This window comes from Zootoca vivipara, chromosome 7 (assembly GCF_963506605.1).
Source record: "Zootoca vivipara chromosome 7, rZooViv1.1, whole genome shotgun sequence".
NCBI lineage: Eukaryota > Metazoa > Chordata > Lepidosauria > Squamata > Lacertidae > Zootoca > Zootoca vivipara.
In genome coordinates, this window is record NC_083282.1 from 51748745 (window position 1) to 51808971 (window position 60227).

At 41.8% G+C, this 60227-nt stretch overlaps 2 protein-coding genes across 3 annotated transcripts; both read right to left on the minus strand.

Annotated features, from left to right (window-relative positions):
* Positions 1 to 417: 417 nt before the first annotated feature.
* NUDT3 (nudix hydrolase 3) lies at positions 418 to 28080 on the minus strand. 2 transcript variants are annotated; one of them, XM_035122598.2, is made up of 5 exons: positions 27353 to 28080; positions 12253 to 12363; positions 11620 to 11664; positions 10273 to 10357; positions 418 to 8282 (listed from the first exon to the last, which is right to left on the minus strand). In XM_035122598.2, exons 1-5 carry the CDS (start codon positions 27449 to 27451, stop codon positions 8110 to 8112), a joined length of 513 nt encoding a protein of 170 aa, XP_034978489.1. In that variant the 5' UTR covers positions 27452 to 28080; the 3' UTR covers positions 418 to 8109. The 2 variants fall into 2 exon arrangements, with proteins under 2 accessions (XP_034978489.1, XP_060133016.1); XM_060277033.1 differs by lacking the exon at positions 27353 to 28080 and adding an exon at positions 14089 to 15867.
* A 10288-nt stretch (positions 28081 to 38368) lies between these two features.
* On the minus strand, positions 38369 to 44887 carry RPS10 (ribosomal protein S10). Its single transcript, XM_035122601.2, has 6 exons — positions 44824 to 44887; positions 43893 to 44042; positions 43111 to 43282; positions 40600 to 40677; positions 39713 to 39768; positions 38369 to 38464 (listed from the first exon to the last, which is right to left on the minus strand). Exons 2-6 carry the CDS (start codon positions 44040 to 44042, stop codon positions 38423 to 38425), a joined length of 498 nt encoding a protein of 165 aa, XP_034978492.1. The 5' UTR covers positions 44824 to 44887; the 3' UTR covers positions 38369 to 38422.
* Positions 44888 to 60227: the final 15340 nt, after the last annotated feature.

Below are 60227 nucleotides of genomic sequence, written 5' to 3' on the forward strand. Positions count from 1 at the left end.
AATTCAGCTCCAGTGCCAGTACCCTCATCTAACCATGTTGCTGTTGTCTTTAGTGTAGCAAAAACATCAAGACAAATTTCCCTATCCCAGCCCAGCAAAAAAAATACATTTTTTTGTAAACCGGGGGAAAGCAGCTGTACAGTTCCCAGTCTACAGCACTTGTGTGAGTGTCATGCACAGGTTGAAATATGGTTGGCATAAGCACTGACCAACTCTTAAGGAAAGGTCCTAAACGTACTACGTGAACAGCACAAACCTTCTTTTGCTACGCTCTAACCACCAATTGTATACCACATTAGTATTAAAAACTATTATTCTTGAACCACCTTCGTTGAGAATCAACTTATTTCCCAATTACAATTGACAATGAATACCCGAAAGGATTTACCTCTAATAAGAAAGAGCTGCAGAACAGAAAGGGATGGGGAAGATTTTATTAAATATTCCAGATGCCATTTCCCATTCTGTGCTGGGCACTTAAGAGAAGTGCATGGTCTTTTAGAGATTATGTGGTAAATAAAAACAAAACAGGTTACAGATCCTAGGCATTTAGGCAATGCTTATGACAGTAGGATTCACTATGCATTTTCATTAATATCTTCATTTTTAATTTTAAAATCTTAAAAATTCTCCATCTTTAAAGATTACGAGTTAACTCTGATACTGTGTTTGTTGTGCACTGTTTGTGACATTAAATACATAACACTGTGTAATATACATTAGCATGTAATAGAGGAAATCCCTCTACAAAACTTAACTAAATACCAATTTCAGCCCACATTTTAGTATTTTTTTCATCACTGATAGTAGCAATGAAATCCATGGTCCCACAGTCTCCAGGCTAGGAACCTGAAATATTTTTGACAAACAATAATTGCATTGCTTGAAGCAGCAGGCAGCAGTCAGAGCCTTTATTCAACCTCAACGATGGTCATTAAAATGGGCCATGGTCTTAAGGGATCAATTAAGATTACCTTAGCACCCAGTAAATATTACACTAGTTGTTTTAATGAATTATCTGCTATAATTTCCAATTAATGCATTGTATACGTATTGCCCTTTACATTGAATTGGGGAAGGAGGTTAGAGAGACTGAGCATATAAAAGGAATTGTAATTTAAGAGGAAACAAGTGCATTTGTGTGTTCACATGTTATTACAAAAGATGGTATTAAGCCATATTCCTTCCAGTGTTAAACTAGAAAGTGCTCGTGTTTTTGTAATATAATACTTGTAATTACAAACATATGTGCCCCCCCAAAAGCCACTTAGCAACTTTTTATCAACTGAACAAACTTCATAGATAGCTAAGTTTACATATGAAAATTTGAGTTAGAGCAAATACGAAGGTATATTATACAGAGTCAGACCAGTATTTTCTATTCTGGCAACAGATCTCAGATAGAGGTCTCACGGTTTGAGTTCCTTTAACTAGATGTCTCTATTATACCTGGGACTTTCTGCATACAATGCATATCCTTGATCATGTAACTATGGATCCTGCCCATAGTTGTGAACTACACAGCATCACAATTAATGTAAATCTGGGACTAGGAGTAGAATCCCAGCCTCCTGAAATCTATGGTGAAAACAGAAGCTATTCCTATCTCAAACTTGAGCAGTTGGGCAGCCATGCACATTTGCAGGCACAAAAACAGAGCAGATAAGTTGTTTACTTTCCTCACCTCTAGCAAAGGAGTTATTCATTCATTTCTTTTAATTTAATGATAGGAAAATTCCAATTATTAACAATGATTTAAAAAACCTTCCGTTAAAAGTTCTATTTCACTTCTTTCTACTCACACATCACATGGTCCATAGATCTCAATGGCCTCATAGCCGATGTGCCTCGCTGAGGACAGCAACATTAAGGATGGGGCAAGAGTTCATCTTGGGGCCATTTGACATATATGTTATTGAACTTCATGTCCCAAAATAGCAGCGCCCTGCTATACTCAAATTAGCTGCCCATTTTGAGTTTCATTTCTCAGAGGGCACACTAAAATATAATATCCAAACATGAGACAAGTGCTTGGCAGAATTCAGCTGCAGTCTGTCACTATTCAAGAAGCCATCTCTCATAATATGCATTTAACAAAAATAAAGGGGAACCAGCAAGTACAAATTAAAACATGAAAAACATTGTCAGACTGTACAAACCCTCTTTTTATACTGCTCAGTAAAGTTGACAGTTTTGCGGAGCACTGAGAATATAAAAGGCTACCTCTTGCCATGTCAAAGGGGACACAGGTGACATTTGGCAGAATGGTCCTCAGATACTTTATTTGTCACATCCTACATCACAGACAAGAAGCAATTAAAGACAATAGATAAAACATGAGGTGTAAGGGTTCAGAAATAAACTTTTCTTCAACAAATCCACGAACATTCAAATTTGAGACAATGGCCCAATTTGCCTATGGTTTAATGTGAATGAGCTCCTCCCCCACTTGACAAAACAAGCCAATCTGGCTTGCCATGTCATCCAAGTGCCTGCAGATTGATTCCCCCAAATACACAAGTGGAACCATGGTTTGTTCCTGACTTACTGCTCATGGTATATTTGAAGAGAAACAAACTACAAGCCCAGGTTCTGACAACACAACAAGCCACGCTCAGGCTTGTTTTTTGAAGCAGGGGAACTGGCACCACTGTAACTTTTGAACAATGTGCACCAGCATGCTGCTCTTCCTATTTAACTATAGCAAACAAGGCCAAAATAAATGATCCTACCCCTCTCTCTTAAAGAGTGCCAAACAAAAGCAAGCATTCCCCACTGTTGAGAGTCATGTGAGACAATAAGCTAACAAGCCTTAAGCAGCACTGGTATCCTCTAAATCAGGGTTTCCCGTATTTAGGTCTCCAGCTGTTTTTTTCAGACTACAATTCCCATCATTCCTGACCACTGGTCCTGCTAGCTAAGGATGATGGTAGTTCAAAAACAGCTGAAGACCCAAGTTTGGGAAACCCTGCCTAAATTTACAAGTAGAGGACCATGCTAGAATTGTACGGAAATTTATCCACAATTCTACCATGGAGAAACTGTTTTGATGGTAGGAGGTGTGTCTGGGTTTTGTTTTTTAAAGGTATACCCCTTCAAGGAGGTTATTTGCTTTTGCAAGTGGCTGTGATATTACACCAAGATTACTTGACTGCTCACTTGCATTATTTACTATACGTGTGAAAGACTAAAATGCCAATCGAGCTACATGGACAGTTCAACATTCATACTTAGCAAACGATCATACTGAAAAAATGTATTAATGGTTCTAATAAAATCCGTTGTCATGAGAAGTGGCAAATAGTACTCAAAAGCAGCTTCTTTATTACAGAGATTAAAGCATACATACCACTCCAGTGTAAAACAGGCCCACAACACTGCCATTTCTCTCTCTCTCTCTCTCTCTCTCTCACACACACACACACACGCTACCCCCCACCCCACCACCAGTGGGGTGGGGGTGTCTGGAAACAACCATATTGACAGATGAATAAAACCAGACAAAGCATTATGAAATATGCACAATATTTGATTTAAACTGTTATTTTCCCCTTTCAGGACAAGTTGCACTTTTAATGTTAGAAAACAGGTGAATTCAGTCACCACCACACAAGATTCCTGGAATTTTTCACTACAGTAATACATACTCCAATTATAATTCTTAGAGAGTAACTCATTTTAAGGAATCTGATTTCAGAATCAGCAGGAATTTGAATCAAATTTCATCAATTATCTTACTTTCATGAAAAACGACACCCAAGTTGGAAGAAGTTACGTTGCTGAGCTTGTACTTCTTGGCTCGGAAGAACAAGGTTTAGGAGGCTCATCCTCCAAATTGTGTAATGCTCAATTGCAAAAGGATTGCAACCCCCCAACTTCTTCTCTGGCTCAAAATTTAATTCAAATTTCTCTCAACTCCTGTCTTCCTAACCTGCCCACAGACATGCACACCCCAACATCCCTCTTCCCTTCAACCCTTTTTATGGTATTGATATAGGTGGCAGCAGCTAACTACAGCTTTAAGGAAAGAAAGGGAGGCATCCACCCTTCCAGTAGCCCTTGGGAAAACTCTGTACCCCAGAGCTATTTGTGGCTGTGCAGTGCACCATAGGCCAGAAAGGGGACATGAAGAATCTCTTCCCTGCCTAACTCCACAGCCCACTGCTGCTACCTGCCATACTTGCAAAGCAAGTCAGGCTGAGGGACTGATGGTTAAGTAGGAGGGAAGGGGCTGGGTAGGTGGTAGCTGAGAAGTAAGTCTGGGTATTCAGAGGGCTGGGTAAGCCTAATTTTAATAGCCTCAGAATTAACAGCTTTTTTCCAGAACACAAGCAGCTCACCAATCTCTTATTTTGTAAGTTCTGGTATAACTACTAACTAGGAGAGAATGGCACTCCATTTCTTTCTTGGCAAAATTTTAAACTAGTTAACAAAATGAGGGCTTCTTAGAAAAAAGGAGAGTTGGCGACAGAGGGATGTGATTACAAGAATATGGCTAACAACAAGTATAAAGTTTTTCAGGAAATAAGAGCTATGCTGCATCTAAAATAATGACTGTAATTTTAGGTCAAACTTTCATACAAAGTTGTTTTTTCTATTTTCAAGAGGATCTAATGGGAGCTAATTCAAGGTTAAACCCAAAAATATTAATTAGATACATCAAAACACTCCAGCATATTCTATTTACTCTACATCACACACTTTCTAATCTATGACACTGAAACACAGAAGGGATGTCATTAGAAAATCACTATTGCGGTTTTTTTTACAACAGGATGACAGATAAAACTGCAGAGAGCCTGAAGCTGGTTTTGTCCTCCCAGCAAAGAAAATCCATCTCTCTCCATACTGGAAAAACAGCAGAGGTTGTACATTCACTCACAATGCTCCCGTGCTTCAGATTCATGAAGATTACCCAGCAGTTACTTGCAAACTTGCTGCTAAAACTAGTTTTAAGCAGCAAGACAACCCTGATTTAAGTAGGGCTGCTTCAATGCAAAAACCAACATAGACCTCACATAAATGAGGAACAATACACTAAGCACTGGCATTAAATCTGAACAAATTATTTGTAAATATGTATCAACAGATCTATCACACTGCCCATGATATACCAGCATTTGTCTGACTCAAGTGCACAAGTTCAGCAATTATTTTTGCAATCAAAGATTCAACCTCCTCTCTGCAACTGTTAAAAGACTAGAAATTTACATATAAAATAAAAGCTGGGGTTCCCAAGGTCTATGAGATGCACAGGTTAGGTGGAGGGACAGATGCAGTCTTCAGGATGTTGGATGCTCAGCCTCAATTTAAATCTAAAACTTATTGGAAGGAATAATTCTTAAGCATTTTCACCTCCCTTTTCAGCAGTACCTGAATACAGTATATAAATCTAAAAGCTTTTTGGATTTAGAGACCAAAGAAAGCTGCATTGTTATGGTAAAGCACAGTAGGAAGTCTAAATTAAGACTTCTTAATGTTAAACCGAGGATCAGTCTACCTTCTTAGTACTGTTGTGCTTGAATCTAAACATCCCATTACATACCCTATGTTAGATGCATTGTTTGCCAATGCAGAATGTTCCAGTGTGGTAATTAGAAATGCTCTGAAAAGGTGAGTTGATATGGTGACATTTTCATTTATCTTGCTAAGGAAGTTTCATGAATTGTTAATTACAGAATACCCTGAGATACTGGGAAAGCTGTAGACTTATCTCTATAGTGCATTAATAGAAGGTGAAAAGGTGAGGCTTAATAAGCTGGAGCAAGGACTGGGTTAAAATACACAACTGGTGAAGAATTCCAGACTATTTGAACCTCAGGAGCTGCATCTTCCATTTCCAGTTAAGAAGGCAAACATCAGCCACTCACTGCAGTTGCATTAACAGCATAAATCCATCCCACATTAAACTACTTTCTTGGCACAATTTATTTTTCCTGGACACCCCCCCCCCCAAAAAAAAATGCTGTTAGCAAATCATTAACGATATTCTATTCTAAACTGTCAGTTTAACAGCCCTATAAAAACGTTTTAGAGTGTTTTTTTAATATAAAAGTGTGCATGCTGTAGATATTAAAACTGCAGTCACCCTTACAGGCATCTCAGTTCTCTTTCAATCTTTCATGCCTAATCTATTCAATGAGACACAAAACCCCTTAGCTGAAGGCAACAGTTTGCTATATTGGAAAGTGCCACATATAGCTTAGTAAGAGAAATTATATTGTACACTTCAAGACACTAATCAAGCCCTTTGAATTAATTTTTTATTGTTTTGTTTTTTAAGATGAAGGGCAGCGAAGTGGCGCAGCATAATTTCAGATTTTTTCTAGACATTCACGTTTAAGCCACTCATTGAATAATGCCTCTCAGCCTTCTCCTGTGTAAAAACTTTTGGCATTAGTGATCACTGGCTTCACTTTTGCCATTGTGATCCCACACTATGGAATGCTATCCCTTCACTAAAAATAGGGAACTCAAGCAAATAAACAGAATTGTATCTCAAATTTGACAGCAACTTTCCAAAGTAGAAAGTATACTTTTACTTCATGCTGCATGACTATTTCATATATTCTTATGTTGTTAAGTATATAATGGGAAGAGATAATGATAAATTAAATAAGAGTACTGCAGGTTTAATTTCACATCTTGGCTATAATCTGACATAGAAGAAGTCACCAAATACAGCAACTAGGTCCTGTCCCAAGCCAGGGATTAACTAATGCCCCTCCCCAAACCTTCCCCAGGCCCACCCCCTCCCACAACCGTTTCCAAAATCTCCCAACTAGACAACACTGTTGGCAAATCAAGACAGCATGAAACATACATCAATAGAAACAAACATGTGACATGTGCCAATGCATCAGGTTAGGTATCCTATTAAATGACACAGTTCTCCACATCAGCATTTCTGCTTGGGAGCCAGTTGTACCTTTGCCACTGAGGGATGAAGTTTACATTTGAGCATGCTCCGTGGTGCATTTACAAGTGCTGCAATGCTACAAAGGACATGGAACACCTGAAGCTTTTCCCTGGGACTTCTTTTCAGGGACGTAATGCAACTGTCCCACCATGCAGTGACACTCAAAAGTACAATCCAATGTTGTAGCACAAATTACAACATCCAGTTTAGTAGGGTGTAAGGCATGTGGACAAAAAGAGATATCAGCAGTATGCAGCAGGAAGAAGAAGAATTCCACACCAGCAGAAAGCATTGGTGGCTCGATGCTTCAGTTCACTAGTTTTTAAACTCATTTTGAATCCCTGATTCCTATTTATTGAGGCTGGAATTCATTTAGTTTCTGAGGCCGTGTGCTGTTGAGTGAGTGGTGACAAATTCCTTGCGTTTCTGTTCATTGTTAGATGATCAACATATTGACTGAATCTGTAGAAAGAACGGAGCACCAAGAATGCTTCTCAGGGTATTGTAACTTGGCCTTCTCCTCTAAGTGTCACTGTTCTAAATTTGGGTAAGGGAGTGGGGTTCAGGGAGTCAAACTGGCCCAGCCATTAGCACTGTCACAAAATAAGTTTCTTTTTAAAAAAACAAACAAAAGGCAAACAAGATTATGAAGCCCTCCTTTACAGAAGCAGCTCATTTTAAAAAAATCCCGCAAAATCAGAGTGTTAGGCTTCTCCATCTAAAAAAAGGTTACACGCATGCGCTGAGAAAGTGACCACCACACAGATCTCAACAGCACCTTACTGTACAAAATCTAAGACTTAAAAGAACTGAGCTCACATTTCAGCCTTCTTTAACTGAAAGGATAAAGAGGCCTAGCTATGGCTGGGACAACATACATAGGGGCATTTCAGAAGACAAGGCAAAGGTGAAGCTAGTAGCCTTGCCTTTCAGGTTGTCAAAACTGTGTTAATAGGGAAGGGGCACTTCATGCACAATATGTGTTTTACAAAATACATATCCAAGAAAAAGCAAGAAAACCCCACTTTGCACTAGAATGCAACACTCAAATATTTGCTCTGCCAAAGGCTGCCGCTGATGTCGTGTTTGACAAGAGGAAGCATGTGAAAGAGGCAAGAAGAGGGGAGAAAAGGAAATCCAAGTTTCAGTCTACTTTTCAAAATCTGTTTCTCTCAAAAGGCCATCTTCAGTCATCTGATGTCGGACAGTGCACTCTCCTTTGAGAATGATGTGGTCACAACAGGAGTGCCATTGTTGGCCAAACAGCCTTGCCTCCAGGTTTCAAAATATGAAGCCTGCACAGGTTTGTGATACTGCAGAACTTTTATGGCATCATCTATCTGAAACCATTTCCGTTTCCTTCCTGTAGAAAGAGAGACGGGGAAATTAGTAACACAGCAAAGCAATTAATGATTTTATATTTCCTTCTATAGATAATTTCCACAGACATATAGTATGCCTATTCCTACTGCAAATGCACTGCAACAGCACACAGTAATTCAATGGCACCTGTGATACAATGACTCACTGAATGTTCACTTCTTCAATATACAACTGTAACGATTAACTTCGCACAATACAACATTGGGGGGGGGCATGGACTGACCTCTAGTGTGTGGGCTCAATTTTGTGTGCTAGGCTTTCCCAACCATCCCACCAGCCTCTCCCTAGAACCTCATACCCTCTCCAGGTTCTCCTTTCCCCACCTTTGAGCAGTTTCCCTCCTACCAGCAGATCAGCACACGTATGGGAGGAACACGAGAAGAGTCTGCTAGTTCAGGCCAATGTCCCATTTACTCCAGCACTGAGTTTTCACAGTGGCAACCAGATGCTTATGGGAAGCCCAAAAGCAAGGTAAGAGAATGGGATGTATATCCTTTGGTAGTGTACTTTGAGCTTTAGCCCCAGTCATCCCAATATGCAGTCCCCAATAACCAGCCCTCCAAAGGAATGTGGCGCTTGGAGGAGGAAGGTTCTTCAGTCCTACGGTACATTACAGCAGCAAATCTTTAGTTTAACAAATATTTTCCAAAATTTAAAAAACAACAACTAAGATCTCACTTGTTTCTTCTAAAGGAGAATGAGCTGGAAAACAATGCATTTCGTAAGGAAGCTCCTGAGACTAACAGAATGCAGCTGCTCACTTTTCTTAGAGAAAATCAATGGGAGAAGGAAAGTTATAGGAAAAACTGTGTATCACTGTGTGCTTGTGAATTTCATTGAGAGATATATTCATCTCTTTCCATTCTGTAAATAATTTAGGCAGCAATTCTAATCCCACTTATCTGAGAAAAAGCCCCACTGATTTCAATAGGATTTACATCTAAGTAAACAAGGTTAGGACTGTGGTTAGTTTGAAGCTGGGAAATAAATTTGGTAAGAAGCAATTTTCTAAGTAATATGCTATTCTACAAGATGTGTAATATCATACAGAAAAGTGAATCAAAACATGGGCATGAAGAAGCATCGGATGAAAAGAATAATACATTAATATGAATTTTGCAATGATTTGAGACTGCTATAGGAGGGGCAATTAGTAAATTTCCACACACACTAAACATGGACAAACTAAAATTAAAAAATCAGTGATGCTGCAAAAAATCATGGAAACAGATAGTTAAGACTCTTCCACTTCCAAAATCTGGTTTTCGCCCTCTTTGTGACTGTTCAGTTTTTTTAAATCAAATTCTCTTTGAAATCATCAGGACTAGAATTCTTTATCTGTCTTTTTTTTTTTTTACAGAAAGCTGAAATTTATAGGAGTCTGACAAGAGCTGCCAAGCCCAGAGTATTTTGGAAACTGTATACTGATGGTTGTCCTTTTCTACTTTAAACAAAATAGTACAATTCTATTTCTTACACTTTCTCTCCCCCCCCCAAACACCCCGGCCACAATCACCTACATATATAAAACAGGAGTGAGGAAAATCTTTTCAGCCTGAGAGCTGCATTTCCTCATGGGCAACCATCTAGGCCACATGCCAGTGGGAGGGGGGGGGGAGTCAGAGACAAATGTGGACAGAGAATCAAATGTGATTCTTATTATTCTTACTGTAGGCTGCATTCCAGGCACACAAAACTCAGAGGTTGTTACGCCCACCCACACCCCCACATTCATCCGGTTAAGCAACATCTACCAAGGTTCAAGAAGCCAGGCAAAAGCAGTAAAGGAAGGTGTGAAGCAGGGCTAGTGAAAAGTGTGGCCTGGGGGCGAATCCCGAGGGCCAAAAAGAAAGGGTGAGAGGACTGCAGTCCCCACACCTGATATAAAGCTGAATCTAATACAGAGAAGAGGATTCTGCTATTACAATCCTACAGAGAATCAGGAATATAGATGAATGTAAGTGTCTCACCAATATTCACAGAGTCCTCCCAGTCTTCCAATACTTCTGTGACAATAAGTACGTAAACATATGTTCTGTGTTTTCTGTCCTGGTTCTAAAAGGAGGAGCAACATTAAAGTTAGGTTCCAAGGTTCATAACACCTGCAAAACTTTATTCTTATTATTCTTATTCTTATTCTTATTCTTCTTTCAAAACCAAAAAGAAGCAAAATACACAATCAAATTCAAAATCCATATTCGTTTTCTAACATGAGCCTATTACATAAATTACCTAAATTAAAATATACATCATTACTGTAGACTTCCCTTTGCTGTATGTAAATACAACGCAGTTAGAAAATTTATGTTATATATAATGTTACAGATTCCCACATACCCCCTACTCCCCCTCACCCGTGCATGATCTCAATATTTTACTTCTTCCATCTTGATGTGCTGTTATAATTTAATAATTTTTCAACTGATTCTACTGTTCTTTTCTTGCTTACCCCTGCACGTTTTACACATTGTCTGTTAATATTTCAATTCTGAAACAATGGTTTTTCACTCCATCCAACTCTTTGATTATTCTCTGATTTGAGTGGCCTTTAATACCGGTAATTGCTGTCAATTTTGCCATTTCTACAAACTCACAGAGTTTGTTTTGCCATTCTAATAATGATGGGATTTTCTCCCCCTTCCAATTCTATGCGATCAGTATTCTGGTCGCTGCAGTAACGTAAAGCAATACATTTTTCTTGTCTCTGGGGATGTCATTAGATATTAGGGAAACATAGGGAAATTGAACGATCTGTCTCAGTGGATGCTCTACGTTTTCAAAATTCAATCATGTAATATGCATGATACCACAATGGCTGTATCTGCAAGTGAATGTAAGGCATAAGTGATGATTTGCCACAGTGGAGGGGAACCTCCAGCCCACAAGGGCTTCAAATCACACCCAACTGTCCCACACCTGACATCAAACATCATATATGACACTGGGTTATGGGGCAGGTAAAGACATTCAGTAGCCAGCTTCTGATTGTCCCTTGGTAAGTGGGACTCACTGACAGCAGTCATCAGCTGACTGGCATTGGTAGGAACCCTGTTATAATTTATCCTTCTGTAGGTAGTTTTGCATCCCTGGTCTAAAGAGTAAAAAAAAACACATATGAGAACAAACTTGAACTAGAGTTCCTTTGCAAAGCAACTTTTAATTCATGTTCACTTCACCTAGCAATAATAGGAACTACTTTCAGTGAACTTTGCCAAACCAAAGTAGCTGATTCCAAGCACTGTTTGTAGCTTACAGGGATGTGTGAACAGGGCCAATGAGAAAAGTGTTAACCAACTCCTCAAAATGCTTAAACTTACCTCAAAAATTCCTACTAATCTTCCCAATGTCCCTTTCACTCCAGCCTGTGAGAAATTCAAAGACAAGAAAGAAAGATAAGTTACAGCTCAATATTTCAGTCTGGGCCAAATTACACATGGTGTAGAAGGTCTATGACGGAAAAAGCTTATGGAAGAGCCAAAGCTTAAAAACAGCTGGGAGGGTCGGGGGAGAGGATTGGCTTCTGATAGCAGCACTAGGGTAGAGGATGTTTAATCCTTTCCTCATGTAATTTTCATGATTACAATTGCCCCCAAAGCTGCTATCCATCCCCCAGTGTTTGTGAGTTAAGCAGCTTTGAGAAGGCACATCATGAAGTGTTTAAAACCAGCAAGGGGTGGGTGAGGGAAAATTTGGGCTAGGAAAACGAGGGGTTAAAATGCACATTTACAGTTATGAGTACTGGGGCAAATTCTACAGCAGTATCCATCTCAACTCACAGATGGAACTAACAATGAGTTTTGTTCATAAAGAGTTAACAAAACCATAGCACTATTAATTGGTTAGAGATTTGTTTCAATAGAGGGACTGTTTTGAGAAGACCAAGGAAAAATAATAAGAAATTGATAAGCAGCATGAACAGCTTAGGGCCGAAGCAAGTTTTGGAGATTTACCTCTTCACAAACTTCCCGCACTGCAGCCACACTAGGCTCCTCTTCAGGCTCCATACCACCACCTGGGACAATCCATCTATCTGGATGACGACTACTGCTCACTAACAGCACCTACCGGGGGGAAAACAGAGTACTTGCATATATATATATTATTTCACTGGCTGCTCAACTTCAGAATACAATCTTGTTACAAAAGAATGCTGCTGACTGGTTGGGGGTGGGGGTTAAGTTCTTATAAGAAATCTCTCGCTTTCTTTTTTGCTAATCTTCTCTCTATACTTATGGAGTCATCATGTCCTCTTGAGTTTCATTATACACAGGCAAAGGAAAAAGCTTAAGGAACTACTGGGTGAAGTCCCGTGGTCAGAAATACTCAAAGAAAAGCAAATCCAAGAGGGATGGGAGTTTCTTAAAGGTGACATACTGAAGGCACAAAGGCAGACAATTCCAACAAGTAAGCACCTGAAGAAACTGTGTGGCTGCACATGAAGCTTACAGATGAGCTGAGATGTAAGAAGTGCATGTATAAGAAATTACTCTTGTGGTCCCTTCCAACTCTACAATTCTATGGTTCTATGGAAGAAAAAATAAATCATGGAAGAAGAGTATACATGAGTAGTCAACAGTTGCAGGCCAGAGCTCAGAATGAATTCAGTGGGGAGAAGAAGAAGAAATGCTACTCAGTGACAGAGACATGGCGGAACTGCTCAACACCTACTTTGCCTCTTTCTTCACCCCAAAGAAAAGCAGTGCCCAACCTTGTGGTAACAGAATAAACAATGCAAGAAGGGAGTTGAAGCCTGTGATTTAAAAAAAGAGGTGGTAAGGGAACACCTAGCTACTTTAAATGAATTCAAATCACCAGGCCCTGGTGAGCTGTATCTAAGGGTACTAAAGGAGCTTGTAGATCAAACAGTGTGGTGCAGCAGCAAAGCAAAAAGCTAATGCTACTCTAAGCTGCATCAAAAAAGTACAGTGTCCTGATAAAGAGAAGTAACAGTACTGCTCTATTCTGCCTTGGTCAGGCCACATCTAGAGTACTGTGTCCAGTTCTGGGCACCACAGTCTAAGAAGGATCTTGACAAGCTGGAATGTGTGCAGTATGTTGGCAACTGCAGCCTGACTCACCACTCCAAAGGGATAGACTTGTATCAGACTTCCTCGAGTGGGAATGGACCTACTGGTTATCAAGAGCAATGGGGGAGAGTTTCTCATCGACAGTGCCTGGGCAGGCTACCTGGAGTCAACATCCACCTTTCCACTGGTGGTAGACCTGAGAGTCCAACCATTTCCATAATGACCCACTATGTGAGGGCAGCAGCTGGTTGAGCACCTGGCTGAGCTGCCTTAACAAAAGGCAATACATTTTTCAAGGGGTGCACCAGGCTTCAGAAGAACTAATCTGAACAGGAAAAGCAAGTCTGTTTTGTTTTCACCTCTTGCATTCCATGTTATTAACAGACATACTATATCAAGGAACTTGAAGATACCTCCTTTTTCAAGAGGTGTTCTATGACAGTATTCTTTAAACATTAATACTCTTACTGTCACTTTTACTTCCACATTCTCCCAGTAAAATATGGTGGCAAACCTAACCCTGACTAGAGATTAAAAGCATTGAGTATCCTGCCATCCTCTGCAACTAGAAACTCCTGCTGGCACTTGGTACTCCAAACCTCTGCCACGACTCTGATGGAGTTCAACATATTATAAATGTTGAACTCTATCAGAACAATTATCAAAGTGATCAAAGACAGCTGCTCTGGGGATTTCAACATAAATTATTAAATTGACAATATGATTACAATAGATTCAGACAACCACTTCAGAATGAACCTTCCGAAAAAGTAAATCCATGTGCCAGTTCCATAGCATTTATCCTGCACACATACATATACCGTATCTTTATCCATACTGAAGATCTGGAACGAACTCACAAGAAGCCACATAATGTTGAAGGTTTCGTCCCCTTTCACATTCAGTCAAAAGCAGAAGTGAAACCTTCCAATTTCATTCTTGCAGCCGTTGAAGAGGGGAGGGCGAGAATCTGATGCTTGCACAACCACATTCTCATAACACTAAACCATGCTTTAGCATTTTTCATGAACGAGGCCTTTATGTCACCTGAGCAAAAGACATTGTTGTATTATCACTTTGACTCAAAATCCTTCAGTGGAAGAATGCACATTAATTTAGTAATTTATGCTTGTTGCACTTTTGTTTTGCTACATAAAAGTTTGGTCTTACTGACAAGTTGTGATTTGCCCTTTCTGTAGACTAATTGTCCTACGAGTGGATTGTGCCTTTACCTCTCTCTGACAGCAGGCACACTTTTTATGGTCAACAGTTTTGTATCCCACACTCTCCAGCAGAGCTTCTAAAGGAAATAAGTATATGAAACTCTTTCAAGTTAAAACAGAAAACTTGAAAAGGGGCTTCATATAATTCAGAAATTCATCCACAAATCAGAACTGCTGTTTGGAATCTGAAAAGTTCAAATTGAGCTGTGGGGTGCAAGGCATATGAGATAAATAGTGTGGTGTTAAGTAACTGCTACTGCACCAGCCCCAGGAAAGGGTCCCATGCCCTTGCACAGGCATGTTTGAATTCTACCATTCACTCCCTGTCACATATTTCATTCTGCTCCCATCCAGGATTGGAAATTAGCCAGGTGCCAGGCGCATTTTGCACCTAGCTATCAACCACTTGCAACCAAGTGAAGATGCCTGGGCCAGACTTCTCCACCATCTGGATGTGCATGCCTGGGGATCATTGGATCTGGGCTGTTTTCACACACTAATACCACATCCTGTAGAATTCTATCTGAACCCTGCCCTCTTGGAAACGCTGATTTGAACCCTCATAACAACAAAACTCCCAATCTATTTCAAATTCCAACTGAGATAATTCAGTAGCAACCCTACGAAAGAACAGATAAATAGTCTCAACATCTACAACAATTTGATAACCATGCCCACAACCCACAATATAGACACCTGCATTTGTCTGCCCTCCTCTCTTTCTTAAGTTATTTCTCTTCCTCATTTGTCAGCTCTTGCTTCATGATTTATGTTTTAGTTCTAGATAAGCTTGATAACCATTTTCAGACTTATCATTCAGCTAGAGCACCTGTCACCACCTCTTCAGAATGTGCACTAGCACAAAGTCAATAAATAATTGGATTATAACAAATAACTTTATGAAATGAGTATAAGTGTTTCCAAGATTCCCAACACTTTAAAAAATCACTTGTAAGACTATGTAACATAATAACATTATCTAAGGCAAAATACAATACAATTCTACACTGATTTATATGAAACAAATTGTACACAGGATGTTCACCTATGTATAATTAATCACTTTGCTATGGGATCCTGCAGAGAAAAGGGTAGCATGAGAGAATATCTAGTGTATATACAACTCTCTGGTACATGTTTTTGTGAGAACACAGTATAAGGAAAGCAGAAGCAGTTAAACAACTAAATGGCCAAAAAATAGGAATACTGAAGAATGCATAGAACAGAAGAGAAACTGAATTCATTGCATCCATTATCCCTGCAGAAATGGTCATATGATACACACAGCAAACTTCTTTTTTAATGTAGTGCACAGGATCTAATGAAAAAGAATCAGAAGTAACAACTCACTAAGCCTAATGGTATTCACTTGGGAGTTGTTAAATATGAATATGGTGTTATTTAAACAAAGATCACAAATTTGTCAACCTAAATCTTGTTCTAGGTAAATTCATAGAAAGCATTTAGGCCTGTAAAGCCGTCAAATTCTCATATAAGACTTACTATGGAATGCTCTAAAGCAAAATAAATTGCCTCATCAATCTTCATGAGTATCAATTTCTGGAGTATCAACAGGCATGCTGACACACATGATCCAGTTAAAACTATGGTCCGATTCTCTGGTTGCAACTAGCCATTACTTGTTGTAAAGGAGGATCCCTAGTTGGTACACAACACTAAACCAAGTTTCTTTGAAAATGAAAATGAAAATTAACTCAGCAAAAGTCTTCCTGCCCATGCAGGAAGAAGAAAGGAAGCTTGAGCTCAAAGAGGCTTGTGCACAAATTGCTAAATAATGGTTAAATGTTACATGGCCTACTCAGTTGATTTTCAAAATGATGTCCACAACATTTTCCAACATTTTCTAACTAAACTTAAGATCCAAGTGGTAAAAGAAAAATTATCTTTTTGAATAGTACACTATCCTACCCTTCCTACCACTACCACTACCACTACCACTACCCTATCCTAATAAAATCACAGTTTGTACAATGGATAATAGCATTCCCCCTTCTAAAAAGGTTGACTAATGTGGTCGGGTGTATGAGGAGGAAGCCAACCATGCAGGTATAAAGATTGCATTATATAAAGGTCCCAAGTTGCATATCAGCTCATTTGTTTGAATGCTCTCCTATGTTAAAACTCGCTTCACATAAAAGGCTGTCATGGGGAGAAGGACTCCAGCCTAGCCTTCTCATTCACTTATTTGTTCTCTTTGCAGCAAGCATTTGTTTTACTTAAGGAAGCATTCAAACATGTGACCACCTTCCTGCAATCTGAACTGACATAATCCAGGAAAAGCTACCATGCAGTATTTCTAAACCAAAGCTTGATCATTAGAATTTTAAAAAAGAATTAGATCCATTTACAGAAGATGGTGAATCAATAACTGTTAGGAGCCTGTCATCAATATTTTCACTAGTATATTCCTACTCACTCCCATGAGCATATACTGCTAAAGAGGATTTCAGCCCATAAGAAAACCTGCTGGAATAAGAAGCCTTTCTCATTTTGTTGGCTACAGTGAAAGCCTGATACAGAGGAAATCTTAACCAAACTTGTCAAAGCCTAATGCTTTATCACAATCCTGCGTCCTAACCTATAGTGTCGATATAAAAGGGGAACCCTCCAATGTCTCTTCATCTATGAGGGTCATTCAACAGTGTTCTGAAATAGGTAAAATCAATGGGGTGAGAAAAGCTTGTTGCAAAATTGATTTTCAAATTTCCATACAAGTTTAAACATACTGGTATGTGGTATTACTCAGTGGAAACCACTCAGCAGTGAAAGCAATGCTCTGAAAGCAATGCTCTAATTAAGTAATTATTCAGAAAACAGCAAGAGCATGATCAGTTAAGTTAAGCTTCTCACTTATTTCAGCTGCGGACAGTTAAGTACATTATTTTGTTTGTTATATGGTTGGAAATCAATTTTTAGCTATTTTTGAAATTTATTTGATTGTTAAGTTGCTTTGAGCCATCTTTCTGTATATAAAGCAACAAATAAATGCAATACATATTAATAAGTATGTGCTCAGCATACTGTTATTGATGATATTCCACTGTGATATCCCACTGGTGCAACACACTTTCGCCTGCACAAACAGGGCTTCCCCTTCCTCCAGAGCAGATTACGGATGCAGAAGGTAGAAGAGGATAAGGAAGTCCCAAGTTGCTTCCACCGGCATGGTGTTGGATCTCACCCAGAGTTATTTGCATAGATCATTCCCTTGAGGAATCTGCTAAATTGAAACGCTCCACAGAACAAAAATTCAAAACAGCACTTCTCTAAATCTTCAGGGGAAGTGTGAGAGGCATCCTACTGTGTATACAACTATTAAGACTGCTCAACTGACTGTGTGAGAACACAAGCAGGAATTGGATCTTAATACTCACTTCACTCCCATGACCTGTCAGCAAAGTGATCAAATGGCAGAAAGAGTGAAGGAGGGGGAGGAGCTTCTGGCAAAGTTCAATAGCAAATGACATGGGTATAGCAGAAATAAGAAGGCTTGTTTCTCGCAGTTCGTACTACTTACTGAAATAGGAAAGAAAGAGAGCACATTTGAGAAAGTGGTAAAAGCAATCTGCCAAGTCCCTCCCAACAATTTTACTAAACTCTGAGAAAAAGGGTCGTGAAATCAATTTATTTTGGGATCTCTCTTATAACACCAATTAACGATTTTACCACCTCTCTTTTTGTTTCCTTTTCTTAAAACCCATTGTGAGTTCAGGTAATGAAAAGCATTATGTATTATGGTATTATGAAAAGCAACTGAAGAACTGTCAAGAATAAAGGAAGGAGGGAAAATGAGGAAAATATAGTTTGCTTCTCTCCCTTCAGCTTAACAAGCAGGTCTTTGTATGCACGATATACACAGAATGGAAAAGGGGGCGGGTAAAGGAGTTGCTTTCCTCTTTTGTTTTTGTTTTTTAAAAAGAGCAATTGAGTTGTGTCACGTTCTTCATTCTGAAGTAATATTTAAACTGCAGAATATGCTAAAAAGCAAAATGTTCCAATTGTACTTCGGTTCTCAAAAATCATATAATAACGGGAACATGTCACTTTCTGGAAAAGCCTCAAACCTTCAACTTTCAAAGGTCTTAAAATCGGATAGAACGTTTTATGCAGCCATTTTATTACATGACAACCCCCCCCCCCAAAAAAAGCTAAGGCCATCATCTATGAGTTCTATGTTTGGGGCCACATGGAGAGAAGAGGGTGTCCATGTAGCATTGGATACAGCCCTAAACCTTTAATCCTAATCCCATTTACCTAGGAATAAGCGCCAGTGAAATCAATGGGACTTCTTTCTGAGGAGATATGGTTAGGATTGCATACTAAGAATCTGAATAGTTCCCTAGCATGGAAAAGTCTTTTGCTTAATGCTTAAAAATAAGGTACCCATATATGACGCATGTTTATTTCAAGAAAGAGAGAATTGCCAACTTCTCTGGAAGCTTGTCAAAATTAAGAACTGTTCCAGGTGAGCAAAAAGTGAAGACCTCTAAATTGGAAAAGGGTAATATTTGGACTCCTCCTTTCACGTTGTGAATGTCTCAAACACATGTACTTATGAGTAGGCAGAATAAACATTATAAAAATACTCGTGCAATTTTGCAAAAAATAAAATAAAAAATGAAGTGACATACAACAAACATATATAAATAAATACCACCAAACTGCCAGATCACAGATCAGCAGCTGTTATAAAAAAAAAGATTCCCTTCCTCTTTAACTGTCTATGTATGCTTGGCAGCATAGAAAAAATTTCAGCAAATGTCTAAAAGTTAATTCTCAGGACACTTGCCAAATCTTTATTTGAAGAACATTCCATCCAACTGGGTCAACGATACTGAAGGCTCAAGTTTGTATTATCAGATGAGCCTCACCAACTCAGGGGTAAGTAAACTTTTTGTGGGATGCTAAAAATGCAGCCACCACTTTCAGACTGTTCACATTCCAAAAGTGACTTAATACACATGCATGTGAGTGGGCAGAACACACATTATTGTAGTAAACTTTATGAACTTATTTGCAAGGAGCAATTTTTAAAAGACTGAAAGTGGACATTTGCAACAATGTAAGTTTGTGATATTTACATTTCACTAGAGATTTCCAAAGCTTTTTGTTTTCCAGTGTCTATATTAGGGAAGGATACTTTTTGACAAGAAAAGAATACTTACACCCCAGTACCATGTGTGAGGCTGAATTGAAACAACAAAGAACAAATTCCAATGAAGTTTCAGCTGACAAGTCCAGGGTGTTTTACATGAGAAGCATTATGAATTACCGTAAGACTGTTTCCATTTGGATTTTGTACTCCAGTTGTACAGTAGATACTGCTGCTTTCTAGTATTTACGCAAGCTGATTGTAACATGTGTTTTAATTTGTAGATTCCAACCATAAGATTAAAAATTGCTATAATGATAACACATTAAAATGCAGAATACTATTTGAAGTATAAGGTAATAATAGTTAATTCGTTGAGCGGAAAAAGATGGATGCTATTATTGTTCCCATGAAACTTGATCAACTTCTCATCCTCCTGACATTTTTCGGAGTACACTTACTTTCATTGGTTTCCTAACACGTTCCCTAGTACGTTTCTGAGCACAATTCAAAGTGTTGATGCTGACCTTTAAAGCCCTAAACGGCCTCAGTCCTATATACCTGAAGGAGCGTCTCCACCCCCATTGTTCAGCCAGGACACTGAGATCCAGCGCCGAGGGCCTTCTGGCGGTTCCCTCACTGCGAGAAGCAAAGCTACAGGGAACCAGGCAGAGGGCCTTCTCGGTAGTGGCGCCCACCCTGTGGAACGCCCTTCCATCCGAAGTCAGGGAGATGAACAACTACCTGACATTTAGAAAACACCTAAAGGCAGCCCTGTTTAGGGAAGTTTTTAATCTGTGATATTTTAATGTATTTTTATATTTGTTGGAAGCCGCCCAGAGTGGCAGGGGAAACCCAGCTAGATGGGCGGGGTATAAATAAAATAATAACAATAACAATAACAATAATAATAATAATAGCAAAAGCACTTTTCATTTCATAATTCAATAAAGTTCCAGATTCACTAAATTTTGAACAGCATGCTTTCTACCCTGATCCAACAACTGCATATTTACAACATAATTCTATGCACGATTCTTCACATGTAAACACCACTATACTTAATGGATCTTACTCCTTCAAAGCTGGGTGGGCTTTGGGAAGGTGGTGGGAAGGCTCTTGGGCCCATATAAGCATGCCACCTTCCTCCCTAGCCGGGCAGAAGCTTCCCGGGGGACTAGTCTAATACTCCATGTCCACTGACACCACTGGTTAGGATTGTTAAATTGCTGTGTTAGTGTTAGCAAAATCATGATGGTTAGTCATCAAAAATGTGTTATTGATAAACAATACTAAACTTATTAGTATTACAAATCTGGATAAAATGCAGATTTGGAAATAAAGTTATTTCAAGATCCCACACTTTAAAAACACATTTTAAATGAGTTCAGTTTGGTTAGGATTCTTCATCTCACCGTAAGATTAAGTGCTGAGAAGATTACTTTCTCTTCCCAACACTACAATGCTCAAAATAAGATTGCATTAGGGTGTATTGGAATTTATCACTTTTTTGTAATGTGCTGAGTTGTCTCAGGAACAATCCCATTTGAAAATATATAAGTATCAATGACACTTAATGGCAACACCCCCCCACCCACAATGTGATAACACAGACCTTGGACCCAGCCCAAACGCATTGCCAACCTCTCAGTTATGATATTAGTTACCCATTTCAGGCACAAATGCCCAAGAATTGTGCCTTCATTGAGCTAATTCAGGCATAACATTCCTGGCTTCATAAACGAGAAGTGGTGAACCTCTTCAAACCCATCCATTTATATCAAGAGGGGAGCGAAGTGAGTATCATTTGACCTAGCCTGGACCAGTCCTAAAGCTGATCAGTACATGTGAAAAGGATCTAGGAGTCCTGGTAGACCACAAACTTGACATGAGTCAACAGTGTGATGCAGCAGCTAAAAAAGCCAATGCAATTCTGGGCTGCATCAATAGGAGTATAGCGTCTAGATCAAGGGAAGTAATAGTACCACTGTATTCTGCTCTGGTCAGACCTCACCTGGAGTACTGTGTCCAGTTCTGGGCACCACAGTTCAAGAAGGATACTGACAAGCTGGAACATGTCCAGAGGAGGGCAACCAAAATGGTCAAATGCCTGGAAACGATGCCTTATGAGGAACGGCTTAGGGAGCTGGGTATGTTTAGCCTGGAGAAGAGAAGGTTAAGGGGTGATATGATAGCCATGTTCAAATATATAAAAGGATGTCATATAGAGGAGGGAGAAAGGTTGTTTTCTGCTGCTCCAGAGAAGTGGACACGGAGCAATGGATTCAAACTACAAGAAAGAAGATTCCACCTAAACATTAGGAAGAACTTCCTGACAGTAAGAGCTGTTCGACAATGGAATTTGCTGCCAAGAAGTGTGGTGGAGTCTCCTTCTTTGGAGGTCTTTAAGCAGAGGCTTGACAACCATATGTCAAGAATGCTTTGACGGTGTTTCCTGCTTGGCAGGGGTTTGGACTGGATGGCCCTTGTGGTCTCTTCCAACTCTATGATTTTATGATTCTATGTGAAACTCAACCCTGTTGCTGTGGTGCATAGATGCAGTTTCTACTAAGGTACATTTCCTCCTTTACCTCCTCTTTGTTTTCCTTTCATTATGTCAAACCCTTTCAAAGCTGCCCCTATTTTCAAGTTGAGACATGAACCTGACAGACCTTTATCCAAAGGTGTTGATAGCTAACCATGGTAGTGTGTCCATAATTCCATGCAGTGTCCGCCCTGTTTTATTTTGCCCCAGCGTCAAACAACCATTGTTGGTTCATGACTTACCAGTAAACCTCACAACATTAGCTTAAAATAGCTAATAACATGGACATAGCCAGGATTTGGGGGGGGGGGTCAGAACTTTGTTAGGGTGACAGAACCAATGTGATTGGTCAGTTAGTTTAGTATTTCTATTGTTTGATCGGGGGGAGCAGCTGCCCCCCTGGCTACGCCCATGCTTCATAATCTACTTAAACATGACCCAAGGCTCCCTCAATTGTTACATTGGGCCTAGTGATGTTAAATTCTCGAGAATAATCTTTTGGAGAATATTCTTGATTAATTAGATGTGCACATTTAAAGCAGCTGTGTAGATGACACAGAATTTACGGTTGGAGAATATTCTCTGCAGAATATTCTCACCTCACATCACTAATTAAGCCATTCAACTTTCTTCTATTTCCCGCTCCCACAGAGCAGTTTCTACTCCCACTTTTCATCCCTCATGGTTTGTCTCATTCTCTGCAGAGCTCTTCCTCTTACAAGGAGAGAAAGCAATAAAAAACAACTCAATGGAATATTCTGCTCTTTGCCACAATAAGCCATCTTCCAAGAGAGCTCACTTGCCCTTCTTCCACCACCACCATTCCTGCTTTGTCCCTTAGGATTGTGTGTGTAGCACACACTTAGTCAAGCAGAAGAGGAAGCCATCTCACATGCTTACAGAAGAGGGTCATTCCTGAGGCAAAAATGGTGAAAGGAAGGTCAAGGATAATCTTAAAATACTGTGGGACACATAAAATTAGGTTGTGCACCACATGGCATGGAGGCTGCAGGTTCTCCATCCCAGGCATAAATCTATGGCTCACAAAGTTGAGAACAAGCATAGAGCCTAAGTACTCCTCCCTCTTCCTCTCACACACCAGCTTCAGAAAGGAAATCCTGTCTTAATATCCTGTTCAGTAAATGGACATTAAACCAATGTTTAGTCTCAACAGGCAACTCAGGTTTAAACAAACCAGGATCAATGTCAGCATTTGAGGGGCAAAAAGGTAAGGGAGCAGCAAAACCAATTGTATGTGTTTGCAGCCACATAAACATTGTTATGAAGCCAGAAATGTTACTGGCTCACTGAAATCCAACTTAACTGGTTTAAGCCTGTGTAGAATAGCATACCGATAGGCAGGTTTCTTAGAGAATGGCTGACCTATAGGCATAAGACATGAAAACACTTGAAGGGATATTGTTTCCTAATGTATAAAACAGTTCACCTCCAAATCATTGTGGCATTATCCAACAAGAGAAAGGAATAATGGTCACAATAGTTCTGATTTTATTTCTGTGTTTGTAAATATGAAACCCACCTTCTCCACCAAATGGTGGAAATACTGTCTAATACCCTTTTCTGTTTGGATGTGACCTGTATTTGGTTGCCTTATTAGTAATTTTTAAAATGACTACCCTTTTCTTGAAAAAGTCAGACTGGTTCATTGTTGCCTGTTTATTTTGTGTTTAGTTGAAAGTGCTGGTTCTTAACTTTATGCTGCTATATGGCTTGGGACAGACTTAGTTGGTCTCTAAGGTGCTACTGGACATTTTATTTATTTATTTTATTTATTTCGACTGCGTCAGACCAACACGGCTACCTACCTGAATTTGGGATCCCAGGATCACCTCCACTTGTACATGCATGACCATGTACTCCATTCAACATCTTAGGTCCTACTTCTGCCAATGTTTGAAACTCCCATTGTTCCACCCTGTGATCCCCGATGAAGGGTGGTATAGAAAATTTAATAATAAAAATTTCTGCTTGTCTTTCATTCTATTGGTCTGTAATCTGAAATTTTTTAATTTTAATTTTAATAATTTTCTGTAAGTCACACTGAATTTATTAAAGATAAAGTAAGATAAGAAATACTGCTTTTAATTGATTCTGTGATTTGACTTGACTTTTATTCTAGATTTTGATATGTTAATATTATTGTACTGAATTAATTGTTATTTTGCTTTGCAATTTTAATGCAGATCACTTTGGAATGTCTAAAGTAGAAAATAGCTAATAAGTGCAATAAATAATAGTACATACATGTTTTATTTAAAAATACAAGCCATATACAGACAGACACCCTGGCAGTAGAATTAAGTGCTTCTACATGCCTTAAAAAGGCAATACTCCCAATTCATTTTCCTCCTGGTGGCAATTTCTTCTAGTTACAAATATAATGAGAATGACAATACATTGGATTCAAACTAACTTCTAGTTTAACTTAGGCCCAATGAAATAAAAGGGCCTGGTTAGTTATGGCTAAATGAAATACTATTGATTTCAATTAGAATAAATTTCAGCAATCTGGATACAACACAATGAACCTAAGTAACAAATAACTAGGTAAAACTAACTTGACAGAATATTGGTGCCTTGATATCCACCAACAGCCTCTAGCAACTAGGCCCAAGCACCATATTCCCTGTGCAACCATGCCAGCTTGCAGACAGAGGAAATTACTGACCATGATCTGTTGCTCTACAAAGCCTTCCTGCAGATGGTCAGCAGAAATACTGCAAACTTTAGTCTAGATGAAGATCAGATGACTGGAGAGGTCAACAATGTCCCATAATTGCTGATTTTGGCCCAATTCCTCAGTGCAAACTGCAACAGACTACCTGAAAGTCTACCGGAGCCTATTGAAATGGCTACATTGACAACCCCAATCCGACAGAATTTAGTTAGGGAGTTCTGAGTGGTAGCAAAGAAAGCTGCTTGCTACACTGCACTATTTACTTAGGACTTCCATAAATCTTTAATTTTAATCTCACCTCAGTTATGAAGTTAGTATGTAGGTAAAGAGAAGCTGCTCTCTCACATTTAACCTCAGCTGCCTATCTGCAGTATGATGGTAACAAAATTTAACCTGCTTTAGAAAATTATTGAAAGGATTAATGACATATTACTTGCATGTTAAGTACCTCGAACACTTCAACACTATATAAATGTTACAGATTATTTAAATAAAATTTACATCTAAGATGCCATGTTGTTTAATAGGAATATCTTGATATTTAACCTAAAATATGTGTTAAAATTTAAACTGAAATAAACTGTTTAAATGCAAGTTTACCCCCTTCAATATGTGGGGAGGGGGGTGGGACTTGTCAGGATAACCAGTCTCTCAATCCCATTTTCTCTCTCACAAACCCCTCTAATGGCAATTTCTGGCAAGTAACCAGTTCCTTTTATCCCAGTTTCTTTTTATAAATCCAGAATCAAATTTCTTTCTGCCATGTCATATGATGTGCTTAACTGAGCATGGTGGTAGCAGATCACTGCCAAATCCCATGCCATGCCACGCCACACCAGTTCATGTCACCGTTCATTGTTTTAAATCTTTCATTCTGCATGCTTTCCTCATTTCTATCCCATCACAATACTGAGCTCTCTTGTCCTCTTAATTGTGCCTTGAGAAAACTATTCCTTCATTCATCCACATCATTTAAGCGACTCTAGGAATCAGGAGGTGCTCTTGATAATTTGATTTTGCCTGTTACTTTCCTACTAAAAATCATATACTTACCCTGTACCACAGTATGTTTTGCTTACTCATGCTTCTGGTTTTTAAAGACCAAGGAGGTTAGTAGCCATTCTTTTTAACAGAACAGATTATGTATATATACAGCCCAATCAATTCACATGAAACTTTATCAGCAAAAAAGTGGGTCAATATTCCCCAAAACTTGCAATCTAAACCATTTACTTGTTGCATAGCATTCTATACATGAAAAGAGCCACAACAGTTTTGTTTCAACAACTGCACACACACACAGCCTTTGATCTCTTAACCATAATTTCTAGAGACTAGCACTTCTTTGTGGCACTCCCCTTCAAGCTGCAATCCTATGTGCATGCACACTTACTTGGAAGTTAGCCCAAACTGAACACTGTGGAAGTTACCAAAACATACATGGAATTGCACATTTCCCACATAAAAGTTGTAGAGGTAAGAGTATGAAACCCTGCTCAACTGCCTAGCTTTGGCCCCTAGAAATAATTATTGCACCACCTGCCTGTCTATGTCTTGGGAGTTTAATTCTGATGCCTCTGGAGACTTAAGGTCAGACATGTAATAATTCAGCACTTCCTATGAGGACCCCCTTCGTTTACACAGGAACTTACTCTACTCTAGGAGATTAAGGTTGTCTACATTGCACACATTCTTGAGCTCCGGGAAAGATGGCCAGATACAAAAGAGAACAGCCCTCTTTCACCTTTAACAGTTATGAAGGAGAATTTCAGCAAGTGTAGCTTGTATAACTATTTAAAGGTGCAGATACCGAACGTGCAATTGGACATCTGGACTGGCCACTGGGCCCCAGGCACTAAGTGTGCAGCCAGAGCTTTTAAACAACGGAAAGCTTTGCTTTTCGGAAGTGCCACCTCCCAGCACAAAACGATTCACAGACAGGAGACAGACGCTAATGAGGGGAGTCATGTCACTTCTTGCCTAGTAACAACCGCATGTTACTCTCGGTACTAGCCACTAAGGAGGAAGCAAGCCCCTCCGTCCTCTTTCAAACTGCCGCATGCCTGCCGTCTGGGGAAGCTCTGTCTGGGGAAAGGGAGTTGTTCGCACCCTACGAATCCTTTAAGAAAAGACACCCTCCCTCCCCCTCCCCCTCCCCCTCCCCACAAGCTCCACCCATCTCCTCATCCTCTGTCCCTCTTTCAGCAGCACCATCTAGCCTCCTCCCCCATCTCCCCCCGGCTTCTTCGGAGCTTCCCGTTTGCTATCCCGCCTCCCTTACATGTCGGGTGTGCCATTGCTACCCCCCCCGCGCACTTGCAACACTTAGGGGGCCTCTTCTTCTCGCGCCTTAATAGCCACCCAGTTCCCACCACCACTACCACCCCCATCCCGGCTCATGCTCCCCCACCTCCAGCCGCAGCCCGCCCGCTTTCCTCACTCACCTCTTCCTCGCTCTCGTCGCGGAAGCAGAGGCAAGCCGCCCGTTTCTTGTATCCGTCCCCGTCGTAGGTGCGAGTCTGGTTGGACTTGAGCTTCATCATCCTCCGCTCGGGAGAAGGGGTGGGAGGACCCACTAGGGAGGCAGCTGAGGGGTGGGGGCGAGGGACGGGTGTCGGCTCCGCGCGGGAGAGGGTCGGGATCTCCCAACCACGGGGTGAGGGGGGGGGAAGAGGCGCGGGGACCCGCTATCCCGAAGAGTCTCTGCCTCACACACCAGCCGAGAGGGAGGGGGAAACCCTCTCCGCAGCCGCTACTCGCTCCTAATGCTACCACCCGCCGTCCGCCGCCTCGCTCCCCCTCTCAGCTCTTCCCACGTCGGCACCCCAGCTGCCGCCAGCGCTCCGGCCACCGCCGCCAACGACGACGACCGCGACGCCATCTTGGGACATGCTACGCCAACGGCGCAGAGGCAGCGGGAGGAGAAAGTCGCTGGCTGAAGCTTCTCGCCTCCGACGGGCCGCGGCGCAAGCGGCGTAGCCGAGGGTTGGGAATCGCTCGCGCGCGCGCACCCCCCCCCCCTGCCCTTCGGTTCCGGACACCCGTTACAGAGCGTCGCCTCCCAGCGCGAAGGTTGCGCCTAGACTAGAGCCACACTAAGAGGAACGGTGTCGAGAGCAAGGGGGAGGGGCGCCTTTCTCCCTCCGCCGCCATCGCAGCCTTACGCAGCCTCCGCGCGCCGAAACTACACTGAGCCAGATGTCTGGCGCAACGTTTTTGCACAAGGGCTGACAGCGGCCCTGCGTAAAACGCGTAGCCCGACTGAAACAATGCCCATCTTGTATGAGGAGGAGCAGCACGCCAAAAACGTAACGGCGGAGAAGTCTTGATGCCAGGCTTGTGAGTGTGAAATGAATGAGGGAGAGGCTGAAGAAAGGGGTGTCTCCTCTCTATGTGGTGGTGGTGAATTTTTTATATATATAAAAGTCGCCTCTTCGTTAAGCCAACGGTGTACCTACTTGGAAGCCAGGGTGCATAGTAGGTAAAACTATAGGGATTTTTTTCTCCAATAAATACTGTATTGTAGTATTTTGCCACAGTTATGGTGTGTCCCCGCCCGCCCTCGAACGAGCATGCATATAGCGAGTTCTGTCTGCAAGGTGTGCTCTGTGCGACTGTCATTGATACAGGGATGTCTATGGGCGACCAGTGGCGTGAAATGTTATTTTTAAGCTGTCTTTCTCTTCTGCCTCCCCCACCGACTATACAACTTACCAAGCGGTAAGTCACACAGAACTCAATAGAACTTGCTTCCGAGCTGACAATAATAATTTTAAGGCCTGACAAAAAACGTTTCCCCTCAGAGCAAAGTTAACTCTCTCCTGCATTTTACAACAGCAGCAGGACACAGACTCCTTTCTATTCCTAAGAAGAGAACACATGGCATTTTACCTTCCATCATCTAGGGCAGCTTTAATTACATTCAAATTGAATGAGAGACATCCTGAAGATGGAGCCACATATGCAGGGCCGCAGATGATGATCGCAAGGTCCAGGTTGGTTGTTAGGAGGAAAGGGTGGGGACAAACTGTGTTCTTCCTTACTGACATATAAAATCAAACCAGACCTCTATCGGGTTTTTTTTACATTGTCAGTAGGGAACGGTGTTGTTTTCTAAAGGATGATTTCAGCCCCTGTATTGCTTTTGACATCTTAAAGCTACAATCCTATATCCAAGGAAGCCCCACTGAACACATTGGGATATCAGAGGTTATCATGAAATGCGTAAGACTGCATTGCAGATCCCCATTCATTCCTACAGTTAGAAGAAATGGCACTTACTTTGAATTACAGCAAGCCAGCTTGTTTTAAACTCTTGCAGCCCAACAGAGCATAACAAATTGAGGTGCCTCCCTCTCTGGCATCCATCAGGACCACAGGCAAACCACCCTGTCATTTGCTTAAACATTCAGGCAAAAGCTACCCTAAGCCATGAGCGGACATAGTTAGAAGTACAATTCAGTTCTCTGTTCCAATATTGAAAACCACTATTTAGTGTGGAGTAGCTGAGTGTACAGCCAAAAGTTCACACTGTAGCAAACAGGATAACTTTGCAAGGGGTTCCTTTGCAAAGTTTCTTTAATACAGAACACTGGTTGGAAAATATCCAACACAAACTATTAAATCTCTCTGTGTAGGCCATATAACAAAGAATGAACCTGCAGATGGTTACAAGCATGGCCTAGGCATTTAAGTAGAATTTGTTTTAAAAGCAAAGGTTGATGGTCCTCACATATTAAAAAAAATGAGACGGGATTTGGTATTATTACCAGTTTGTATCTTTATTTTATTAAGATGTGCAGGTGTCATTATTATTTTCTTGCATTAGTACATCTCATCTGTCTTCCCAAAGGAGCCAAAGGCAGCAAACAAAACAGTAATAAAATAAATATTAAAAACATTGACAATGCATTTACTATTATATCTGCAAGATATTTTAAACCCTCAGTTAATAATATGAGTTATATCATCAGTAGTATTTATTTTTAAAAATTGTTAATTTTTAACAAGGTAACTCAATATATAAACAAACACATTAAAACTGGCATAAAAGAAAACCAAAGACAAATCTAAGAGAATCCTATTTTTCAAAGACAGGATTAAAACATCCCATCCACTCAAGGAGGCTACAGGTAATAATTATCTATACCACCCTTTATTTGAAAACCACAGGGCAGATTACAGTATAAAAATACAAACATACTACAAAAAAATACCCCCCCTACACACAATTTAAAAGGCCATAGATTGTTTAATAGCCAAAGACATGGAATAGGAGGAATGTTTTCGCCTGCTGTCTAAAGATGTATAATGAAGGCATCAGGCAAGCCATCCTGGGGAGAGCATTGCACAAGTGGGGAGCCACCGCAGAAAAGGCCCATTCTCGTGTTGTCACCCTCCAGACTTCTCACAGAGGAGGCACATGAAGAAGGGCCTCAGATTATTATTGCAGGGTCCAGGTCAGTTAATATGCAGAGGTGGGCCTTGAGATTTTGCAGTCCTGAAGCATTTAAGGCTTTATAGGTCAAAACCAGCACTTTGAATTGGGCCCATAAACTAACTGGTAGCCAGTGTAGTTGGGCCAGGATAAGAGCCAGGGCCGTCTTAAGCGCCCCTGGCGCCATGGTGCGTCGGATCTCTCCAGCGCCCTTCCGCCCCGTTTCCCAGCGTGGTGGGCGGGCAGGCACAGCGCAATCTCTCCGGCGCCCTCCCGCCCCGTTTCCCAGTGCGGTGGGCAGGTGGGCGCCGCGCGCAGCTGCGCAGTGGACCGGCGGGCCAGCGGGCGGGCGCAGCTCGCGCCGCCCTCCTGGTGGGCCGGCATCATGGTGCCCTGCGCCACCGGGGGTCTACGTAGAGCCGGCCCTGATAAGAGCCAAAAGGCCTGGTGAAAAGAAATGCTTTTGCCTAGCACTAAAAGCTATGTATTGATGGCACCAGGCAAGTCTCCCAGAGAGCATTCCACAAGTGGGTTACCACCACTGAAAAGTCGTATTCTCATGTTGCCACCCTATGGAGTTCCTGAGGAGGAAGCAAATGAGGAAGGTCCCAGATGATGATTGCAAGGTTCATGTTGGTTCTGGGGTACAGGCTGGTTTTGGGGAGAGGTGGTCCTTGAGTCACATAAGGCTTTATAGGTCAAAAATGTCCTCCCCAACTTAAGTGGACACAATGGCCCCATGTTAAAAGTACAGATTTTATGTACTGTCTAGCATGCAAACATATATCGCTTAATCAACAAAAGCCTCTTAAGCGGTTTACTTGAAGCAATACAAAAAAATACCTAATACCAATAAACTCAAACTTTAAAAGCAGGCAGATACATTTATCAAAATATATCACTTCCACAGATCAAAATGGGCACTTATGTGGCCAAGGCACTCCTTTGTAAACTGGTCCCAAGCTGTTGAGTTCTCTCCAAGCAAGTGTGGAAGGGGGTCTTACTGCTGTCAGTAATTGGGCTGCAGCATTGTGCAGTAAATCTAGTTCCTGGATCAAACACAAGGCTGCATTGCAGTACAGTGGTACCTCGGGTTAAGAACTTAATTCATTCCGGAGGTCCGTTCTTAACCTGAGGTACTACTTTAGCTAATGGGGCCTCCTCCTGCTGCTGTGCTGCCGCTGTGCAATTTCTGTTCTCATCCTGAAGCAAAGTTCTTTACCCGAGGTAACTATTTCTGGGTTAGCGGAGTCTGTAACCTGAAGCGTCTGTAACCCAGTCCAGTCCAACACTTGAACTACTGTGGTTAAGCTATCCCACAACTGGTGCAATTGTCATACGAGCCGAAGGCATTCCTAGCCACTAAGGCCAGCTGGGCCCCAATTGACAAAGCTGGATCCAAAAGCTGCATAACTGTTCCTTCAGGGGAAATACAACTCCATCCAGGGCAAGCGGCTGGCCACTTTCTGAATCACAGGAACCACTCTCCCGCAGCACCTTCATCCTGACAGGATTCAAGCCCACTCTGCACCCAGGCACTAGTCCAGGACCTACACAAGCTCTCTTGATTCAGATGTTATGGAGATAATAGAACTCATCATCAACATACTATGTGTCATCAACATACTGATGGCTTACAGTGAAATCCTATGTGTATCAACCCTGAAGCCCTATTTAAATAAATAAATAAATGGTATTTGCTCCTAGGTTCAGTGTATGTGAGATTGCAGCCTTTCTTTGTTGCAGGCATCCATATAAATCAGAAATAGAGATCTTCTGCCAGTCCACTGTAGACACAATGCCCAAACCTGAAGGGATTCCCATAGCATAAGAGGTAAAGGCTGTGTTTCTTCCTCCTGCCTTCATATGCTGGCACTGCATGATGCTGTTATATTAAATGGGAAGCCTGTGCATATCCTCCATTAAACCTGCTTTTACTTTTCAGTGAAGGAACAGGAGCTTGAATGTCGTGTCCCTTAACCAAGAACAGCAGGGAAGGTGAGATGGGAATGCAAGGGATACACATGGGCCTACAGTCCCCTGCAAAAGCATAACATGCAGAGGGGCTGACTACCTATGCCCTTTAAGTGTCAGTTTCTCTTGTTGACTTCATAAAGCGCAAGTTCAAAATGGGTAGCATTAATAATATCTATGTTATCTGAACAGCAGTTAACCCTGTTAGGGAAACTCAAAGAATTCTAAAGAATAAAACTACAACATCAGCCAAAACAATTACACTTATAAGTGATGACTAAAATCCTAGATAACTATATCTAGAGTGATGATACACGTGTACCCTGCAACCAAAAGGGGAAATGTAAAGTAAGAATAAACTTTTGCACTAAGAATTATATTTAGCTGACCACAATGTAAAGGCAGTGCTGCCTTTGAATGACAGCAAGACTATTTCAGGACAGCTATGTATGTTTTGCAATACTCCTGTTGTGTGCTTGTGTACATTTAAAGACTAACACATGGATTTACTTGGAAGAAAGTTCCACAATTTATGATGAGCCTTTCTCCCAATCAAGTGGGTATGGGATTGCAGCTTAATAAACTTACATTGAAGCCCTGTGGCATTTCTACACAAAACCCAGATGTATACTAAAAGACTAGTGTGATCCATTCACAACAGCAGCTGGAAGTAATAGTAATGTACAATAGGGCAATAATTGGTAATAATTTATTATTTCTACCCCGCCCATCTGGCTGAGTTTCCCCAGCCACTCTGGGCGGCTTTCAACAAAAAATTAAAAACAGAATAAAACTTCAAACATTAAAAACTTCCCTAAACACATCCCCTAAATACCTTTATTAGGACCAAACACCTAAATAGGAATGATGCCCACAACCCTCATTGAGTCTGAATAGATTTACTGAAATTCAAATTCAGCAATTTCATACCAGAACTTAGCATTGAAGGAATTACAGTGGACGCTTGGGTTGCGAACGTGATCTGTGGGGGAGGCACGTTTGCAACCCGCGTCTGCACACACGCGGGTCACGATTTAGCGCTTCTGCACATGCCGAAACCCGGAAGTAACCCGTTCCGGTACGTCCGGGTTCGGCGCAGAGCACAACCCCCCAAAAACGCAACCTGAAGCAGCTGCAACCCGAGGTATGACTGTACTGAATTACAACAGCACCACCCTGGCCACCCTAAATATGCCTTCCAGTAGTTGAACATTACTATTGTGTCCATTTATTCTTTTTCAGAGAGCTTAACCTGTTTTTTGACTTGTGAGGAAAGCAAAAGGTCATTATTGGTAGATGATGTGGCATATCACACTGGAAGGCGAGTCCCTGATGGTATGACTAACGGATTTATTTTGCAAGACTGATATCAGCCTTTCCACCATATGAAACATCTTAGCAGCATACAAATAGCTTCAAACAGTAGACAATTAAAAATACAGTGGTACCTCGGATTACAAACACTTCGGGTTACAAACACTTCAGGTTAGAGACTCCACTAACCCGGAAGTAGTACCTCAGGTTAAGAACTTTACTTCAGGATGAGAACAGAAATCGCGCGGTGGCGGCATAGTGGCAGCGGGAGGCCGCATTAGCTAAAGTGGTACCTCAAGTTAAGAACAGTTTCAGGTTAAGAACGGACCTTCGGAACGAATTAAGTTCTTAACCAGAGGTACCACTCTGAGTTAAATAACAAAAAATGCCCAGCTCCTACATCAGTAGGGAACCTCAGGCTGGGTGTGGGGGGTCAGGAAATGCAGCCCTCCAGGCCTCTCTATCCGTATCTCTTCCCCAAGCTACAGCCCTGCTTCACACCCTCAGGTTTTTGGCTTGCTTGAATTTCTCCTTTAACTTTGATGTCTTGCTTGCCTGGATTGAGAATGGAAAAGGGTTTATGTAGAAGAGAATAATGTGGGCTTCAAGCTGAAAAAGGTTCCCCACCCTGACCTTATATTAAGGGAGTGTCTGTGAGAATGCTACTACCCAAAACCTGTAATTTGTACAGAATGAGCTCCCAATGTCAATCTTTTTAGCTGAAAGCTATAGGCAGTGTTCTGTCACCTTCTCTTCCAGGACTGTTCTGTTGCAGGCAAGTCCTAGGATCATCTGGCTGTCAGTCTGTTCCTTCATTTCATTGAAATTCATTTTCACTTAATTTCATTCAGCGTAGTTTTAAGAGTACTTGGGTGGGAGGAGTTCATGTTTAAGTCCTTGTCCAGAAAAGAAAAATAAATGCAGTTGGAGTGTAGAGATTGTCTTGTAGCCAAATGGATCTTGTGGTGTATTCTAGTTAGTAAAAGAAAGCAACTGAGATGTCCAGAAATTGAATTTCTTGTGTGAACTGCTGGGGAAATGAAAGTTACAAGTCCTTGTAAAATTTCTTAAAGGCCACCTTGAGGATCCAGGAGTAAAGGAAAGCCTGTTGAATACTATGAAGCCCTATGTTACCCAGGACAGGGCAGTAAACTTGGGAGGTACAAGATATCCCCTAAATTAGAAATAAGCACCAAAAACTTTTTGAAACACACTAACACATGTCCCTTTAAGGGAAAAGGGATGTGAGTCTACAAACTGAACCTACCAACAGGGTTTCAATTTAGTACTGTGACTGTTCCTGTAAATAATCTGGAAAGCTCAGTGTTGCTGTCACCAACAAAGTGATTTCCAGATTATGATTCCATTAATGGATAAGGATGCCTCTGAATTCCATCTCCAGCTGGCTTTTGGGCAAAAGGCCAGGTACCAGCTGAGGGAGAAGCATTTCCTAATGGAAAGCAGACCCAGTGCACAGGGTGGGCCCTCATCTTGTTCTGAAAATAACTGGAGATCAATGTTGTGTTGCAGGAAGTGGGGGATGTTTTCATTTGCCTCAGATCATGCTAGGTGTGGGTTTATCTAGTGCAACTCAGTAACATCCTGAGATGGGTGGAAACACTTCCTAATGGAGCATTACGCCACAGTATGCAATCCACACAATATATATTTAGCCCAATATTGATTCAGTAGACAATTCCATGAGCGCAAAAAAGCTCAAAGATTTAGAAAAAAAAATCTTAAAACCATCTGTCACTGACAAAGCAGCAAAAGAAATGCCCTCTAGACATCCATCTCATTACCTAGTACTAGAAAGCATGCCAACTTACCCTAAGCAAGAAGCACATTTTTAAAACTAGCAACACAAATGTGAAAACAGTTGCAGCTCACTGTGTATTTTGACTAGCCCTATTACAAAATGCACTGAGAAAAAACATTAAACCATGGTCGCCTGCTGATATATTTGTACTTGTTATAGCCTCTTGTTAATATTGCGTTTAATTGCAATTCAGTAATGATGCTGGAAATGAATAAAGTTTGTTGAGTTGGAGCACAACATTACTTACCAACCACAGAAAAGTTAATATGCAGAGCCATTATGCTCTGTGCAAGTTGGGTAGAGTCAAGAGCTGAATTCTGGGAAGGGGGTGTGTGTGAATCAGAGATGGGAAACCTTTTTCAAGAGCCACATTCCTTCATGGGCAACTTCTAGGGGCTACATGCCAGTGTGGACGGGGTGAACAGAAGAAGTGTGTGGGTCAAAGAAGCAGATATTCCAGCAACACAAGTCAGATTTCTACACATATGCATATTTACATTCTTCACCCAGGCAAGCAAGAGGCATGTTTAAGGACACATTCTAATCAGGCAGCTTAACATGGTCTGTGAGGGATTTGGTCTGGGAAAGTGAGGCGTGAGAGGGAAGATTCCCAATAGAAGCCTGGAGGGCTGCATATGGCCCCATGACTTCACATTTCCCACCCTGGTATATATTATTTGAATTTTGTATATTTTGTGATTTATTCTGCTTTTGCAAGTCTTGAGAAGGAACCAGGAATTATGCGGAGCAGCAGAATCCTGCCTCACCACTGGAACCTCTATCTTAGAATCACAGAGTTGGAAGAGACCACAAGGGCCATCCAGTCCAACCCCCTGCCAAGCAAGAAACACCATCAAAGCATTCCTGACATGTGGCTGACAAGCCTCTGCTTAGTCCTTTAAAAGGACAAAGCAAATTTCTTCAAGACACCAAATTCTGTACTCAATGCAGAACTGTAAATTTGTTACTGTTCTAGAACCCTGGTCATTACTCACATACTTAAGCCTATCTTCACAAGCATACGGTCCTGACACTGTCTCTCAACCTAACCTATCCTTCATGGGGTTGCTGAGAATAAAATAGGGAGGAGAAGCATGTACACCACATTGAATTTCTTGGGAGGACATGTGAAATATAAATGTTAAAATAATAGAAGGGCTGAGAGCATGGTCTTCAGAGATCTCATTCTGCCTTAACACATTATACCAGTGATGGGCAACCTTTTGAGCTTGGTGTGTCAAAATTCGCCAAAAAACCTGAGCATAACCCCGGGTGGTGTGTCACTTCCGAGAAAAAAAACCCCATAATTTCACGATATTTGTAGTTTAAATAACAAAAATGTACAATTGTTTCCCCTTAAAAAAAGGAAAAAGGGGAGGGCCGCGTGTCACCGAAAATGGCTATGCATGTCAGTGCTGACACGCGTGTCATAGGTTCACCATCACTGCATTATACAGAAGTCACACCAAAAAGGAAAGCTGGGGATTTCCAATGTCTCCAGACTTCTAAAGAGCCCAGAACAAAGTAACACCTATAAGTAGGATATTACCACCACACTCTGCAAAAAGCAGGTCATTAGCACCAATGGTATCATGGTTCTCGAGATATAAGCAAGAAGCATGTGAAGGACTGCCCAGTACAGTCATACCTCGTGTTGCATTACGTTCATGTTGTGTCTTTTCAGCTTGCGAACGCGGCAAACCCAGAAGTGTAGACTTCCGGGTTTCGCCGCGTGTGTGTGTGCGCAGAATCGCTCTATCGCACTCCACACTTGCTCAGAAGCGCCGCTCTAGTTGCGGACTTTTCAGGGTGCAAACGGCACCCTGGAACAGATCATATCCACAACTAGAGGAACCACTGTATTAGACACTAGACCAATTTCCCCCAGCTTTACAACAGCAAACACTCTTCAATGCAAAATGGGTCTTAAATAGTAAGAGCCAAACATGGCTGGCATGCTAAATGCAGTAACTCAGCTAGACTCATTTTATATTTTAAAAAAACATACCCTACTTTCACATTGTTCAGCATCTACTGGTGAAACTATACATTGCCTAGATCTTTGGCAACTTTAAGAACTGCATTCTATAGTACCTTACCCTTCCAATTCATAAATAGAAAAGGTTTCATATATTTGCTGGTGACTTTTTCTTCCAGTTCTCTCCAAATGGTTGTTACTAGCAAATGCTTGGTCCACTGGGTCACTATCTCAGTTTCAGTTCTCCATCAGTAAAGTGGAAATTGTGACCCTTTGTGGAGTTTAATAGATGGAACCAAGCCTCGGGGACAGGAGGGACTATAGTTCCAACAACCACCAACTACAAATACATCCCAATACTGTAGCAAAGCTCTTTATGCTTGGTTAATTGAATCACAAGCTTGCTAAATGTAACAGCCTGTCCTGTTAATCAAAGCCTTATGATGCACAACTATGATTACATTGACTGCTAGTGGCACATCAATCCTCAAAGTTGTGAACTATGCAAGCCCGAAATTTAAGGCCAGAACAAATTGCATGTAAAATTTCCATTCATACTGCGTAACTTAATATAATTTCAGGAGGCAAGATGATGATGATTGCATCTAGATGCAAATAGGATAACATGGAGACTTCAGTTAGATGGCGAACATAATCAGGGAAGAATGGTCATAAGATAAGGAAGATAAGTTTTCCAACAGTTAATGCTTTATCCCTCTGACATCAAGAAATCCTTTCCCAATTTTCTTCAAGTTAGGAGTCTTAGCAAGAGCCACAAGGATTTGCTATCTGTCTTTTAAAGTAAATAGTCAAGATACCACATGATGTCATCTTACACATCATTCCTATTATGTTTTGGGGGGTTTATCCTCCATATTTTAAAACAAGCAATATTTCACCCATTAAGCTTCATAATTAAATGATTCAAAGATACAAAGTGCATTTTTCACCTATTTATTATACACAAGATGCAACCAAACAGCAACAGATTTCTACTGAGGTGGTTGACCACGTCCACGCCCAAATCCACCTCTCTGTAAATTAAAAAAAGAAAAAGAAAACATTATCAGTGCACCCACAACAACTACTACACCACATTTCATTCATTGGCATGATTCATCACTGCCTCGTCTCACTGCTAAAAATAACAGAAGTTACCTGAATTCTAAGATAGGCAAAATGGGGGGGAAAGTGCAACAAAACATCATTTATATGGACAAGAAGGCCATTCAAAGGCACTTATCTAGAAAGCAAGGGCCAGAGAGCATGCAGGTGAAAAGCAGGCAAACTGTAGCTCACACACAAGTTCAATTATTCTAGTCAATGAGAGCCTAGATCAAGTGTTATCAAAATCTCTACACCAAATTACACAAGCATAGCAATGCATTTAAACTATCAAGTAGCTGAAAAACACCAGCATTTATCTGGCAAGGCATGCATACTGCATAGGGATCAATTTGCCATAAATAAAATTGTGTTAGGTCAGGAAATAAAGAGCTTACAACGTGCAATGTGACAATGTAAAAAACCAACAAACGAAAAACATTGGGAGAAAGTTAGGTAGCTCAAAATTAATACGATTTACACTGGCAACATTTTGCTATCATTAAATATGTTACTTGCAAAAATAGGCAGCAACTGTCCCCAGCAAGAGAGATTCTCACATGGGAAGACACCTGCACTTACTGCCCATGAATATTTGGCTCCCCATTTCTATCTGTATTGGTGACCCCAAACTAGCCAGATGCAAATTTCAATGGAATGGGGACATGTGCCCGCTTTTGGGTTATTATGTGGGACTAGCTGCCCATGACTACAGTTTGCTGTTTTAGAATTCATATTGGACTGACTCAGAAGATAGCTTTATTAGCATGTGCCATCCATATTATTACCCCAGCAATATAAACAGAAGCCTGAAATACAGTGGGACCTCGACTTCTTTTTCCGCTCATAACTCAAAAACGTCGGATGTCGAGGTCCCATTGTACATGTAACTGTGCCTGCAATACTGTTGCCAACTCAACAAGGAAGATATGAAAGTGTCTGATTTTGGTCAGAGGCGCTTACATGTTCTTTTAAGCATTTGCATAAAATTAAAAGGCTCCAATTGGCCACCTCATGAGAAGGGGACGACAGAGGACGAGATGGTTGGACAGTGTTCTCGAAGCTACCAACATGAGTCTGACCAAACTGCGGGAGTGCTTGGCATGCTCTGGTCCATTGGGTCACGAAGAGGCGGACACGAGTAAACAACAACAACAAAATATTCTATATATACTTACAAACTGAAATTCAGTAGCTGACCCAGCTCCAGCCTCTGCCTTCTTGTCAGCACCAGCTGAGAAGAAAAAACACTCCACATTATTCAAGACAAGGAGTACCACGTAGAGACATATCTATAATCTTTGAAAGCATTTTTATAGTACAGTGGTACCTCGGCTTACAAACACTTTAGGTTACATACACTTCAGGTTACAAACTCCGCTAACCCAGAAATAGTAACTCAGGTTAAGAACTTTGCTTCAGGATGAGAACAGAAATCGTGCTCCAGCAGTGCGGCAGCAGCAGGAGGCCCCATTAGCTAAAGTGGTGCTTCAGGTTAACAACAGTTTCAGGTTAAGAACGGACCTCCGGAACGAATTAAGTTCTTAACCAGAGCTACCACTGTATCAGAATGCTAACAGTCACGGTATTATTTAGGCACACGTTACTTATGCAAGTTGATTGCATATATACAATATTCCTGCCCTACGAATGCTCTTGCCCTGGCAGCATCCCTTTCCTACTCTGGGAAGCTTGACAAGCCCAGCCAACCTTCCCACCAGTTTAGAATATAAGCACAGGGGAATTGTACCATTATGCCACACTTCACTTTTTATCTTGGCACAACTCCAAAGCACAACTGGAGGGATTATCGCAAAAGCCCAGGATTAGGGCTGTGTTGCACTACCCTGCTCATGCGCTCATATTCAGAGACTCTGCAACTCCCAATAGGGGAGGGTTCCTAGCTACCAGCAACCACGTTTTGGCTGGTTCCCAAGGCCAGCCAATACATGCTGTATTTCCTCCAAACTTCAATACAATCTCATTTTAAATAAATGAAAAGCTAGATGAATGGTACAAGAAAACAATGGCAGAGACCAGTTAACCTCTTGTTTTAAACACTTACGAGGAGCAGCACTGCGTCTGTAGGTGTCCCTGTCAGCCTCTCCCCGTGTAAGGCGAGCAGGACGCTCACCCTCCAAACCTGAAAAGGTAAAAACAGGACAAATCAATCAAGAAGCTTTCAGCTTAACAGTCACAGGGTTTTAAGTTGTTCTTCAAAAATGTATATATTATTTAAAATTACATCAGTAGTATTTATTAACCACATTGTGTACCAGTGTGTTGATGAAACGTTTTTATTACAAGGTAAAGGACTTCAAACACACCAAATACATTTCTCCCTTGAAAAGTGCTATTTTTTCAACAGTTCAGGTGAAAGCTAATCCATTTGGACCACTCTTAACCATTTTGAACCTTTTTTTAAAAAAAATCCTCTTTCAATTCAATGGAGGTCTATGCTTCAAACTACCAAAACATGCAAGTCACCAGGTAGACTTGAGCAACACAATTTGGCAACTCATTGCACTACTAAAGGCTACAACTCAGAATGAAATGAGATGTACTAGGAAGAAGGTGGATAAAACCAGAACAACCACCTTCACCATGATCTAAGCCAGGGGTAGGCAGCCTAAGGCCTGGGGGCCGGATGCAGCCCAATCACCCTCTCAATCCAGCCCACAGACGGTCCAGGAATCAGCGTGTTTTTACATGAGTAGAATGTGTCCTTTTATTTAAAATGCATCTCTGGGTTATTTGTGGGGCATAGGAATTCGTTCATGATTTTTTTCAAAATAGTATGGCCCCCTACATGGTCTGAGGGACGGTGGGCCAGCCCACGGATGAAAAAGGTTGCTGTCCCCTGATCTAAGCATTATTTGAGGCATGAGCAACCGTCCCTGCCCTCAACATGTGGGCCTGAATTCATGGTAGTGTTGAATGCTAACCTTACAGTTTATTCCCTATTTGTAAGGTAAGTTGATACACACAAAGCACTTGTCACAAAGCAGGCAGTACATAGCTACCTCCCCTGTACATTTAAAACCAGGCTAGATATTCATCTATTGGGAATCGGTAATGGTCAAAATTCTGTACATGGTTGGGCTTACAGCTGGATGAATCTGAAAACAGATCCAAGAGACCTCTGCTATTGTGATAAATGAATCTATAGCAGCAACACTCCTCTAATAACTGAATGCACTATCAAATATGTAAAGGTAAAGGGACCCCAGACCATTAGGTCCAGTCGTGACCGACTCTGGGGTTATGGTGCTCATCTCACGTTATTGACCGAGGGATCCGGCGTACAGCTTCCAGGTCATATGGCCAGCATGACAAAGCCGCTTCTGGCAAACCAGAGCAGCACACGGATACGCCATTTACCTTCCCGCTGTAGCAGTACCTATTTATCTACTCGCACTTTGACGTGCTTTCGAACTGCTAGGTTGGCAGGATCAAATATGTAAGAATCACCTAATCAAGTAAAGTTGTTCCTTGGTACTTAAGACGTTTTGGCTCCCAAGCGCCGCAAACCCGGTAGTGTTCCAGTTTGCAAACGTTCTTTAGAACCCGAACGTCCAACAGTGCTTCCACGACTTCTGATTGGCTGCAGGAGCTTCCTGCTGCCAATCAGAAGCTGCTCTTTGGTTTCCGAACGTTTTGGAAGTCGAACAGAAGTCCGGAACGGAGTCTGTTCGACTTCCAAGGTACGACTGTATACAACTGCCTGTAAGCTTATTCATTTGATACAAGTCAATGTGAGAGTGCAAAACATGTGTAAAAACCATAGGAAATCAATTCAAAAAGAACTCTGCTGAATGTGTCACGGTTCAAAACTGTACATGGCCTTGATGTGTTAAGTTTAAATTATTTTCTCTTCAAGGCAAAACAAAAGTTAGCAGTCTGACCAGTATCATTCTTATGACAGTGCTTTTATAACCAAAGAGACCTTTTAGGACTCATTCACCTGGACAACCTAGAGGTAAATTAAGCTAGAAACATTTCATTAAAATGTAGTTTTCTAAGATACCTCTAAGATACCATGTCTCCAATAGATTCACACCTACAAGGATAATGAAACACCTCCATTTCCAGCCCAGAAATGTATTTGGCTAAGTCAAACTTCTTAACACCAAGCTCCCCTTAATAAAATATAGCTGTAGAAATGAATAGGGGTAAGGAGTCTTAGTTAGCAAAAAGAAATGAATGCAATAAACTGTTCGTTCCTGCACTGCAGGGGATTGGATTAGATGGCCCTTGGGGTCCCTCCCAACTCAATAATTCTGATTCCTAAAGTCAATGGCCTAGTAATTTGTACAAGTTGAATTCATAGCACCTGCAACCTATCTATCAGACATTTGCCCTTCTGTAACAGTGCATTCATACAGCCGAAGGCACACCCCAGCAAAAATACTTAAATGTTTGTGTCCTAGTCTTAGAGTTAAGAGGACTTTGTGAGAATCATGTTAACAAATCCAAGGGCTTTTGCCCAAATGTAATTCTTGCTTTATCCAAGGAAAGCAATTCTGGACACTACGTCAACATCAAATGCAGGCAAGTAATGGGAATTAAAGCTTACCTTTTGGCCGGGGTCGTCCAGTTTCAGGACGACTGCGACGCAAGGTGGCAGGCACAATTTCAGGCGGCAGATGGAGATAGTCCCTCAAGTACTGGATGCCCTCATTGGTCAAATACCAGTAGAAATGCCTCCATGCAAACTGCTCCTTTACGTAACCACGAGATTTCAGCGACTAAGAAGATGTAAGTCTAGTTATAATTATTGTTAATACTTATTTGTTCACAACAATTCTTAATAACTTTAACAACTTTCTAAATCTTGAACTCTACATGCAAACATTAGTGGCCAAAGGCGGGAGGAAGCTCATCGTCAGGGATGGGGAGAGTGGAACGGATCGTCGCCAGTTTTAAAAGATGGATTATATTGTATAATGAGATTGCAGATGTTTATGTGTTCTGCAAAATATGGGAAGTATTTGGTATTCCCTTTCTTCCTACCACCATGTTAATAAAACTGTTAGGGCTCTTTAGGCTTCGCTACCTTACTAGCCAACCTTTCAACCTTTTCAGATCCAGAACTCACTCTTAATTCCAACTGGCAACATGGGACCCAATTTAAAATTATTTACTGCAAATATCTTTCAGGGAGGTGAAAGTTGCACTTCCTGCACTCACTTCTTCTATGCAACTATTAGAAGCACAGAAGCCTTGACCTAGAATAGATTGTTTAGAGGTTTTTTTAAAAAAAGATGAACAACATACAGAAAATGTTGGTGATGGTACCACTGGTGCAACTCACTTAGGGTCAGGGTGCAACATACCAATTGAAAGCCAGTGCCTTACCTGCATTGCTTTCATGACGTGGAGGTTGGGCACATTTTTGTCTGCCAGTTCTGGGTGTTTAGGCATATGAACATCTTTCTTAGCTACCATCACTCCCTCCTTAAAAAGGAGTTCGTAGATGGCAATGCGGTTTTTTTTAGGCATCAACATCTGCAGGAAAATATAGATTAAATTTTAAAGAGCTGCCCCCTTTTCAGTTCAAAGTTAACACACACACACACACACCAGGTTTTCTCAAGAAAATGGTACAAAGCAATCCAGTACATTATTTTACTGTTCTGTTGGAAGCTGAAGAGTATGAAAGAAAAGGTGCATACTAAGCTTACATTAAAATGTTGTAGATCTCAATTTTAAGCAACGCTAGACAAGACCTGTCATAGCAAACTGCCTTATACCAAATCAGACTTTGTCCATTTAGCCCAGTAGCATAATCTCTTAAGTGTCTCAGGAAGTAACCCTATTCATCAGAAAGTATTGTCTCTATTCATCATCTACCACCCGATTCTTTAAAATATTGATATGAAATATCTTCCTTTAAAGCACTAAAGCGGCCTCTCAGCACTCCCCGGTTTGCTTCTTTGCAGAACACGTTCAGAGACACACAACTTCCATTTTACGATAGGCTTATTATATACCATGCACGTGCTCCGCGAGGGCTAAAGCTAGTGTTAAGTCTCCCAAGCCCACACGTACTCCTACTTCAACTCTAGGGGAGCCGCGGCCTGGCTTAAACTGCCGCCTTCCAACCGGGCACCCAATCCCCGCCCCGCATCCATGCCCCGTTTTCTATCTCCGACTCCCCTCCGGCCAAAACGAGCCTGGCAGGGAGGAAGAGCAGAGCGCCCAGGCTTAGCAAAATGAGGAGCGGGGCCGACCAGGCGCAGGATGGGGGCGATGCGGGGAAGATGGGGCGGCCAGAGCAAGGCCTTACCGTGGCGGCGGCAAGAGGCTCGAACGCTGGAAAGGAAGGAGCATGCGCAGCGCGAGCACTTCCTCCCTCAGAAGGACCCTTGCGTTTAAAGAGGTGACTACGGCGCTGCCCGAGAGTTCCGTTCTCTGTGTCCCTGTTCAACTATCGTGGACCCGGAAATAGGGAAAGTGTCTGATTAGAAATACTAGTCTAATCGCTTCTCTGGGAAGCCATAATTATAGCTGTCTCTGATGTTACTTTATTTTCTTGTGAAAGTTCCTTTTTAAAAAACCATAAATATACAATGAAGACCCAAAACTGTAATAAGTAACTATGTCTCTAATTAACCTGTTGTGTACACTTCTTTATTTCATACATTACCTACCGGTAGCAAAAGACAGCTAGGCCTAGCATTTGCTGCATTAAAGCAGTCTTGGGAATAAGGAAGTACTGGGGCTTGAATCAATTTTGTGCTCCCTTTTTTAAAGGGAAATTCCCTTATGCTGAATAGGCTTCCTCGTGAGAAAAGGGAAAACTTGGCAGCTATGAATCTGAGTGCTGCTGAGGCCTTTTCTATATTGATGTATTCGTGGGGCAAATTAATTACAACGTTGCATTCATACACTGTTGCCTTTCAATTGGACTCCTGCAGTTGCACACTTGATAGATAGGGGCTGCCTTTGAAGACCATTCAGAAACTTGTAACTGGCACAATATGTCACCCTCCCATTCCTGACAGGTGCCAGGTGGTCAAAGCATACTACACCTATCTTGGTCAGCTGCACTGGTTGCCAGCACGTTTCCAGGGCCACACCACTGGTATGTGGCCCTTGGGAATGGAATGTGATCCTCAGGCTGAAATAACCGGTAGGTTTTTCACCACTGGCCTAGGATTGCCATATTTCAAAAAGTCAAAATCCGGACACAAGGGCGAGGGGAGAAGTTTTTGAGCTATTTTTAAGTAAATTCGCCAAAATCTACTCTTCCTACGTGGGTTGCCATACGTCTGGATTTTCCCAGACATTTAAGTGTTTTCCACCCAGGCACTTTTTCCGACGGCCGGATCCCGGCAATGTTTGGGAAATTCCAGACGCATGGCAAACCTAGATTATCATCATCATTAAATGTCATTTAATAATGCCAGCCTACCTGTACCTCAAAATCTCCATCAGAGAGTCTGCTTAGAAGTCTTATCCCATGTATCCTGTCAGTCAGCTGAAGGCCTATTTTTCCCATGGCACTCTTGATGGGCTAAACTGAGCACCTTTGGGAGCAAGGGTGGGGTGTCAATTTAATAAATAAAAAAAACCCCCAAAAGCTGGGGTCATAAATGGGCTGCTAGGCTGAAGCCATCTGAATTTTTATTGCTACAGTTTCATTGTTTGGCAATGGATTTTAGGGTTAGCCTTATTATAAATGAATATTTTAAATGAATTTATATTGTGTTTGGTTTTGTATTTGCATTTATGTTATGAGATGCTTTGTGAAGCATGTGCTTAAAAAGTGGGCTATAAATCATTTAAAGAAAGAAGTAACGGAAGGGTTGCTGTGCTATATTACACAAGGAAAAAATGCAAGATGCAGGGCATGCAGAGGGCTGGGCTGCGCAAGTAAACACAGAATGCAACGGTAATTGTCTACAAGGGGGTTTATGCAGAGTCTATGCCTGCACTGTACATCTGCATGAGATCCTGCATTCCTACAAGGGTCAACATTTTGAATTGAAGGAATTCAATAATTCTGTGTAAAGCTTATAACATAAAAAATACTGACCATTCACAATAGCAATAGTTGGTGATATCCCAAGCATCTTTGCTATATTATTTAACGCTGGTAGGGGGAGAGGTGACTCTTTCTTGATTTCCTAATCTAATTCAACGATTTTACCCTGGAGTGAAGTCTTTGAAATTCTCTTCTCATCCCTAGGTTTAAATATCTGTTATGTGGCCTGTAGCTGTAGTTGCTGGTGAGTAGCTATTCAGATAAAGTAGCTGTGTCAATGAAGAACAGGTTTCCCTTGAAAATATTTGACTTCATAATCGAGTTCTTATGGAGATGCCATGGTGAAATTGTTTGGTATGATTGTTCAAATACCAAATAAGGAAATAAGTGTGAAATAAGTGTGAAAAAGTGTGAAAATGCTTTTCTATATGTAAAGATTAAACAAAAGTTCCTTTTCTCCCTCGGGGGTATGGGAAACTTTCATAAACTATGGTCCTGCCCACAGAAGACCAGAAGGGGGCAGTGTAATTATTAAAATAAACTAGGTTCCTGAACTTTTCACCAAGGCGGGCCTTAAAGGATTCTTAGAAAGTGATGTAGAAACAAAATATCCTCCCTCTTTCTACTGGCCCACTCTTACACTTGTGTCATGCTTCACTGAGCTAAAATAGTCACTGAGTACTCCCCCCCCCCATTGTTAAGAAATGCAATGGATAAAAATACAGATGTTTTCTGCAAATAGTACAAGCTAAGGAAGGGAAATTGGTGCAGGGTCCTGATCCAGTTCAGGCACACATTCTGGATCAGGGCCCCATGACTGCTTTTTATTCAAAATAAAAGTGGCTGGTTTAAAAGCATGCTTTTTAAAAAGTGTGAATCATCTTAGTTTCAAAGAATATCACACAGTATTTTCTTTTTGGCCCCTGGCAGCTGTGCTGTGGGATGCCGCAGGACGCCATCTTTTCCTCGATGCTATGTGACATGTATATGAAATCATTGGGCGCTGTCATTAGGAGATTTTGTGCAAGGTGTCATCAGCATGATGGTGATATCCAGCTTTATTTCTATGTAACACTTGAATTAGGAGAAGCCATTCAAGCCCTAGGCCAGGGGCTGGATGAGGACCAACAAACTGATTCTGAATTCTGGCAAGCCACAGGTATTGCAGGTGAGCAGTACCCAAGTCTGTATAATTGGTCAATCACTTGCTTTGGAAGGGGGTCATACTCCCTCTGATTTTAAACACGGGTCTCTCCCAGCCCTACCTGGGCAGGCCAGGAATTGAATCTGGGGTCTCCTACATACAAATTATGTATTTTACCATTGAGCTATGGTTCATTCCCAAACTCTCAGACTACTTTAGAAATGCATGCTTAGGGCATGTCGCAGCATTGCGTTGCGTGGTTAAGCAGCGCTCTGAGTCAGAATACTAGTAGTCACTCACAAGCATGCCCAAGGCCAGTCCCTAAGCCAACTGTTGCAAGTTCAGACAGATATGAAGGATCAGCATGGGTGGCAAAGCTACTGTAATGCCTCACATAGTGGTGGTACCTCTAAACTTCCACAGTGTGGAGTATTCTCTAGGTTCACTGGCTATGCAGGTTCACTGGCTATTCACTGGCTATGCAGTTACTGAAGGAATTTAGAACTACCATCATTATTCAGTCGGCCTTTACTCTTGCTGTCTGAGCTGATCCTGCCAGGCCATCTGGACTAAGAGCAATCAGCGCAGGAGCTGGAACCTTCAATGTGGGTTGTCTGACTTGTAATCTGATTCAGAATGCTGATCCCTGCAAAATGCTATATATAGAAGCGACCATTTTTTGAGGTACTTCCAGTTGCGCTTCCTGATTCAGCACTATCCTTACTGCTGGGAGCCACATCTTCAAGTGCCCTTCCTTTGCCTCAGGGAACTTCCAGATTGTCTCTATTTTGGGGTGGCGTTCAATCGCATACTGCCAAATTCAGATTGTGCAGTTCAGATTAATTTTGGTTTTCTTGTGCAACAAACCTTCCTCCTCCACCCCCACCCCCAAAGTGACAGGAAAATGTACTGGGAAGTGCAGGATTAGGATAGCAAATGCTTGATGCACTCTTGCAGGCATCCCCAAACTGCGGCCCTCCAGATGTTTTGGCCTACAACTCCCATGATCCCTAGCTAACAGGACCAGTGGTCAGGGATGATGGGAATTGTAGTCCAAAACACCTGGAGGGCCGAAGTTTGGGGATTCCTGCACTATTGCATAACCTCCTTGCAAACAAATCAGAATAAATGCTTACTAAATAGCCAGCATCATTCAACCTCCCCATAAACAAATAGATCGAGGAAGAAGACACAGCAAAGAGATTGTCTGGAAGTGACCTTTGAGGGTAGGACACAGGTAGGGTTGGTTGGATTCTAGGGCACCCACAGAGTTCATTTTCTGCCCCAGATTGTTTTGGAGGAGATTCTTCTGTCTGCACACAAGGCCCTTGGGTAGACAGAACCCCACTGCTTTCAGCCTAGACAGGAACTGCTCAAGCATCGTGTCAAAAGGAGAGGCAACTGTGGAGAGGCGGGTGCCATTTGACTTTAATGGCAAATGAGTCAGCCGCTCTCATGCAGAAAGGCTGCAGTAATGTGGATGTCACAGCAAGACACTCCTGCAGAGTAGGCAGGTCATTTCCATCAAGATCAGAAGCTGTATCTGACAAGTTAAGTACTGTAAGTTTGTTCCCGTTTGGAGGAACTTAGTTGGGTGACTGTAAAGAGTGCAGGAAATGTTATAGAGCAAACCACCTTTCTACCTTTGATTAAATCAGGATCAAATCTCCTCAACTCCCACCTAGTCAATGCTTTGACTTGCCCCAGGAAATATCAGGCTGTCATTTGGTTTGGTTTGGTTGTTTGTTTTTGCAATTTAACCATTTTCTCATGACACAAAAGAGAACAAAGTCAGAAGCAAACATTTTTGAGATGATGTGACCTTTCCATGGGTGTAGCCAGGGAGCAGCTGCCTTCCCCCAAATAAATAAAAATACCTAACAATCTGACCAATTGCATCACAGAAAGCTCGCTTCTGCCCCCTCCCATAAATCTTGCGCCCCCCAACATATGCCTATGTTTGGGGCAGTAAGTAAATGTTAACATTATGCCATAGCATTGTTTAGAAGGAAAGCTGTTTCTTCAGTCCGTTTGTCCTGGATTCAGGAAATTATCTTTCCTTCATTTGGAAGTTAGGCTTTTTTGTTGTTTCAGTTACATAACAAATTCCTTTGGCTGCAGTGCAATTATTCCACATCTACAGCAGCAGCAGCAGCAGTATACATGAGAAGAAAATATTGGCCAGTCAAAGCCCGAGACATATTCCCTGGAGTTCAGGACTATTCTGGGCTGACTGTGTCAAGCAAGAAAGAAAAACTGCAGACAGAAATGTACATGAGCAGTGTCACACTACCTTTCTTACATTCCACTGCATACCACAAAGCATCACTGCTTTGTGATTTTTAGTTTGTCCTAATAAAAGCACTAGGATACCTTTCCAGTTTGGCTTGTATCAAGTGTAACACATTGCCACAAGAGGGCAAACTAGCGGCCTGATTCTCTCACATCAGGTTTTCGTCAATGGAGTTCAGTTTCTTTTGTTTAATAATTACAACATTCTTTCTAAAACTGTATACTACAGAATCCATCTTTGCATGTACTGCTACCCAGATTGTACATACTGCAAGTCAGGTAATCCAAGGATTATTTCCTGCATTACTCATATCTTTTTATTTGCGGAGTTTTCCAAACAAGTTTAGAATGTCTGTTGTTGTTTAGTCGTTTAGTCGTGTCCGACTCTTCATGACCCCATGGACCATAGAATGTCTAGCAGCAGTGATATTTATTCTACTTTAATGTTATTTTTATACAGTACAAGCTGTTTCAGTATAATGCACATGGGGAAAACATAGTTTGTTTGTTTTTTTAAGGAAACAAGCAGAGCCACAATGCCTGCTTCCAGACAGGTGACAATGACTTAGCTCCAGTCATTGCTCTTCAGCTGCAAGCTACAAGCAGAATTGCAACTGGCTATCCACATTATCTAGAGTAGTTCTGGGGAAGCTGTGTTCCCCAGAAGGTGTTGTTGGACTCCCAACTCCTATTGGCCCCAGCAAGCATAGCCAACGGCCATGGATGATGGGAATTGGAGTTAGGCAACACCTGGAGGGCCCCATCTTCCCTGTGCCTGGTCTATAGTATCATGCCTCTTTTGTGTGTACATCCTGCTATCTTCTGTCCATACCAGTGGGTGTGACATAGATGCTTTGGTTGGTAGCTCTTTGAAGCTCAGCACCCATCCACTATAACTGTTCTGATGGGTACCATTTTATGACCCCTATTCATTTTTTAAAATAAATTGTTTAATCATTGGTCAAATAGTTTTCCAGCGGCTCCCCACCCCCTTAATTGAGATAATATTCCTTTCAGCCCACACAGGGGCTAAATATGTGATTGACATCAGGTCTGCTTTGGCTCTGAGAATCTGGTGGTGGTGGTGGGAACTCTTGAAGTAACAAGGAAGGAAGAATGAGAAAGGGGAGAAGAAAGGAGAAAGAGTGGAGGGAAGTAGAAAGGAAAATGGGAGGTGGAAGAAAGGGACAAATTTGCAAAAGGCTGGATAAAACGACACAATGACAAGTATGAAAGGGGGGGTGAAGAAATGGGAAATAGGGGGATCCCAGGAAAGGGAGAGCACTTACACCCCATGATCTTATTTCTTGCTTTCTCTGCAGTAATGTTTTCACCTTGTGCTGTCAGCGAGTCATTACTCACAGCCTGGCCACCGATTGGCTGGCTAAAAATGCCTCTCTAATCTCTGGGCTGATCTTTACCCCCCCCTCCTCCCCATCTGCTGTGACCTTCCTTCCAATGTGTACAGGCAGAGAAAGAAAGGGAAGAATCCAGTATACAGTACAGTAGTTGCTTTGCCAGGCAAACTGGCATCCTAAACTGAAAGTGAGCCAGGCAGGCCAGACTGCTATCAACCTGACGGGCACTGGGACCTCGCTTATCTGGCTGCATCTGATGGTCTCTACAACCACCCCAGAAAGGTAGGCGCGTGAGGGATTCTCCCGTCCCTTAAGAGCATCTTTATTGTGTCATCTGGGGGGTTGTACTCACATTACAGCAGGCTGTTCCATCAGCCAGGTGGTCCATGGCATGAGACTACATTTGTTGGGATGGAGCCAGCCTTGGCAGGGTTGTACGTGGCTTTTAGTATGCTGGCAGCCAATCTGCTAGGCTGATCTGAAGGTGCGGGCGTTAGGCCTGTAATGTTCCCATGAGACAAGCTGGCATCAGGTGACTGTTGAGAACCGTAGAACAGCATAAGGTCCTGTTTCTAATTGCTGTGCTGCCGTCATTCCATTCATGCTCACAAAAGACACAGACTCTCATGAGGCATTCTCACAAGGGGTAGCACCACTTTGTGTAAGGATCCACCTTTGGTTATTATGGCAGGGTTTTTGTTTTGGGTGGTTTCCGCCTCCCAACAGTTCAAATTACCTGCAATGGCTCTCATTTCACCACTTCAGTTCAATAGCTCCCTCCCAGCATAAGCAAAGCCCAGAGGATTCATTAGATGCTATCCAGGTAGACAGAGAAGCTGCATCACTTATTATACAAAAGCTGGTGGCTAGGAATGAGGTTGATGGATGTGTTGTGTCTGAGAGGTGCTGGGTAGTCTCTAGCTGAGTTCTTATGCACAGTTGTTATAGATGTGTCATGTCATATTTCTTGTGTATGCTGCAACATGGACATTGATGGCACTATACAAATAAAACCGAAACCCAGAATATATTCAACACATGATAGAGAAATATGGTGTGCCTGTGATCTAGAACTCTATCGGTGTAATACCCAGACACCAAGCAGCATTTAGTGTACCATCTTGGTTGCAACTGTGATTTGCTGTCCCTGACTGGAAACATAAACACAAAGCTGGCACCATCTTAAGATCAGCTGTTGCGTCTCTGATAAGCGCTGATCCATAAGCTCTACAGAATCTATCTGGGTCTCCTTGGTTTTAGCTTTATACCTTTTTACACTGCCAGCTGTTTCTAAGGCAGCCATGCAGGAGAGGAAGCAGATTAGTGGGAAATGATTAGCCTAGGAGGGTGTTTTCCAGGTCTCCACTAGCATAGTCTTCCAAGGAAGACTGCGCAGTTATCCATTAGCACAGTCTTTTCTGTCTCTGCTCCAATGTACATGAAAAACCCCTCCCACCTGAACATCAACAATTGGAAAAGGCATAGAGAAACACCGCTACTTCAGTCCTGCATGACCAGAACAAACAAGAGAGCAAATTTATGCAGGTCTACTCAGGAAAGTGTGTATAGATAGGATTGCAGCCTAAGAGACTGATAAGCTCAAATTTTAGAATGGAAAATTATATCTGCACTTGGCTGGAATAGTTCAGAGATTGGGGCAGAATCACATTTTAATATTAATAAAGTTATAAACAAAAGGCTCGTGTGTTGTCTGGAAATATACCAGGGAGCCACATTTGAACTTGGCTTTCTGATGCAAAGTACACAAGGTTACTATGCTATAACAGCTGTAGCATTTGAGGTGGCCTTGAATGAAAACTAACTTTGTCAATGTAGATTCATCTTACCATTACTTAGAGAGTAGTTTAGTGACTCTCTTAAAACAGTTCAGTTTTCCGAGTATCAAGAGATGCCCACACTTGCTGCTAGAAGACACTGCTTTTCCAGAGAGAGCAAAGTTTTTGATAGCGATGCCTTCTGTTCCTTTCATTCCATCTTGTTCCTGCTAAGAAACTCTTCAAAATGTTAATCTCTTTAGTGGTATATGTACAATCAGCGCATCTCCCTGAATCATTAATTGTCAGTGCGATCCCTTGCATGTATACTCAGAAGTAAACCTCAGTGATGTTTACTCCTGGGTAAATGTATAAAGGATTGGAGCCTTAGATACCCATGACCTCAACCACTCCTGGATCCAGTGCCAGGCTATTTTGTGCCCTAGGCAAGGCCAGCTACTTGCCTGCACATACCGGCACCTCCCAAAATTGCTAACTTCGATTTTCAAAGAGATGTCTTTTAGAAAAAACAACAAGCACAAAACTTGAAACTTGAAACTGCTAAATTTATTTTAAATTGCAAGAATAATACAAAAATATTTTATTATTTTTCTCAAATACAAAAGAAAATGTTTTAACACACAAATCATTTTGAGTAATTTTGTGAACTGTGATGTTAAAATTTAAGTTCCTTAAGAGTTTCAATTTCAGGCATATCAAAATCTCACTTTGCATGCCTTTTCTTTTGCAAATGTTGTCACCAATTCCTTCAGGTCAAGAGCTGATGCTTAGGCATGTTCAACTGATATAGTTGCCAAAGCCAACTAGTCTCTTTTGCAGTGTATGCCAGTTTTTATAAGTTTGAGCTTTGAGAAACTGTGTGCATCACTTGCCGCTGACACTGGAAATGTGAGGATCCCTAGAGCAACAGAAACATTAGGCACATCACTCAGCAGTTTTTGTTGTGGTGGTATAGACTTCGGATTCTTTGAGTTATAAGTTCACAGCACAGACCTTCAGCATCAATATTGTGCATCAATGATTTTTCAAAATTCTTGCAGGCCTTAAGTACATACATCTTCAATAGATTTTTTTGTTGATACTGTATATTTCATACAGGAAGCCAAATTGGGAATTCTATTGTTGTAGCTGTCAGACTCTCTCTTCAACAGCTTGTATGGCCACATAGTAGAAACTAACTTTGAACCTCTGATTTGCATCTTGTGGCGCCTCTTCATGGGCCTCAAACTCAAACTGCTGTTTTTTTCTCCTTTTTCTAACTTGTTCTTTCTCAGAGTTTGGTAGTACAGTACTGTATTTCCAGCTGCTTTGCAGTATCTTATAAGATAGAACAAAAACTAATCTACGGAATATGAAATTGTGCCCCTGAAAGGCCAATGTTGTGACCCTCTGAGATCTGCACCCTAGGCAACTATGTACTGTAATTGGCCCAATGATAGCACTAGCCCTGGCTGGGCCCAGTGTCATCTAGGGCCCTTGCTGGCATTCCAGAGAAACACTCAGGCTGCTTCTTCTCCTTTTTGCACCCAAGGCATGTGTATTTTTTTTTTATGATAATGTTTTTCAGGGGCTTGTGTCTCTAACCCAATCTGCTTCCTCCTGGTTTGAACAATGAAATAAAAAAATTATGGGGACTGGTAATTTTCGTACCTGTTTAGCTGAGCCCACTAACAGTTTTATAAAGTTATATAAGTGATATTATAATGCAACGTTTTATTTTCAAGCAGTATCTCTTTTTCTGCTGCCTTGATTCCATACAAATACATGCAGGTTCTGAATCGCGAAAAAATATTTGTTTTGCTATTATGATTCTGCTTCTGCCTAAAACTTCACAATGCTACTGTCTAACATCAGACTGTGATAAGTGGACATTTATGGACTTAATTATTGTAGGGGCCAATAGGCTTTTAGTCAGCTCACAAGGCAGCTTGCCTGAGTGCAACTCCTTGAGGTGTCCTCAGGCCAAGAATCTGTGGAAGTGAGGGTTACCTTTTGTAAAAGCTGATGAACCTAGATCATATTTTGTGTCATTTTGGTCAAACACAGGAGAAGCATTACTGTGGGCAGATAACTCCATTATGATACGGTACTTATTTACGGTACATTCATTCATTAAGAATATTTCTAAACCACGTTTCAGCTCTAAACAAGGCAGCTCTAAACACACAGAGGAAAAAAATAAAATTATTAAACGCATTTTAGCAAAGATTAAGAGCAAAGATCAGATACATAGAGAACAGAGAAATTAAACACTATATTCAAATTGAACACAATTAAAAGCCTTATGAAAAAGAAACATTTTACTGCCCACTTAAAAACCACCAGGGATGGGGCTAATCTAAATTTCTTTTGGTACTGGGGTGCTGATAGAGAGGAAACCCTATCTCAAGTTCCAATCAACTGCACCACTTGTTTTAGATCAAGGATGGGAAACCTGTTGCTCTCTAGATTTTGTTGGATTCCAACTTTCATCCACCCCAGCCATCAGGGCCAATGGTTAGAGGTGATGGGAACTGTAGGGCAACAACATATGGGCAGCCATAGGTTCCCCATCCCTGATTTAGATGAAGAAGGATCTATAAATATATAAGGATATATCTGCAGAAGCGACACATACTGGGGGTTCCAATTAGGCATTTGTGTATTTCAGGGGTCAGCAACCTTTTTCAGCCATGGGCCGGTCCACCGTCTCTCAGACCATGTGGTGGGCCGGACTATATTTTTTTGGGGGGGGGGGATGAACGAATTCCTATGCCCCACAAATAACCCAGAGATGCATTTTAATTAAAAGCACACATTCTACTCATGTAAAAACACGCTGATTCCCAGACCGTCTGTGGGCCGGATTGAGAAGGCGATTGGGCTGCATCCGGCCCACGGGCCTTAGGTTGCCTACCCCTGGTGTATCTGGATCACTTCAGATTTTGAAAAGTTAGCAGGGCCGTCTTAAGCAGGTCGGGCGCCCGGGCGCCGTGGTGCGCAGATCGCTCCGGCGCCCCCGCCCCGTTTCTTCCCGCGGCTGGTGAGCAGGCGCAGTGTGCAGCATGGTTTTCGCGCGGCTTTGCTGCGCAGTGCCCCCCCCCGCCAACCCGGCGCCCTGCGCCACCCAGCCTACCCCTAGAGCCGGCCCTGAGAGTTAGTACAAGTTCAGCTCATAATAAACTCCAAGAGTAGTTTATAAAACAGGGCCTGGCTAGATGGACTTAATTGGAAACTGGAGAAAACATGCTATTTGGGTTTTGACCTGAACCCAGCTTGCCATTAAGCAGTTTTAGGCAAAGGATGGAGAAGTTCCCAATCTGTTTCTAGTTCAAAGCGTTCAGGAAATATCAGCAGGCATTACTCTCTGTCACCTCCGTTGGCAGGGAGATTAACAGTCTTGGCCAGGGTTCACGTGAGCAACTGGTGTAAACTGATATCCCCAATTGGAGTTCAGCACTGTGTCAGCCTCATACGCATGAGCATCTCTTGTCTAGATTCCCCTGCCTCTCTTGAACATAGATTCTTATTTGGCTAAGGCTCTAACAGGGCAATCCGTTGTTCGCCATTGTTAAGCTCCAGGCAGCAGCCTTTATCACAGCCCCACCCTGGGGGAATTACTTCCAGATATAATATCCCCAGGCTGTGGCTCTAAGCCTGTCACCTGCTATTGTCCCACAAATTGATAAAATTGATAACACACACTCACAGGTTCTAGTTACAGCTTTCAGAAGCATCCACCTACAGTATGTGCTGGGAGTAGAGCTGTCAAGAAACCATTAGCACCTATGCCTGGAGGGCAACTACCCTTTTTCACATCCTCGATGCTACAGCCTTTTACCTTGTCTGGCTACGTGCAGCAGAAATGCAAGGGCAGCTGTTGAGCTCTCATAGTGCACCAGTAAAAAGGCACAGCTGTGCAAGCTGGTCTTGTTCTCTGTGCAACTGGAAGTAGTGCTAGCAAAATTTTCACATTGCATTTATTGTATGGTTTTATGTATTACTATTGTAAACCGTTCTGATTTTTTTTAAATGAATAGTGTGGTACAAATATTTTAATTAATAAACTGTTTTTTCTTTATCCAGACAGCTTAATTAGGGCATTACTTATCTGATCTCACAGGGCAATTCCCAGCTGTTAGTCTGTTTCAGCATGTAGAAATATAAATGCACTAACAAACATCTAAAATGTATTTATCCCAAGTGGCTCTGGATGTGGCTATCAGGAAGGAGCCCTCCCTACTCCTAGGACTAACCAAATCTGGTGAGTGACACTGTAGGTTTTTTAGTAGTAAAGGTAAAGGTAAATGACCCCTGGACGGTGAAGTCCAGTCAAAGGAGACTATGGGGTGTGGTGCTCCGCTTTCAAGCCAAGGGAGCTGGCATTTGTCCACAGACAACTTTCTGGGTCATGTGGCCAGCATGTCTAATCGCTTCTGGTGCAACAGAACACCGTGACGGAAGACAGAGTGCAGAGAAACGCTGTTTACCTTCCCACCGCAGCGGTACCTCTTTATCTACTTGGATTGGTGTGCTTTTGAACTGCTAGGGTAGCAGAAGCAGAGCAACGGGAGTTCACCCGTTTTTAGTAGTAACACTTGTTATTGCCTATATCTCTAAATTGGCCAAGGCGGGTGGCGCTGTGGGTTAAACCACAGAGCCTAGGTCTTGCCGATCAGAAGGTCGGTGGTTCGAATCCCCGCAATGGGGTGAGCTCCTGTTGCTCGGTCCCAGCTCCTGCCAACCTAGCAGTTCGAAAGCACATCAAAGTACAAGTAGATAAATAGGTACCACTACAGCGGGAAGCTAAACGGCTTTTCTGTGTGCTGCTCTGGTTCACCAGAAGCTGCTTTGTCATGCTGGCCACATGACCTGGAAGCTCCCTCAGCCAATAACGCGAGATGAGTGCCGCAACCCCAGTCGGTTACGACTGGACCTAGTGGTCAGGGGTCCCTTTATGTTTACTGCCTCACATAAATCAGACACTCCATTCCATATTAATGTTTAATTTTAGTTTATGCAACAGCCTTCAACAGACATCCTGGTGGATGGGAGATGGGGGCATTGTTTCCTACTTGTTAACAGCAATTAAAACACTGGCTATTCAAACTAGGACTCCTTGTGGCATAAAGGGATTATTTCTATCAAACAAATTGGTCAGCACTACTGCGGCTACCATTCTTGACTTACTCATTTGCTTACTCTTTTCTGAATGGGGCTTTGAATGAACAAATGTGGAGCTGATGTGGAAGATCCTGCCATGGAATTCAGAACCACCTTCTCTCTCTCAGATTGATGCCCTGGTCTGCTAAGTATGGCAGTTATGCCATAGGTATTTCATTTCTGACCCTCTCCGAGAATGGCTATACTGTACCACAAATTTCCTTTAGTTTCCTCAATCTCAAATGAGCTGCATTTATGCCACATCTAGCAAAATACTTGGTTTATTGTTCGTTATTGGTGCTTCATACACTTATTTCAGTAACTGATTTTAGGTATCTCCTGTTAAGAAGCACCCAAGTTTCTTATAAAACATGTAATATAAAAAATGGCTGGCCTTCTCCAAACAATTGTCTAAATATACATTCCTTCTGCGCCAGCAGCCACAGATGAATTCTTTTTCCTCAGTATCTGCTGCCGTCACACCTCCCTTGCAAATTGTAGCTGCAAGTACTTTGATAACTGGATTAAGGAGAACCTAGCCTGCTCACACTGCGGCTCCTCTCGGTGGCTTTTGTGTCCTCTGTGGAAATGCTAATTCAAACATTTCTACAGCAGCTCTCCCAAAGTCTCTGACAGCAGATTGATGCCAGGGGATGCTTAGCCTTCTTCCTCCTTCTATTTCTCGTCCCATTTAATAAAAGAAGAACAATGAGCAGCATACAATACTGTGGTGCATCAGCAGTCCTCTGTGGTGCCCACAGAAATAGGTTCTGCAGGGAAAATATGTGACGGCTAAAAGCTAAGGAAACATAGGGGTTAGCGCAGGTTTCTTCACAAGCAAGCACAGGAGGTTTCTGACACTGTTGATTAACAATGTGAATTTCAGTGTTAGCAGTGCACAAGCAGGGAATGAGTCGGACCAATAATCTACATCTGGCCTGAACAACTGTGACCTGAGTGGGAGTGGTGAGTGGTGAGTGGTGTGGCTTGGGAAGGCGGTATGACCTGTGAAGGGGGCATGGCCTAGGGAGAGTCCCAAGGGCCACACAGAGAAAACTGGAGGGGCGTATTTTGCTGCTCGGCTTGAGGTTCCCAACCCTTGTTGGATATGGTGCAAAGTTTGAGGGAAATAAGCATCTTAAACCTCAATGCCCCTACAGCTTGGAGCATGGCTCAGGAAGTTTTGCACAAGGGATTAAAAACAGAAGTGATGTGCAGATAGCTAGGTTGTGAATAATCTGATTATTTTGGGAATAATATGATCTACAGAGGTCAGGTGGTAACTGTAAGGGTGAACTGTGCTCAGGCATGATGGTGCGTTCCCTTTTCTAAATTGGGCTCACTTTTTTCTGCAAGCACCTGCCACGGCTGGCCAAGCCATGATCAGATCCTCTTCAGCAACTTTCCCTTGGCCTTGCTTCCTCAAAATGAAGCAGTGATTAATAGGCTGCTAGTACTGATGAAACTGCTCAGAGAGCCAGGATGGATTTAATCGTAAAAGGATTCTGAATCGCTGGCACTTGGATTCTGTTGTACGTTAAGGGTAGCTATTGATTTACTACACACGGGGGCAGATGGCAAGGGAATAATTTCTTTTTCTGAAAGAGACAGATGTGAATAGACCACGAGGCAGTGAAACTATTTGCAATTTGAACTGAATTCCAGCCTATTGCACATAGTCCCCCTACCCTCTGTGGAACAGTGATTGTTGGCCCTTGGTGCTCTTTAGCTCATTCTTAACAGCAAACTAGTTCCATGTGTCATAACACCCTCCTTTCCACAATGTTGGCGCCTTTTCTCATATCAAGAGTGGGGAACCTGTGGTCCTCCAGATGTTGTAGAGCTCAACTCCCATGAGCCTCAGCCAGCATGCCCAATGGTCAGTGATGCCTTTTTAAATTAAGAAAATGGGGGGGGGGGTTGCATTGATAGCTGTTGATAATGTTAGTGCTTTAAGGAGGATTGCATTAC

What these genes read in the sequence shown, in the direction of transcription:
- RPS10 (XM_035122601.2), bottom strand. Translation starts at nt 44,042, where the DNA reads ATGTTGATGCCTAAAAAAAACCGCATTGCCATCTACGAACTCCTTTTT. An exon ending in CAGACGCAGTGCTGCTCCTC is followed by an intron (nt 39,769 to 40,599) that starts GTAAGTGTTTAA and finishes TTTTCTTCTCAG; the next exon opens with CTGGTGCTGACAAGAAGGCA. An exon ending in CAGCTACTGAATTTCAGTTT is followed by an intron (nt 38,465 to 39,712) that starts GTAAGTATATAT and finishes TTTAATTTACAG; the next exon opens with AGAGGTGGATTTGGGCGTGG.
- NUDT3 (XM_035122598.2), bottom strand. Translation starts at nt 27,451, where the DNA reads ATGATGAAGCTCAAGTCCAACCAGACTCGCACCTACGACGGGGACGGA. An exon ending in GCGACGAGAGCGAGGAAGAG is followed by an intron (nt 12,364 to 27,352) that starts GTGAGTGAGGAA and finishes TCCCCCCGGTAG; the next exon opens with GTGCTGTTAGTGAGCAGTAG. An exon ending in TGCGGGAAGTTTGTGAAGAG is followed by an intron (nt 11,665 to 12,252) that starts GTAAATCTCCAA and finishes AATTTCTCACAG; the next exon opens with GCTGGAGTGAAAGGGACATT.